Genomic DNA, 71824 nt, shown 5'->3' with positions numbered 1-71824 from the left:
CCAACATATTAATAAGTATGATTTTTGGTGAATGCACTCATAAACATGTAATGTTTGTTCAGTTGTTGACTGTGTGGTGTTTTATTTTTAACTTTGTGATTTTCTTAAATGATTCTTAGATTTATTATGTAAAAACATAAAATATGAACTGACTTGTTGCTAAAATGTGCTGCACAAATAAACTTGATTGATTGAAATATGAAATAGGGATTATTAGTTCAGTGGGGATGAATACAGTCAATTCAATTCACTCTTTTCTCTGCCTGCTAAAACTCTCATGGACTGATGTTACAATACAGACAGATATCATTCACTCTCCTTTCATTTTCCGAGTTATTGTAAATTGAAAACTATCTTGTTGACGATTCAACATTAAAGATTATGACTTTAAGAGCATTCCATTTCCTCCTTCTGCTCCTCAAATCAAGGACTAACATTCCTCTTCCTTCTTCCTGCTTCCAAACACATGAAGCTGGGTGGAGCCAATATCTGCTGAATGTGGAAGCTGATTGGCTGCTGCCACTCTACACTGACAGGTGAGTCATAGATCAGAGCTCTAACTGGTTTCTGTGTTCAGGAAGTGAAACTCACACAGTCACTGTGACTGAGAGCAGAAATGGAGCAGAATCAGCTGGACAGTGAAACTTTCTCCTGTTCCATCTGTCTGGATCTACTGAAGGATCCGGTGACTACTTCCTGTGGACACAGCTACTGTATGAAGTGTATTAAAGCCCAGTGGGATGAAGAGGATAAGAAGGGAATCCACAGCTGCCCTCAGTGCAGGGAGACATTCACACCGAGGCCTGTGCTAAAGAAGAACACCATGCTAGCAGCTTTAGTGGAGCAGATGAAGAAGACTGGACTCCAAGCTGCTGCTGCTGACCACTGCTATGCTGGACCTGAAGATGTGGCCTGTGATTTCTGCACTGGAAGAAAACTGAAAGCCATCAAGTCCTGTTTAGTCTGTCTGGCCTCTTACTGTGAGAAACACCTTCAGTCTCATTATGATTCAGCTACATTTAAGAAACACAAGCTGGTGGAGCCGAACAAGAACCTCCAGGAGAACATGTGCTCTAAGCATGATGAGGTGATGAAGATGTTCTGCCGCACTGATCAGAGGTGTGTCTGTCTCATCTGCTTAATGGAGGAACATAAAGATCATGACACAGTCACAGCTGCAACAGAAAGAACTGAGAGGCAGAGAGAGCTGGAGGAGAGACGAGGAAACATCCAGCAGAGAATCCAGGACAGAGAGGAAGATGTGAAGCTGCTTCAACAGGAGGTGGAGGCCATCAATCACTCTGCTGATAAAACAGTGGAGGACAGTGAGAAGATCTTCACCCAGCTGATCCGTCTCCTCCAGAAAAGAAGCTCTGAGGTGAAGCAGCAGATCAGATCCCAGCAGGAAACTCAAGTGAGTCGAGTCAAAGATGTTCAGGAGAAGCTGGAGCAGGAGATCACTGAGCTGAAGAGGAAAGACGCTGAGCTGGAGCAGCTCTCACACACACAGGATCACAACCAGTTTCTCCTCAAATACCCCTCACTGCCAGAACTCAGTGAGTCGACACACTCATCCAGCATCAACATCCGTCCTCTGAGACACTTTGAGGACGTGACAGCAGCTGTGTCAGAGCTCAGAGACAAACTACAAGACGTCCTGAGAGACAAATGGACAAACATCCCACTGATGGTCACTAAGGTGGATGTTCTACTGTCAGGACCAGAACCAAAGAGCAGACCTGGGTTCTTAAAGTATTCCTGTCAAATCACACTGGATCCAAATACAGCAAACACAAGGCTGGGACTATCAGAGGAGAACAGGAAGGTGACAAGGATGAATAAATATCAGTCTTATTCTAGTCAACCAGACAGATTCACTGGTTGGCCTCAGGTTCTGAGTAGAAAGAATCTGACTGGACGATGTTACTGGGAGGTGGAGTGGAGCGGGAAACGGGTTCATATATCAGTTACATACAAGAATATCATCAGAGCAGGAGGTGGGACTGAATGTGGATTAGGATTTAATGACAAATCTTGGGCTTTAGTGTGTCTACAAAACAGTTTTAGTTTTCTTCACAACTACATCTGGACCTCCATCTCAGGTCCAGTTTCCTCCAGAGTAGGAGTTTTCCTGGATCACACAGCAGGTCTTCTGTCCTTCTACAGAGTCTCTGAAACCATGACTCTCCTCCACAGAGTCCAGACCACATTCACTCAGCCACTGCTGGTTGGAGTTTGGGTTGGTAACCCCGGTGCATCTGCAGAGTTTTGTAAAATAAAATAAATTTCCTCTTTTCTCTCTAATTGTTGATCAGGTTCTTGGTTCTGATGTCTCTGTTCTGCTGTTCTGTTCTTCTTGATTTTTCTATTGTAAATGTAGTTCTCTGTGTTCCTGGAGCCATGAAGGAAATCACTGCTGATGTTTTTATTTTTATATGATAGAAAAATATTTCTCCACATGAAAATCGAAAATTCTCTGGGCTTTAATATGTTAGCTTTAATATTTGTATTAATATATTTTCATGGTCTAGTTCTTTCATGTTGGTTTAGTTTAAATCAGTTATTAAAGTGAACTGAACTTGTTTCTGTTTTTCTTTCTTTTGATCCAAAGAAGAAACTAAAACTTTGAACTGATGCTGTTTTCTTCTCAATTCTTCAGATTTAGATCAGAATAAATGTTTGATGTTTTGACTCTTTATATTCATTCAATAAAACATCTTGATTACTGAGAAATGTGGAAAGATTTATGATTTTTGTCATATAAATTTCAGAAACATTCCCTTCAGAGTCTCATGTGACGTTTGGTTTCACTCTAATTCCAGCAACGCAGCACAGAGATTACTGAGAGAATCATTTATTACAGGAACCAATAGGTTAACCTATCAATACAAACATTCAATCAATCAGTGACTTTATCCACAGATAATTTGGCTCTTGATTTTCGTTCTAATTTAGTTTTTTATTTCCTAAAATAACGTTAAAATTCAGTCTAAACATTTGATCTCTGTGCAGTTTAAGGATTTTATCAAAGCTCTCATATGGAATCTACTGAAGGATCCTGTGAAAAGTTCCTGTGGACACAGCTACTGTATGAAGTGTATTAAAAACCAGTGGGATGAAGAAAACCGTATCCTACGTCTAATAGTCATTCACATTAAATTCCAATCCAATATATTTATGTTTGTGACAGTAATGTGACAATCCAGAACGCTGCTGCTGGATTTCTGACTAAAACCAGAAAGATAGAGAACATGACCCCACTGGCTTCCTGTAGCTCAGAGAATAGACTATTAAATACTGTTAGTTTATAAATCATTTAACCAAAATATATTAAAGATCTGCAGTTGCCATAGCAACCTTCCAGACCTCTCCAGTCTTCTGGTTCTGTCTCCTGCATCCACAGAACCAGAACCAAAGATGGAGAAGCAGCATTCAGCTTCTATGCTTCACAAATCTGGAACAAACTTCCAGAAAACAAATCAGCTGAAACACTGAGTTATTTTAAGTCTAAAATAAGACCCACCTGGTTACATAATAAATGAAACATTGACTAACATATTAATATGTATGATTTTGGTGATGGCCTTATCAAAATGTAACATTTGTTCAATTGTTGACTGTGTGGTGTTTTCTTTATAACTTTGTGATTTTCTGTTTTTATCATGTAAAGCATCTTGGACCGACTTGTTGCTGAAATGTGCTGCACAAATAAACTTGATTGATTTATTAAAATATGGAAGTTGTAAGTTCAGTGGCTATGAATACTCTTGACTATTTTATCCAAACAGAATTAAACAAAAACTTGTCATATGGAGGCCCTGACATGTTCATTGATAGAAATGTGCTTCTGAGAGATGAACTAAGAATGTTGAGAGAGAGAAACTGGATTTAGCAAATAATCCATGATGGTTTATTGTTTGTATAAATTTGAAAAATGTTTTGCAAATGTTAAAAAATTTGAGAATGGAATCAAATCGATTGAGAAAAATTGCAATAATAAACAGTTGATTCGGCTCACTCTGCTAACTGCCTGGTTGAAACTCCCACAGACTGCAGCTTTAACAGACAAACATCCCTCAATCTCTACTTTTGTTTACTGAGGCTGTTTGTCACATCACTGCAGAGACACACAGGGTGTGGACATTCCTGTAGAGATTAGAATAGATTTTAGAGACCTGAGTTTCGGTGACTTAGTTACGTTGAAATGAAAACTATTTTGTTGATGTTTCAACATTAAATTTTATCACTATATATTTATCACCTCTTCCTCCTCCTCCTCCAAACAAAACCTGATATTCCTCCTTCTTCTTCCTGTTTCCAAACACATGAAGCTGGGTGGAGCCAACATCTACTGAATGAGGAAGCTGATTGGCTGCTGCCTCTCTACACTGACAGGTGAGTCATAGATCAGAGCTCTAACTGGTTTCTGTGTTCAGGAAGTGAAACTCACACAGTCACTGTGACTGAGAGCAGAAATGGAGCAGAATCAGCTGGACAGTGAAACTTTCTCCTGTTCCATCTGTCTGGATCTACTGAAGGATCCGGTGACTACTTCCTGTGGACACAGCTACTGTATGAAGTGTATTAAAGCCCAGTGGGATGTAGAGGATAAGAAGGGAATCCACAGCTGCCCTCAGTGCAGGGAGACATTCACACCGAGACCTGTGCTAAGGAAGAACACCATGCTAGCAGCTTTAGTGGAGCAGATGAAGAAGAATGGAATCCAAGCTACTGCTGCTGCTGCTGACCACTGCTATGCTGGACCTGAAGATGTGGCCTGTGATTTCTGCACTGGAAGAAAACTGAAAGCCATCAAGTCCTGTTTAGTCTGTCTGGCCTCTTACTGTGAGAAACACCTTCAGTCTCATTATGATTCAGCTACATTTAAGAAACACAAGCTGGTGGAGCCGAACAAGAACCTCCAGGAGAACATGTGCTCTAAGCATGATGAGGTGATGAAGATGTTCTGCCGCACTGATCAGAAGTGCGTCTGTCTCATCTGTTTAGAGGTGGAACATAAAGGTCATGACACAGTCACAGCTGCAACAGAAAGAACTGAGAGGCAGAGAGAGCTGGAGGAGAGACGAGGAAACATCCAGCAGAGAATCCAGGACAGAGAGGAAGATGTGAAGCTGCTTCAACAGGAGGTGGAGGCCATCAATCACTCTGCTGATAAAACAGTGGAGGACAGTGAGAAGATCTTCACCCAGCTGATCCGTCTCCTCCAGAAAAGAAGCTCTGAGGTGAAGCAGCAGATCAGATCCCAGCAGGAAACTCAAGTGAGTCGAGTCAAAGATGTTCAGGAGAAGCTGGAGCAGGAGATCACTGAGCTGAAGAGGAAAGACGCTGAGCTGGAGCAGCTCTCACACACACAGGATCACAACCAGTTTCTCCTCAAATACCCCTCACTGCCAGAACTCAGTGAGTCGACACACTCATCCAGCATCAACATCCGTCCTCTGAGACACTTTGAGGACGTGACAGCAGCTGTGTCAGAGCTCAGAGACAAACTGCAGGACATCCTGAGAGACAAATGGACAAACATCTCACTGATGGTCACTGAGGTGGATGTTCTACTGTCAGGACCAGAACCAAAGAGCAGAGCTGGGTTCTTAAAGTATTCATGTCAAATCACACTGGATCCAAATACAGTGAATGGAAGGCTGGGACTATCAGAGGGGAACAGGAAGGTGACATGGATGAATCAACCTCAGTCTTATTCTAGACATCCAGACAGATTCACTAATTGGCCTCAGGTTCTGACCAGAGAGAGTCTGACTGGACGATGTTACTGGGAGATGCAGTGGAGCGGGACACAAGTTCATATATCAGTTACATACAAGAATATCAGCAGAGCAGGAGGTGGGCATGAATGTAGATTAGGATATAATGACAAATCTTGGGCTTTAGTGTGTCTACAAAACAGTTTTAGTTTTCATCACAACATCTGGACCTCCATCTCAGGTCCAGGTTCCTCCAGAGTAGGAGTTTTCCTGGATCACACAGCAGGTCTTCTGTCCTTCTACAGAGTCTCTGAAACCATGACTCTCCTCCACAGAGTCCAGACCACATTCACTCAGCCACTGCTGGTTGGAGTTTCAGTTGGTATTGGAACCTCTGCAGAGTTTTGTAAACTAAAATAAATTTTCTCAATTTTTCTCTGGTTGTTGATCAGGTTCTTGGTTCTGATGTCTCTGTTCTGCTGTTCTGTTCTTCTTCATATTTCTATTGTAAATGTAGTTCTCTGTGTTCCTAGAGCCATGAAGGAAATCACTGCTGATGTTTTTATTTTTATTACAGAAAAATACTTCTCCACATTGGCCAACATATTAATATGTATGATTTTGGTGATGGCCTTATCAAAATGTAACATTTGTTCAATTGTTGACTGTGTGGTGTTTTCTTTATAACTTTGTGATTTTCTGTTTTTATCATGTAAAGCATCTTGGACCGACTTGTTGCTGAAATGTGCTGCACAAATAAACTTGATTGATTTATTAAAATATGGAAGTTGTAAGTTCAGTGGCTATGAATACTCTTGACTATTTTATCCAAACAGAATTAAACAAAAACTTGTCATATGGAGGCCCTGACATGTTCATTGATAGAAATGTGCTTCTGAGAGATGAACTAAGAATGTTGAGAGAGAGAAACTGGATTTAGCAAATAATCCATGATGGTTTATTGTTCATATAAATTTAAAAAATGTTTTGCAAATGTTAAGAAATTTGAGACTGGAATCAAATCGACTGAGAAAAATTGCAATAATAAACAGTTGATTCGGCTCACTCTGCTAACTGCCTGGTTGAAACTCCCACAGACTGCAGCTTTAACAGACAAACATCCCTCAATCTCTACTTTTGTTTACAGAGGCTGTTTGTCACATCACTGCAGAGACACACAGGGTGTGGACATTCCTGTAGAGATTAGAATAGATTTTAGAGACCTGGATTTCAGTGACTCAGTGAGTTTGAAATGAAAACTATTTTGTTGATGTTCCAACATTAAATTTGATCACTGTAAGAGCCTTCCTCTTCCTCCTCCTCCTGGAATCAAAGCCTGATATTCCTCCTTCTTCTTTCTGCTTACAAACACATGAAGCTGGGTGGAGCCAACATCTGCTGAAGGTGGAAGCTGATTGGCTGCTGCCACTCTACACTGACAGGTGAGTCATAGATCAGAGCTCTAACTGGTTTCTGTGTTCAGGAAGTGAAACTCACACAGTCACTGTGACTGAGAGCAGAAATGGAGCAGAATCAGCTGGACAGTGAAACTTTCTCCTGTTCCATCTGTCTGGATCTACTGAAGGATCCGGTGACTACTTCCTGTGGACACAGTTACTGTATGAAGTGTATTAAAGCCCAGTGGGATGAAGAAGATAAGAAGGGAATCCACAGCTGCCCTCAGTGCAGGGAGACATTCACACCGAGGCCTGTGCTAAAGAAGAACACCATGCTAGCAGCTTTAGTGGAGCAGATGAAGAAGACTGGACTCCAAGCTGCTGCTGCTGACCACTGCTATGCTGGACCTGAAGATGTGGCCTGTGATTTCTGCACTGGAAGAAAACTGAAAGCCATCAAGTCCTGTCTGTTCTGTCTGGTTTCCTACTGTAAGAATCACCTCCAACCTCATCTTGATGTCCCTGCAATGAAGAAACACAAGCTGGTGGAGCTGAACAAGAACCTCCAGGAGAACATGTGCTCTAAGCATGATGAGGTGATGAAGATGTTCTGCCGCACTGATCGGAAGTGCATTTGTCTCATCTGTTTAGAGGAGGAACATAAAGGTCATGACACAGTCACAGCTGCAACAGAAAGAACTGAGAGGCAGAGAGAGCTGGAGGAGAGACGAGGAAACATCCAGCAGAGAATCCAGGACAGAGAGGAAGATGTGAAGCTGCTTCAACAGGAGGTGGAGGCCATCAATCACTCTGCTGATAAAACAGTGGAGGACAGTGAGAAGATCTTCACCCAGCTGATCCGTCTCCTCCAGAAAAGAAGCTCTGAGGTGAAGCAGCAGATCAGATCCCAGCAGGAAACTCAAGTGAGTCGAGCCAAAGATGTTCAGGAGAAGCTGGAGCAGGAGATCACTGAGCTGAAGAGGAAAGACGCTGAGCTGGAGCAGCTCTCACACACACAGGATCACAACCAGTTTCTCCTCAAATACCCCTCACTGCCAGAACTCAGTGAGTCGACACACTCATCCAGCATCAACATCCGTCCTCTGAGACACTTTGAGGACGTGACAGCAGCTGTGTCAGAGCTCAGAGACAAACTACAAGACGTCCTGAGAGACAAATGGACAAACATCTCACTGATGGTCACTGAGGTGGATGTTCTACTGTCAGGACCAGAACCAAAGAGCAGACCTGGGTTCTTAAAGTATTCATGTCAAATCACACTGGATCCAAATACAGCAAACACATTACTGAGAATATCAGAGGAGAACAGGAAGGTGACAAGGATGAATAAATATCAGTCTTATTCTAGTCAACCAGACAGATTCACTGGTTGGCCTCAGGTTCTGACCAGAGAGAATCTGACTGGACGATGTTACTGGGAGGTGGAGTGGAGCGGGTTATTAGTTCATATATCAGTTACATACAAGAATATCAGCAGAGCCGGAGGTGGGTATGAATGTGGATTCGGATATAATGACAAATCTTGGGCTTTAGTGTGTCTACAAAACAGTTTTAATTTTGGTCACAACAACATCTGGACCTCCATCTCAGGTCCAGGTTCCTCCAGAGTAGGAGTTTTCCTGGATCACACAGCAGGTCTTCTGTCCTTCTACAGAGTCTCTGAAACCATGACTCTCCTCCACAGAGTCCAGACCACATTCACTCAGCCACTGCTGGCTGGAGTTTATGTCGATAACACTGGAGCCTCTGCAGAGTTTTGTAAACTAAAATAGATTTAATCTTTTCTCTCTAATCTATCCGCCAAATTCTTATATTTTTTTTGTGTTGTATTTATATTTACTTATATTCTTATATTCTATATTCTTATTCCTTGTGTCTTGCATAATTTAAGGTGTTTCTTGCATAATTTAAGGTTTTGGTTACTCACATTTGGTGTGTACCTTAGTATTTAATTTGTATTTTGTATTCTCTTGCACTTTTGCTTACTGTGTGTTATCTTTGTTTTTTGCCTGGGAGCTGCTGGTAACTTCAATTTCCTGAGGGAGTCTTCCCAAGGGATCAATAAAGTACAAGTCTAAGTCTAAGTCTAAGTTGATCAGGTTCTTGGTTCTGATGTCTCTGTTCTGCTGTTCTGTTCTTCTTGATTTTTCTATTGTAAATGTAGTTCTCTGTGTTCCTGGAGCCATGAAGGAAATCACTGCTGATGTTTTTATCTTTATTTGACAGAAAAATATTTCTCCACATGAAAATCGAAAATTCTCTGGGCTTTAATATTTTATCTTTAATTTTTGTATTAATATATTTTATTAATATATTTTCTGGTAGGTAGAACCAGAACTGTAGCTTCTGGTTCTTTCGTGTAGTTTTTTTTTTCAAATCAGTTATTAAAGTGAACTGAACTTGTTTCTGTTTTTCTTTATTTTGATCCAAAGAAGAAACTTAAACTTTGAACTGATGCTGATTTCTTCTCAATTCTTCAGATTTAGATCAGAATAAATGTTTGATGTTTTGACTCTTTGGATTCATAAAAAAACAGCTTAATTACTGAGAAATGTAGAAAGATTTCTTTCTTGATTTTTACAACAAATTGTTAGTTTTGTCATCTAAATTTCAGAAACATTTCCTTCAGAGTGTCTCATACATCTAAAAATGTATATATAATACTGCAATCAAAATTTTTAGAATTTGTGGAATACTACCTAAATGTTTGTCATGGTAGGAGAGAGATACCGTTTTGACTGGGCTAATATTTTGAAAGGTTCACAGTTTTTTTTTTTTTTACTACAATGTACCTCTATATTCATTAGATTAATGAAGATATTAATTATCAAGAAAGTGCAAAAATAACGTCACCCTGGTTGTTTGCTTGTTTTTCTTGAAGAACTCTAAATATAACTTCAATTATTCCCTCCTCCTTCAACCCTAAAACAAGACAGATATGAAACTCACCAGAGAACGTTTGATATTTTGAGGAAAATGTTCTCACACATAACTCTGTACGTCTTTAAAACAGCAGGATATGTACCTTTTCTCTTTTCAACCAAACTTTTGTCTTACTGATTTAAACCTCACACCAATAACTCAGAGGACATGCTGTTGTGTAGAAAATATGACAACATTGTAATCCTTTCAGAAAGCATGGCATGCATTTTGTGTTCTCGTTAGGCCTGTCGCGATAAACGATAAATCAATTAATCGTACGATAAATTAAAACTATCGACGTCATTTCAATTATCGGCTTTATCGTTTCTTCCAGCCTTTTTCTCTTTCAGTTGATGACACTGAATGAAAAAAAGGCTCAACTCCGCTGCTCTCCACTGACCCTCCCTTCCTCATTTACTTAGAGTAAAGCCCAGTTCACACTACACTATCTTAGAGCTGTCGGCCGATTGTCGGCCCATTTTCAAAACCTGACAGGCCACACATTAGTCCACAGAAATCCTAGGTATAACAGTTTGATCGGGTTCGTTCCTGCCGTGTGGTGTCCAACAATGGGCACAAAATAATGGCTACAAGTCCAATGAACTAATTTTAAAACCAGGCATTAATCAATGCTTTACTGCAATCTACCTGCAAAGCATGTGGCTAGTGTCAGCGTTAAGTCCTGACCGAATGAAAATCATTATAACCTATTTACGTCATGTTAACAAAGAACAGCTGAAAAGTTACCGGGTTTATCAACTGCGGTAGCAATTTCGCTCCAACTTCTCCTCTTGTCATTTCTATATTCTTTGCACGTTAAATAAACATTAATGTTGTTTCCACATATCATCTCCAATGTCCGCTGGACTTCTGGTTGCGTTGTGTCAGCTGTTTGGGATTCCCCGACGTAATTTCCCCTCAGAAAGCGCGGAGGAGAATCCGCGCTTTCTGATTGGCTACCTGTCACATTCAACAGGCTGCGTTAAAGCGCCCAGTCAGGAAAACCCCTGATTTAGATGGAGCGGCAACGAAGATCTACCGTAACACACCACACAATCTTAGAAAGACCAACGTGCTAAGATTGTTGTAAGGGGAAAAATAGGAGCAAAAAATCGTGTAGTGTGAATTATTGCATCAGGTAGTCGATGTGCCCATCTTCTCTATTTAAATCTAATTATTACTGAAGGGCAACATAATATACAGACTTTGTAATCTGCACTCTTTTGGTTGAATGCAGTATTTATTTCCACTTTGGCTTTATGGTGTTTAGTTTTTTTTTCCAAGTGAGTTTTTTGTTAATGGAGACTGAGAATCCATTTTATTTTTGTTTTTGGTTGTTTTGTTTATTTTGTTTATCAGGTCCAGTGTTAAATATTCTTTTAAAAATAAAGTGTATTTATCTTTGGCAGGAAATCGCATGCATTATTACATCATTTTCATTAAATCAGTGTAAAAAGGTCTTCAAACAATATTATCGTTTATCGCAATAATTTTTGAGACAATTAATCGTTGAGCAAAATTTGCTATCATGACAGGCCTAGTTCTCGTTCTTTAGTCGTCCTTTTTCTGCTACATGGTAATCATTCGCTTGACACAATGTATCTTCTAAACCTGCTGTAAAGCTTAAGTCTATATAAGGATAGTTCTGTATGAATGTGGGATGTGAAACATTTCTATTTGTTTCAGTGTAAAAACCACTGAGTCTAGACTCTAGATTCTAGATTCTAGGCAGATATTAGTTTGTGTCAAACTTGAAGAAATGTAACTCAGTTTTGCTGGCCTGCATTAATTGGCTGCTGGTGTTCTGGGTTGGTCCGCCCCCCGTATGAACTGATGTTGTAATGAAACCCATCTAGGCATAAATTACAGTTTGGACTTAGCACAAATTTATTTTCTTCTGCTTTTCAGACCCTTTCCTCCAAAGCTCAGATTTGCTAAACACACAGGATCTGTGTTTAGATGCTCTGACCCCATTGGTTGAGCCGCGCACAGAAAGTTTGGATCGGCTTTAGAAGGCAGCTGTAGGTCAAAGCTGTTATCGGTCTGCAGACTCTGGTGATGCTCTCTTCTGACTCGTTTCATTTAGCCAATCGCAGCTGAAGCTAAGTCCTTATTAGCCTCTTTCATTAAGTGCTAATTACACTTTGACAGCAGCCAGCTGTTTGCATCCTGCGCCTCCTGTCAGCTTAGTATGGATCCACGTGTATGAGTGTGTTTAGAAACGATGCCGTTTGTCTCTGGAGGGTGACCATAACATGCCATAACATTGATGGAAACGTGCTGTTGGTTTCCAGTTTACGCTCGTCTCCCCGTCGCTCTGTTGGAGTGTGTGTGGGGGTGTGTCTGGGGGTGTGTGTGCATGTGTTTTTGTTTCCCCAAACATTTTGAGTCAGTCTGGAGAGTGAGACTCAGAGGATAACTCACTTTCTCCTCTTGGTTACGGCATTTTGTGTTTGTACGTGCGAGCCTCAGATCGTACACCTGACCTCTGACCCCGTCCACCATCTGTTTCCTTCACAGCACAAACATCAACCTTCTTCCTGCTTTGTTAATTTAAAAAAAAAAAATCTAACAAAATAACGTCAGCGGTCAACAGGAAGGTTGGATGGTGTGAGAGTGTTTGCTGGTAGTGACTGGCCAGTCAGATTCTATCTAAGCTAATCTACACAGAGAAACTTAGGAGTAACATTAACAGGTCGACTGAAGGAATAATTCATCAGACGGAGGAGAAGAAACGTTTGATGGTGAATATATTAATCATGTGCCTCACAAATCTGGTCTTCATGGAAGAATCGGTCTGGGACAAACAACGAAACGATCTGCAAAATGCATGAATGCAAACTTCAAAATGCACAAAAACAAATGCAACAGAAAAACACAGCAAACAACAACAACAACAAAAAAAACTCCAAACATAGAAGAAAAAAAAAATGTTGTGCCCGCAGGAAATAGAAACTCACTGCAAACTCGATCCACAAAGCAGAACTGCTCCAGGCCACTAGGGGGAGTCAAACACCAAATCATATGGGAGCAGCAGACCCTCAGTAATGACGGGATGTCACGATTTTAATGTCCAGATGAAAGTTGGAGAAAGAAAGAAACCGCATGTCTTTTGCGATAATATGGAACAGAACCATATTTACATAGGTAAAGTCACACACTCCAGACTCCCTCTAGTGGCCTGGAGGACTCCTGTTTTGTGGAGCCAGTTTGAATTATTTCATGCCAGCTGTTCCTGCTATTTACAGCTTTTTTCCCTTTTGTTTCTAATTCCTGGGAACATTTTTTATTGTTTACAGCGTTTTTCTGTTGCATTTTTTTGTGTTTTGGAGTTTGCATCATTCATGACTTCTTCAGTGTTTCTACTTGTCAATATCTGGTTTTATCTACATCATTGCAGCTATGGCTGCATGTTTATAGGGGCTCTCCTGCTGGAAAGTGAATCTCAAGTCTTTGTCATCTTTAACAGGTTTCCTTCCAGAACTTCTATGTATTTTCAAGGACACTTGGAAAAAAAAAGAAAAAGAAAAAGGGTTGATATTTTTCATCACTCATCTCAGAAAGTGAAAATCACTCCTTCCACATGCGGTAAAATATTTCAAGTCTTTATGTTATGATCTTGGTTTACAGATAAACACCCAAAATGTAGTGGAAATATAGAAAACTGTGGAAAAAGTTGTAGAATATTTGTAGAAAATTGAGTGAAAAGAAAAAGTGTGGTGGGAATAGTGCTGCTCCAGCAACCAGGAGAAATGTAACCTTAAGAGGATCATCAAGGAAAATCCATTCAAGAAGTTAGTGAAGCTTAACTTCCAAAAGGTATGAATACTTTTATCATTTTGGTAATTTAGCACTCAAGACTTTTTGTCTGATTTTAGAACATCTCACTCGTCTCCTTTCAGCATCTAAAACCATGAAGGTGAGCAGGACTCCTTGGCTGTCAGGAGTCGATTAATGAAATGAGGGCCAAAAGAAGTTCAAAGTCAAACAGGAAAAAAAAAAAAAGAAAAAGCTGACACTCTGAGGAATACGTTTCCTCCTCCATAACTTTCTGTCTGAAAGTCAAAGTGTCTGCGAAGAAGGAAAGTTAATTCCATCATAAATCTGAGGTATGACGCTTAAAACTTCTGGACGTGTCGTACTGTGGTGTGCGGTCGGATCATTAGTCCAGATGAGGAGCCTCAGGTGTTGACGGAGCCTCCTGTTGGCTCCTAAAGGGACCGTCCGACTGGAAACTGGACAGGAGACAAGGGGACAGAGTCGACAGACAGACCTGAGACACGTGGCTGCCCTGCGCTCTGTGTTACATAAATCCATAATTCTTTTATGGGCTCCAACAGGACGGAGATCTAAATCTGGGTTAACAAGCACAGCTCACCGCTAAGAGCCCCGGGCAGCAGGAAAAGATGAAAAAAAGTCCTCTGTCGGAAATTTATTTCCTTTAAATCATCTGAGGCCCCGAGTGTTTGAAGTGGCTGTTGTAGACTTTGGACAAAAAGTGTTGAGCTTAGAGGGGTTTTTTTTCAGCTCAGAGACGGAACATATCTGAGGCTGAGAGCAAATAGTAATCCACACGGAAATAGAAACTCGGAACAAAAAAAAAACGGGGGATGCGCCGCGTTATGGGGCAGCTTGGTTTGCTGCCTCATTGTTCGTTGGTGTCATTACATGTAGAGAGGAAGAGGAGGAGGAAGAGCAGGAGTGGTGCTGGGCGGGCTCGTTGCCAGCGGTAAAAAAAAAAAAAACTGGGCTGAGGCTCAACTGTGCCACTTTGTACCGAAGCCTGTGTTGAATGAACGCCGTTATCATAAACAAAACATTATGGCTGAGTGTCTACAGATGGTTAAGAGCATTAGGGAGATACCTGCCAAAGGACGAGTTTCACCCCCCCTCCTGATTCAGCTGTTAGAATTCAGCAGAGGAACCTGTGGCATATGGCCCGGCAAATATTGATGGATATTTTAATTACCCTCTGCATAATCTAATGATGAATGACAAACATTAGAGTTTCACCTTTACCGCAGCACAGCTTTACAGGCCCAGGCCTCCACAATCACCTTCTAATGACAACTTATTTTATTACAGTCAAAGGTGCGACGACTCTGTCCGACTTTCATGTCATGTTTTTGAACATGACATATAAAGTAAAGTTAGAGAAAAGTAAATAAAGCAATTTTTGGGTTATTTAGCCTGTCCTGTGAAAAACTGGGGGTTCATATTTTCCATCATGTTAGTCATTAATTTAGAAATGTCACAGTTCAGACTTAATATTCAAATAGTTAGCAAATTATATATTTAGCTTTTAGTTTTTAGCTAAATATTTAGCAAGCTAACTAGCTAAATGCTTAGCTAGTTAGCACTTAGTTGTGTTTAGTTAGCTAACCATTTAGCTAATGTAACACTTACTAAGTGATTACAGTAACTAGAACACACAATAAGACCGGTGCTGGTTCTGCTACAGGAGCAGTGAAATGTGTTGGTGTATAAATTTAAACTGCCGGATTATTATTTGTTGAAAAGAAAAGAAACAACAATATTACAAACAGTTGACATACATTTAACACAAAATTCAATCCAAAATAGTTTCCCTGTTTCTTTCAGAATATTTGATTTAATCCCTGTTTTGAAATTTAAACCTAATGTTAAGTATTGTAGGATACTATTTATTTAACTTAGGTTATATTTCTACTTAAGCTCAAGTCAATACTGTTAATCTATTTTGATTTACAGTTTTTTTTATCTTTTAAATCTATTTTAGTTACTTAGTATTTTCTCAAAAGGTTACGTTTTTAACCATTTATTGTTTCTATTTTAAACCCAACAGAAATGTCCACATTTTATACACTGCAACAATGAATACTGGATGTGGTATGAGGGAAAAAAACTACTAAATAGAACAGAAAAACAATTCAGCTAAAGACTGAATAACATGTGCTTCAATTTAACATCTTTTCTCTGTGATGATCCTGAAGGGATAATCCCGTTTCTCTGAATCCACTGCTAGTTCAGCAGCAAGCATGGAGGGGTCATACCAGCTTGGATGACTCACAACGTCCAGCAGAGGGCGTAGCTCCTGCTGGAGGGCAGTCAAAGGAATCCTGGGTTACGGCTGCCATCTTGTTTCTCACTCACGGAATCCAACTCAGCAGTCGACTCAGAATTTCCCGGTCCAATATTCCAGCAGAACCTTAAAGACCAGGTGTAATAACCAACAAAGCATAACAAAAATTTGTTCAGCTTTGTTTCGTACTTAATAAAGTAATATAATTGCCAATTTGGCGGCAGAACGTTTTGAACATGCTTCCTCTCAGTTCATTGGTTACGTCCACAGTTTTTAACACAGAACAGCATAAATGTGCTACTTTAGCTTTCCATTTCAATTAAATAAAATATCTTACATATAACATTCTTCACAGGAAGTAAAATACACTTTTTAACTCACCAAATCCAGTTCTACTGTCCGGAACGCAGTCAAGTTGCAAAAAATGAAAAACAACTCCTCCATAAACTTTTAGACAGACAGGTAGACTTTTTGATAGTCAATTTCTCTTATTTTTCCTCTCTTTCACAGTACAACTCAGTTTCTTTTTCCTTTTCTTCTGCTTCTAGCGCCAGAGAACATAACAACCTGGTTGGCTGGAGCTAGTCACACAGCAATGTGACCCTTCAGAATAAGAGATTTTACTCACACTTCACCATTTTAATTGCTGGCAAAAAATATAACAATATAACATTCCTAATGTTTATAATTATTTTGTATTTTTAACTATTTTAAGACCTATTTATTCTCATTTATTTTCTTATGTATTGCCTATTTATCCATTTTATAGCTATTTCATGAAAAGGCTAATATTTAGTGAAGGCTATGTTAACCAGGGTTACACCAAACTAGCTCAATGGTTAGCTAGTTTCCAAACACTTAGCTAAAAACGTCAGATTGTTACTGTATAGTCACAAGCTCATTGTACAAGGCTGTAGTTTGTACATTGATGTGTGGAGCTGGTGAGGTTCACTTCAGATTACTGTTGCATCAGGTGCTTCTAACAACTCATGTTTGGTTGGTTTTCAGTCCACTGCTTCCCTAGTTTTAGGGTTTGTGAAACTTTTGCACAGTGTACAAGTTGTCTTAGGTCGTATTTCTTTAATGAGCCTTTGACTATTTAAATATATATATAATGTATATTCATACATGAAAGCAGTTAAGTGGATGAATGTAGACTTATTTCTTACATTGACTTTGTATAGTGTGTGTCTGACAGTTTCTACTTTGTTTCTCCTGTGTACTATAAAGAGATCGTATGCATAAAAAGAAAAGCTTGTTGGAGGTCAGCAAAGAGACTGAGCTTAGAGTCAAACACACAAACATGTTTATCTACCTTTACAAGGACTTTGCATTGAGTTGAGTTCATTTCTACAGGCTAACCGTGACCCTAACCAGAAAACTAACCATTGCCAGGACATACCTAACATTAAATCTGACGTAAAAATGACACTTCTCATGGAAACCAGGGTTTGGGCCCCAAAACATGGTATGTATTAAGAAAATTATTTTTACAGTGCAACAAATACAAGACCACACACAGACCTGGCAGAGTGTACAAAACGTATCGTGTGCTTCCCACTTTTGCTAAATACTTCAGATTGTTCCGAAGAGATTGGAGGAGGTGGTGGGTGGATTCACGCCTTGTTGCCACATCAGTCTCCTCCAGCGGGCCAGTCGAGTTCAGAGGAGGCATGTGAAACAGAACAATTAAGACTTCTGCATCCAGCAACTTCTATATGCATGGAGTGAGCAGGGCAGGTGTTTGGAAAACTAACAATGCAGCTTTGAGCTGACATGTTTGGTTGAGGCACAACTTCTTCCTCCTCTAGGTGGACAGGCCGGGTGTGTATATTGTTCTTCTATGATTGCATGAAATTCCCCTGTAATTGTGCTTGGTCTTCCAGATGGGCCAGGGGCCGATGCTGAGAACATCTGAGAGCATTCAGTGCAAACTGTTGGAGAGCAGCCTGGAAACCTGGGCAGGGAAGTCTGAGGGCTTGGAGAGCAGATTGGAGTTTTCACCTGTGAGTTCATGTAGGTATCGGAGCGTTTCACTGAATCCATGCAGCTCACGTCCCGAGAAATAAACGTCAACCACCAGCAGTAATGCACACGCATTTTAACCCGCAGCATGTTTCCATATTCCAGGCTCTGGGAACCTGCATGTGGCTTGGATCCGCCTTCGCAGCGTGGCAGTGGTCTGGAATGCTGCGACTGAAGCAACCTGGGGGGTTACTCACTTCCAGGTTTGGTTGACCACTTGGTGGCGCTGCTTGCCAGCCTTTAAAATAAAAGTCTGACAGTCTGTAACAAAGGTGCTAATAACTGGGTGAAATCAGACCCTACCTCTGGGAGTTACACCTACTTCCTTTTTAGTGGCGAAGGTTTGACGAGAGGACGATGACACAAAACAAACAACTTCCTGTTAGGTTCCGATAATCGTATAGGGGTTAAATTAAGCTTTGAAAATTAAAAAAAAATTGGCTTAGATAATTAATATTTCAGTTTAGGTACATCTAACAAGGCTCTTGACATAATTTTCACACCAGACGCTGGACTCTTCACACCGGTCTCATTTAACAGATTTTCTTCCAGGATTATCCTGTATTTAGTTCCATCCATCTTCCCATCAACTCTGACCCAAATCCAAGGCCATGTTGAAGAAACATCTCCATAACATGATACAGCCACCACCATGTTTTACCTTAGGGACGATATGCCTAAGGCAGTGGTCTCACACTCCAGTCCTCAACAGCTGGTGTCCAGCAACGTAGATGTCCGTTTCAGCACACCTGACTCCAATATTAGCTCAGAGCTCTGTAGAGCTTTACTGCATGCTGGTGAGGGAGCTTCACCATTTCTTTAGAACAAGCAGTGTTGTATAGTAACAAAGTAAAAATACTTCACTACTTTACTTAAGTATATTTTGGAGTACTTCATACTTTCCTCGAGTATGAAAATTTTTGATGACTTTCACTTTTACTTCACTATATTTCCGAACTTAATTGCGTACTTTTACTCCGATACATTTTCAATGTGTGGTTTAGTTACTCGTTACAAAAAAGCGAGAGAGAGAAACGAAGTGTTTTGATCCCACCTACTGATTGACTGCAACAAAGTCCGTAGCCTGCTTGCCTGGGCTTGTTCATCACCACCAATAGGATACACCTGTTTCGCTTCTCCCATTAAACACAAAGCAAGTCTCGCAATCAGCAGCAGCCACATGGAGGAGGAGACGGAGACCACAACGACTGCAACTACGTCGGACACGGCTCCAGGGGAACCACCAGCTGGTGATGAGAGCCCATGGCCTTATTTAAACACAATATACTCTTTCATGGGTGTTAAAGATTCGTCGTACCGCATGCAGTTTATGTTATTCCTGCCCGAAGATGTGGAAATTCTATCTTACAAAAACTCCCCGTCCAACTTGAAGAAACACATCGAGGTAACGTCTTATGAAATGGTTATAATCCTCCTGTTTCAGTAACTATAGCTTGGTCACTAGGCACTATTGTGAAATCTTGAGCATAACGTTACCCGTATAAATGAACTTTGTTTGGCATTGTTTCAGTTCCACACGTGGTGTATTTAGCTGAGGCCTAATGTTGACTGTAGCAGGCTACCTAGACTCCTCTGTTCAAGGGGGGACAGAAGCCATAGCGATAGCAATTTAGACTAAATTTAACGAATATAGGAAAGGCATGCAAGTTCAAAACCACAAACCATTAACATGTGCTACTCTTTAAAACTGGAACAATTTATTAGCAGGTTTAATTTTGCCTGCACTTGGTTGGGTACATTATTTTAAGTGTATTTGACAAGTTTACCAAAATATAAAAAATGTCATTCAAACTGCATTTGCTTTGTTTTACTTTTTACTTGTACTTTTCATTACATTACTTGAGTACATCCATTTTTACAGTACTTTCCATACTTAAGTACAAGAAGTTTCAGATACTTTAAGACTTTAACTCAAGTAACATTTCAGTCAGTGACTTGGACTTTTACCAAAGTCGTATTTTGGAGAGGTACTTATACTTTTACTTGACTCTGAGATTTCAGTACTTTATACAACACTTTATATGAGAACAAGGCACATATCTAAAAGTTGCAGGACTCTGGCCCTTCAAGAACGTCCACTGCTTTACAGTGACGTACAGCTTTGGTTATCTACCAAACCATCTCCTTCCAGATGCTTGGAGTGTCCTCTGTATGAATTGTCATAGACTGCAAATGAGAGTCTTAGGCCCCAAATGCAATTGTTTTCATCTCGCTCCTGTTCCATGAAGACCAGATTAGTGTGAAGTACACAATTGATTCTCCCACTTGAGTTGTGGATTATTGCAGTTCCTAAAGTTGCCACAGACCTTTCGGCTTCCTAATCATTCAGCTAAATCCTTTCGTATTCTTTCAAACATAGTGGCCTTTGTGAGGGGAGTAGCAGTCCTCAGAGGAGCTTACTATTGAAAGTGAATTACCCAAGTAAGCTGGTGTAGTTATAATCATAGCCACAAGGAGGAGACAAAGGCCCAGCAGTCCTCGTCAGGCGTCAGCTGGCTCTGCATGAGCAGCCATCTCCATGTTTCTGCTTTGTGCTGCTCACTGTGAGAGGGCTGTGTGCAGTCAGAGGCACCGGAAACAGACCAACTACCAAGTATTGGCAACTCAGATTTGATATCGCTGTGATAAAGTGAAACAATCTACAGCTGGTTTAAAATTAGCTAGAGGAGGGGAAGACTGAGCCTGTAGAACCCAGACCCTGAGGAAACCATTGCTGGACTTTGCAAGATGAGCAACATGACTTCTTACTTCAAGTTTTGAAAGATTGTTTCAATATTAATTCCACCGACTTGAAAGTTGTAGGCTGTTTATCAACCAGATTTGATTTACCAAATTTAAATCTGGCATCTTAAACTGATTCTGGACAGAATCAAAGGATGGAAGGAGATTTTGACACCTAAATTGAGGGTAAAATTCTAATCATCCATTCCAGTTTTGAGTTTTCTTGAATCATAGCAACAATTGTGGGGCCACAGTTGTCTTTAAAAACATTGTTTTATAAGACAACTGTCACATCAGATATCTTCCCCATAACTGAGAACATTATTTTCCTCTATTAAACACTCCATCCTTTTTTTAAATTATTTTTTAGCATTCACTATAAGCATCATGTTACAGAATGGCATTACCGTTTTATTCAGTTTGTCTATGTTAACATCTGTCCATATCAAATAACCCTAAATCAGTTGAATTCAACTAAATCAGACCAGAATTTTCTGAAAGACAAAATTTGGAGAATTATCCATATGAAAAACAGAAACATACTCAAAAACTGTAATAAATCTATGAGTTTGTGGCTCATAGACAAATAATTAAAAAGTGTAATCGAACCCAAACGGGAAAAAGTTTTGGCCACAACACCACCTAACAGGGTGGAAGTACTTTATACTTAAGAAACACAGACTGCATTGATATCAAACTTCATCTCTTTATTTCTCTATTGGTTGGTTCTCATCACAAACAATGTTGAAAATCCAGAACAGGATGTGTATAAACTGTACATGGAGCAAGGCACTGTCCACTGAAGTCACAGTCAGGCTGCCGTCTGGAACCAAAGTTCTTGTCCTCCGGGATAAAAATGCTCCATTCAAAGCCGATTCGTCGGGTTAGTAGAAGGTGACCTTAACTTACACACATATGACACAAAGATTTGCAGCAATAATGTACATTTTATTTTTTATTTTGATAGCTAATGTTTATTTTTTTTTTATAATTCCTCTGTGGTTTTAATATAAATATATATATATGTATATATATATATTTGTAATGCACAAACATCCATATCTAGCAGAGTCTGAAGTGGAATGTGTCCAACAGGCTGACAGACCTGCCTCCACTCCAACAGATGGCTGTAAGGCTGCCAGTGGAAGGACCCAGGCTGCTTTCCATATGCTACATATGTACAGTCATTAACAGTGTCATTATAAAGGAGCACTATTAACACAGAGATCCCAGCACCCCGCGCCGCTCCGCTCCCTCAGCACAGCCACCGGGGCGCAGAGAGGATGGAGATCAGCGGCGTGAGAGGCTGACGTGCCTCTCCTCCGCATCGCCGCGGTTACGCTTCGGCTCGGGAGGAGCTGCTCCCGAGCGTCTGCTGCGTGAGCGTAGAAACCACGTTGAAAAAATAAACTAAAATAAAAAGAAGGCTGAACGTCACCCATCAGAAGAGTCCTTTGGATTTCTTCAGGTTGACCTGCTTCCACCCGGGCAGAGCGCCGTACTCCTCCCTGCTCATGTCCAGGGCTCTCTGGGGGAGAGACACCGGCAGTCAGGCACAACTCACAGGCCGAGTCCACAAACTCATGCATCTGTGGCTTCAAACTCAAACGTCCCTTTTTATTGTCCGGTAAATTTTTAAAAAAAGATCAAATGGCTCCAAGATTCAGTCCAAATGCTGGTGAGCTGCATGCAAATGAAACGCGCTGTTAGAGATGTTAAGAAGTAGAGTGGAAACAGGAGAACCTAAGATAATTTATATATATATATATATATATATATATATATATATATATATATATATGTTTTAAAGTTATATTTTATTGATTTACTTATTTATTCTTTGGTCTGTTTAATCTTGTTGGTTTTTTTCCTCCCTCTTTCCCACTTTTACCCAAAATATTGCTGACACTAAACTAGTCAAAATAATAAATATTAGAAAAAATAATAATAAATAAATAAAAAATTCATTAATTTAACATAAAAAAAAATTAAACGATCCTGACCACATATGTTAAACAATCCCATGTCTGTTGCGACACTACTTGGTGATGTTCTGTATTTTGTCTTTGTCCTAAATAGATCCATTTTAATGCTCATGTTTTAAACTTATTTTTTATTGTTCATTATCGTCTCTAATTAGTTATTTGTAATTTTGTAGCTCAATGTCTGTTATAGTCTGTAATGTTTGTTCTGTATTCACTCACTGATGATTTAATAATAAAAAAACAACAACCACCAAACGAGATGTTAGGAAGTAGAAATGCTAACAATATGGAGCCAGTCTGTTTTCCCATGCTAACACCAGTTGGATGGACTCACCTTCCCATGAGCCCCTGCACCCTGGAGAAGTGGAATGAGTGAAATAGATGAGCTCAAAGAGGAACAAGATGGACAGTTTCATTTATCTCCAGAAATCACTGAAAGACTTTTTTTTTTTATAACAGAATAAATTCATCTACAATGGTTCAGGAAAGGAATAGAACTGAAACGACTCATCAAATGAATCACAATTAATTTGATGAATTAATTGAAATAATTAACTAATTTAGTAATCGATTAATTATTAACCAGAGTGTGCAGACTCGAAAAATTCCAAATTGCTTAAAGAACAACGTATAAAAGAGTATAACTGTCTGTTTGGAAGAAGAAAATGGAAGCAGGAAAGGTTGGAATGAGGACGTGAATAAAGCTGAAGGTGTTTTCAGTTCAGAATTATTTGACATTTGTCCGTCACATAAAACCTAATTAAAACACTCAAGTTGTTCTCGTAATGAGAGATAATCTAAAAAAGTTTAATCTGTTCCTGGAAGTCTGTAATTTTGTTTGATGACTAGAAATGTTGCAATAAGCAATAAATCAATTAATCGAATGATCAATTAACATGAGTGAAATCATTTCTATTTCCATAAGTTAGCATTTTTCTCTTTTCTCTCTTTCTACCAAAAACTGGATGATAAAAGTCTTCAGCCTGGTGATTTGGTCTCAACTAGACTCTTTTTAAGGACGATTATGTTTGTAGAGATTTCATAATTCATTTCACTTGCCGTTTCTGTTTTATTTATTTTGGATATTTAAATTGTCTTCCAGGTCCAGAATGAATATTCACTAGAACTTAAAGTTTATTCATCTTTAAGAATGAGATCTTCCATTATTAACCCATTACCGTTACATTACTTGAAAATAGTCTCAAAACAACAATATTATTGTTCATCACAATAACTTCTGGGACAATTTATCATCCAGTAAAATTTGCTATTGTGACAGACCGAGTGACGACTTTGTTATTTACAGTATGAAGTCAAATGTTTCAGTCTGGTGCCTAAAACCTGTCAGTCTTCAGTTTCACCAACCCTTCTGTTGGTTTTGAAGACATTAAAGATGAGTCAGGCTTCACGTCTCACATCTGACAAACAAAACGATTTGGGGGCAGAATTCCGGTTCTCACCTCAAAGTCTTCGTCAGTCAGGTAGACTTCCAGGTGCAGCGGGTCGACGCCGTCGGGCAGCGGCCGGGCCAGGACCTCAGCCAGCGGGTAGGTGGTCTTACACAGGCGGGCCAACACGTCTTCCACCAGGATGATCTGGTTACACACCTCGGCCTCCTGAGGACAGGAGACACGCGGATCAGGAACAGGTGAAGCATGTCGCTGTGGAGGCCGTGGAGAAGCGTCCCACCCTCTCTGTGATCTCGGACACGTCCTCCCGGTGCTCCCAGCAGGGGAACATGTTGGTGAAGGTGAGCGGCTCCAGACCGGCGTAGATCAGGTAGCCTTTTGGAGGCTTCTTCTCGTTCTTCCCTGGGGAAACAAAGGCCGTCTGTTTCAGAACGCTTCCTCACACTGGCTGTGCTTCCATTGGCCAGAAAATTGTGCAAAATGAAATTACAAAGATAAATTTGCTTAACGGAAACCGTGCAATTTCGGAAAAAAAAAAACTCGTTTAAGAAAACGTTTTTTGCGCTCGGATGAAGTGATTTTTCAGCTGCACTGAAATGCGATCCAATAACGGGGTGATACTACTGGCGGAAAAGAAGAAGAAGTCGACAGGAAGTGGTAGGAGGACGGCATTTCAATGACTTATTGTGTAAAACTTATTCACCTGTGACATTAATCGCGTTTCTTATGCAACGGAAACACCGCAACTGCAAAATTGTGTTTTTACAACATTAGTGGAATATTAAAGTTTTGTGCACATGTGGAATGCAAACGCAGCTTCCTATCAATACCTCTGCAGTACTGCAGCACCGTCTCCATGGCGCTCTTTCTGTCAGAGTCCCAGCGGATTCGGGCCGAGCCGGTGCTTTCGCTGTCCTGAGGCCACCAGCCCTGCCACAGGTACACCTCGTGGTGGTTGTCCACCAGGAACAGGGCTGAACGAGAGATGCATTTAGGATCAGATGAGTCAGGATTGTTGGAGAGCTTTACTTTGAAAAGTTAGCTACTAGCTAGCAGTCAGACGTAGACACAAATCCTCGCCACAGAAGCTGAGTGAGGATCTTTGAGCAGCCAGAGCTCCAGGCTGCGTTTACCTGGCTGTGAGGCTCCGTAGAGATCCTCCTGAAGGAACGGCATGGAGTTGACCTGCTCCGGGTCTCTGGCTGGGTACAGAAACTCCACGACTGCAAATTCTCCAGAGCTGCTGCTCAGCTGGTACAGACCAGGCGTGAAGTTAAACTTGCCGAGATCTGAGCAGCAAAGGTTCCTATTAAAAGGGGCAGTTTTCTGTGTTTCCACATAACATCTTTTCGCAGCACAATCAAGTAACTGTTACCTTCAGTGGTTACAAAAATGGCATATATATCAAGTATGACTTAAAAAAATTGGACTTTGTAATAACACCTTGAAATTGGGCCTCTGTCTCTTTAAGAAACTCCTGCTGTTTCTGAAACTCCGCCTTCAGGAAGTCATCACAATATGGCTCCTCTATTAACTTCCACTATTAGGTTCCCACAACAGAATGAAACGAAAAGCACCAGTAGAGCAATCTTTCAAGTCATCAAGTTGGAAACTCTGTGATTTGTGTTTTTCTTTATTTTCCATGTACATCAACACAAAAGAAAACATACTGTACATATCCTCTTTTGGCAAATGATGGTTGTTTTTCTTTTGATGGTTTCATACAGCTATTCAACCAGAGAGCACGTTATCACTTTATGTCTAATAAACAAAAACTAAATTGAAATTGTCTCATTGTGTGACACATGCAGGATCCCCCAACTTCTTCAATGTTTCTAGTTTTTTTTCTGTCCTAAATTTCATTCAAGGTGACATTAAAAAGGTATTAAAAGTTTGACTTGTGAAGTGTTGATGCTGCCACCATGTCGCTGCTTCAGGTTGTAGATTTCAGCAAAAAAAAAAAATGTCTGTCCTCCTTTGGCACACGATTAATGATTTTCTTTGTTTTTCCTTGTTGTAGAGACTAAAAATACATAGAAAAGTGATGGCTCTTTCAAAATGACAACTTTACTATAGTAGATTAGAAATTGTTCTTTTTCCAAACGTTATGTAACATTTGTGGAATTAATGGAGCCTTATTTAGCTGGAATGAGGGCCAAAATGGCTCTTTGGGTTGTAAAGTTTGCAGACTTGATCCTCATGAATACAGAGACTTTTTACAATAGAACCAGGCTGAGAGCTGACTGACTAATAGTTTAATTTATAGGTTCTTTCTTTGTAACCAGAGCAGCAAAGAGGACCTAAACAGCTCAATAGCTCCACCTGCTGACCAAGAATGGAGACAGTGTAACTCCATGAGATGCTGCAGCTGGATTCAGGTCAGCCTTTGGTTGTTGGCTTCACTGTTGGTATGTAAATCATGTAAATGTGAAGAACCTTACACTGATACAAATGTTAAGAAGTTAAGTTCTTCAGTGTTCCTGGATTATGCCATAATTGTGCAGCCGCTTTGGCTGATGAAACTAAGTATGAACTTGTGGTTATAAGCAGTAAACTGATCAGCTAAAGAACCACACACACGGTGACGTAGGGTTTTGGCAGCATCATGATCTGGGATTACTTTTCTTCAGATGAAACTTAATGTTTGAGAAAATTGGATGAAATCACCAACAATTCCAAACAGTTACATCTGCCCCAAAACCTTCAGGTGTCTGTCTTGTTTTTGAAGACTTCCATCTTTCGCTTCCTAGCAAAGGAAAACAAAGGTATATTTTTGGAAGGATTTAGTCTTGACCTAATGCTAATCGGATAAAACACTCAGGGCCTCCTAAATAGGGCTGTGGACGAGACAGTCTCACAGTCAGAGATGTGGAGAAGTTTTGCCAGGGAGAGAGGAAATATTAAGCAAAGATGTGAATGACTTCTACCGAGGAAGATTAAATGCAGAAACTGACTGAAAATGTGTTAAAGTTGGTTTGGTCGTAGTTTGAAAAAGATAAAATCTGCAACAAAACTCTAGGTAAAAAGCACATTATTAGGTGTATTCAACTTTAATAGCCTTTCATGATCATATTTCAAATGCAGTGCCATTATGTGATTCTTTTTACCAGTTAGACCTGCTGACTCACCATGAAGCATGCAGTCGTAGGCCTTCCTGTCCCTCCTGCCCAGGGCTTCCCAGAACCCCGCCGGCTCTGCTTCTTCGTCACATTCCCATATCGTCACTCCGCTGCTGCTGTGCAGCCCCGTCTCCAGAGGACAACTGCACAAAAAAAGCAAACAAACAAAAAAAGCAGGCTACACTACCAGACCTGTTCATATTTCAACAACAACTTCTCGGGAAAAATGTCCTCAGGAAAGCAGAATTTCCACTCACTGTTCTTTGAGTCTGTTGGCGGCGACGCGTGCCACCTTCCGAGTGTGTGTCTGGGATTTGCAGCCGTGCCACAAGTAAATGAGGGCCTGGCTGACACCCAGCAGAACCATGGAGACTCTGGAACGCAGACTGCTGCAGTGGCAAGCCACCTCCAGCAGGTGGCCCTCCACCTCCACCTCACCCCGTACGCAGTAAAGACGCCAGTCATCTGCCAGGAGACAATCACTGCTGTGAGACCAAATGGGTTAAATATTGACTACATGATTGAATATAAAAGGAAAAATAGAGCTTTTAATACTAGAAAAATGAAAATGTCTGATATCATTAAACAAGCCTAACTTTGTGAACTTTCCTCCTCCTCTTCTCTTTTCCCTGAGTGGACAATCATTCCCCCTTTGAAACACTGAAGGAAACATGGCGGCTCCTTCCCCTGGAGGACCTGAACCTGGAGGAAAGTCAAGGCGAACATTAGTGTGAAGCTAAAATGAGCATGTTCACACGGAGTTTCACTGTGAACACAGAGGTTAAACCAGAAAACACACTGACCTGCGCTCCCCGCTCCTCGTCCAGCTCCACCGTCATCAGCGCCGACGTTCCCTTCTCGTTGACGGTGGAGTTGCGGCCCTGCCAGAAGAAGTAGCAGCACTTCTCCTTCCCAGCTCCAGCGGTCTTCTGCTGCTCTGGATTCTGTCTCTTCCCAACTGATGAGAAAGTGTAGGAACCACTCTAATCTGAGATCTTTTATTTAGAGCACGAGTTCAGATGTAAAGAGGCAGTGTTATGTGTTCTGTAAGGCAGAAGCTTGGAAACTGCAGCTCAGAGGAGGAGCTTTGTCCTCAAAGCTGGGTTTAGGTTCGAGTAAACAAGTTGCACAGGTGAATGGTTGCTATGGGAGATTGGAGGATTTTTGAAACATGAATGAAAGAACCCAGGCAGCACTCCAGGTATTTTTAATGAGGGGAAAAACATCATAACATAATGTAAATCTCAAAAAAAGCTAATTTTACATAACACTGCCCCTTTAAATCGTTTCCAATCCATGACGGCAGCACTGACCGGCAGCGCTGACCATGTATTTCCACTTGACCACGTAGGTGTCGCCATCGTGGAACTGGCCGATGCTCTGGCGGGGCAAACGGCTGTAGTCAAACTCCAGGATGTGCCACACCTCCACTGCCAGAGTGCTGATCTCGTAGCTCCGCCACTCCTCGGCCTCCACCAGGCCGTAGCCCCGCCCCACATTGAACCCGTCTAAAATGGTGCAGACCGCCTCTTGATGGAGGGAAAGCATCAAGGAGGCGTTGAATGCACGAGGGTGATCTGAAGTAGGCTGTTCCTGGGAAAGATGCAGGAAAAGGTGAGAAGACAGAGTTCATATGCAGACTTGCTGATGCTGAACAGGAGAACATCAAATGCTCTGAACATGACACCTTGTGGTCCGCGATGTCATCGTTTGTTGTGCTGGGACTGGGCGTCTTCCTGGAATCACTCCAGTCCTGAAACTTCTCCTTGAACAGGGTGGTCTCATTGTGTTGAGTCAGGCGGCCAAACACTGCCCAGTCGGGCCGGCCCTGGCCTTTTCTACACACACAGATAATGACAAGGCCCAGATTTTTGTCATTAATATTAAGCTTTTTAAAACTTCTTAGACTTTTTTTTTTTACGTTACATCCAGAAACTTTAATGCGTCTTATTGGAAATTTGGATCCAAAAACAAGAAGTGCAGCACATTTGTAAAGCATAAGAAGGAAAATTATATATAGTTCACAATATTTTAACAATAAAAATCTAATAAATGTGGCATCCATTTGTATTCTGTCCCTAAGAGGCAATACTTCAGCCAGCATCTGTGCGTCGTTACATCCGTCCATCCAATTACAGAATCAAATCTTTTGGTGTATGTTTTCACCCTCTTTGGACATCTAGAGTCACTTTTGCCCAGTCTTCTCAAATTAGCTTCAGCTCATTCATCTGATACTCAGTTGGATTTAGTTTGACCTACCCTCATCTAAAACATTCTACTTCCTGCTCTGTAGGTGGGAGCTCGGCTGGGCTCCCCAAATGGTTGCCGTAGGATACCATAGGATAGCCAAGGATCCGTCAAACATGCATTAATGGATCAAAGCAATGGGATCATGTATGTGTTTAACCATGGAATCACATTATATCATGAAAGAAAGCTCTTAAAAGTCAATTTTGCATAACACCTTGAAACAGTGAATGGTGTATAGGTTTGAAAATGTTAAAGTGTGTTTCCCTACTTTGGAATGAGTGGGTTACACTCTCCTGGGTCCAGTGGGTTGATGTCACAGTTTGTGTAGTCGAAGGTGCCGTTCCAGAGATGCTTGGCCAGCTGGAAAGCAACCTTCCTCTGCGTCAGAGTCACTTCCTTCCCATGCCAGATATACATCTCACTGCCAAAGTCAAACACCAAAACCTGCACAATAATCCGTAGAACAGACAGGATGAGGTCTGCATCGTGATCCTAAAACTGTAGGACCTCACTTGAGACCCTGTCTGAATTAATCCTATATTTGTTCTGATTCTAATGGTAATCTAACCTCTTTGGGGTTGAGGAGTGTACAGCGGGGCATTCTGGCCCAGAAGTCGTCGTCTGGGACCAGCTTGTCACCCATCAGGCGGTAGATGCAGTTTGTCTCCACGATGGCGGCTTCATACAGCTCGTCTTCGTCTGGAGTTCCTGCTGCTACAAGAACAAACAGAGGGATTCAGCTGGCATTCCATCACTGAGCGTTCTTCTAGACAAACTTATGCTATGTTTGGTTAATGATTGACACGTGTACATTCCACACAGAAAAACAGTCGTGGAATCAGGCGTGTCCACGCTGTAGTCCATGTTCTCTGAACTCTAGGGCCAATAAACTGCATGCAACAGAGTTTCCACAGGAAAATGTGCCAAGGCCTGCTGGTAGGGGTGCTAGAACAGTCATGCAGCAGCCAACTGCAGTTTTGAGTTAAAAAATGTTTAAAGTTGACAGAAAATTTGCAAATATCACTATGTGTTCTTGGAAGACATGATTTACAATCCCAAAACACCAACTACAAAGTCTTAAAAAGGGGCAAACATAAAAGAAATACAATTAAAATAATTTTTTGCATTTGGTTGTTTTATCCAAATTAAAGTGTCCAGAACTTTATGATCTTTAATCCATGAGTTGTCACTTAATTTGTTGCAGTTGCTTGTAGAGAGGTAAAGACAGGCAGTGATTACAGAGTTGACCTCAGTGCCTCTCTCTATATATATATAGTGATCATATTGTGTTGTCTTTGTGCTTCCAGTCATTTCACCAAAGAGTTCTCTTTAGCTCGTCTTTGCTATCACTGCAAGAACACCTATAATAAATAAACATACAATCCTCAGACTGGTAGGGACGCAAATAAAGCCTGGTGGTCCACCAGGTTTATAATTCAGTTGTTTTGCTTGTCCGCCATGTTCCTCTGCCCAGAACTGTGCGGAAAGTTTAATAGACACCGACAGAGTGGAGAACCGTGGCTTTGAACTGGAATTTGACAGTTTAATCCAAAGCTCACACTGATAACTCGACTGTCCTCCGAGACACTTCCAGAACTCCTGGACTGCATGGCTGTGTGCGCCGGCGCCTTCGTCTATCATCTGGACGTAGTCTGCTCGGCAGCCCAGGTCTCTCTTAGTCTGGATGAAGTTGGCCAATTCTGACGCCTTTCAGGAAAAACAAAATGCAAAGATGATTGATATTGCCTAAAGGGAGAAAAAAAACAGCAAGCGAAGCTCAACAGACTGATCTCCACGTTCCGGTTCCGTACTTTGCTTTTCTCGATGACATTGGCGAACTCTCCGATCCAGACGAAGCAGTGGTGCGGGGTGACGAGCAAGAAGCAGTCTCCGCTGTTCAGAGAGGAAGCTCTGGGCTCCACCAGGCGGACCTGGACATGCCGTCGGCCTGGTTTCACACAAACACACACACACCCAGACAGGTGGATTATCAGTGGCTACTCTGCTCATTGCCGCCTGGATTATCACACAAGAGCCATCAGACCTAAATTGTGCCCGCCGCGATGAAGTTGACACGGTAAATATGTCTAATGATCATCTAGCGCTAAAACTTTGGGAACTTCCAACTAATGGAAGTCAGCACAGGCTGTGGTCTAAATTTGAGCCTGTGAATCCTACCGCTGTTTGGCTGGGACAGATAACCTAACAAAGCCCCTGCTGCTTTGGATTTGCTTTGGATTATGGGCAGTGGGGGTTCGGAGGAGCAGATCAGCCCAGGATGGCGTGAGGTGACCTGGGGAGAATGATTTACAGCCACAGCTGTTGCCAACATACGTGTGAGGGAGATAAAAGAGAGACGCCAAAATAGAGCGAGTCCCGTCTCTCCTTTTAGATGTCATCAGCAGAGGATGCCCAGGAAGCAGCATCCTTCAGGCTTCGACTGAATCAGAGGGCATTTATTTTTCTGTCCTCTTACACAAATAAATTTAACTGCTGCTGTTGAGTTCAAATCAATAAGCCTTAATAAGCCTTCAAAGTTTTCAATGTGACTAACTTGTGCAATGATATCCAAAAATGATGTTAGCGGTTAGGTTTCAGATGTATTCTTAAAGCTTCTATAAAAAATATGTTTCCATATTTATTAAAACTGTCACTGTTGTGACAGTATAAAAGACCAAGCTAATCCACCTCCTCCCTGTGCTGTTAATGCCTTCTGAAGAGATGCACTGCTCCCAAGGACTAACAACCAGAGTGCTATCAATCCTCCTCATGAACGCGCTGCTAAATATGCTCCTAGCTGTAGCTGAGAAACAACTCAGCTACAGGAAAATGTCATCTGATGTCATCGGTGGCTATGCTAGCTAGCCTTAGTATCTATAACAGGCTGCTGTCGGAAAGGAGCTGCATCGCGGAGGAGGAGGGGTGAGTGGCACACAAATGGCCATGATGGGCAGCGCTAAGACCCTCCTCCTGGACCTGATTGGTTGTTTCTAGGTAGATGGATGTTGACCAATGAGATGAACAAATGAAAGGATGGATTTCTAGGTAGGGATACAACTGTTACAGTTGGATAAGAAATACAATCCTAAAATGTTTTTATCTTGTTATCCACTTGTTTTATTCTCTGTGCTTTTCCAGACTTGCTGAGATCAAATGCCTTGTTTTCACTTCTTCATACTATTATAAACTTGAGAATTACATCAAGCAGATGTCGTCAGCGCAGGTTTGTTTGTAAATTCAGAGCTGACTGACCTTTGACCTGAAGCAGCATGAGCTTCTTGTACGGCATGGCGCTGTTGTTGGACGTCTGCTCGGAGGCGCCGACACTGCGCAGGTTGACGCTGCTGAAGTTCTCCTTGCTCGCCAAACCGGCCAGAGCCACTTCAGAAAAGCCAGAGTTCTTGTTCACTACAGAGAGCACAACGAGTAAAGATGAGTACAGAACTAATGCCGATTACAAACTATTCCTGAGTCACTTTTTTGCTTTATAAGAAAAATGTCTCATAATGAAATTATGAGACATTTTTGTTCGAGCTGCGTCTTTAAAATTATGTTCAAAATAGCAGGCCAATTCCTGTTTGCCAAACAGGAATTGGCAGGCCAACTAGGTGAATGCTAGTTTTTACTAATACACTACAGGAAAATAAACCAAACATACACACTAGATGTTTTTTCTTTCAAATAAAAGAGCTTCAGTTAAAGAAAAAATAGATGCGCAATCCCTCCTTACTCACTCTTCTCCACCTTCATCCTTTTGCTCTCCAGCAGGCCGATGTTGAGTCTCTGCTCTGTGTACTCGTGTCTGATGTCCTCTCTGGCTGCCAGCTTCTTCAGCGGGTTCCTCGACGACTGAACGTTGCGGTTCGGCCGCATCGCCCTCTTGTGCTGCACCATCGCCGAAGTCAATCTGGAAAGACCGAGATGAAAGGTCAAAGTAAGGTCAAAGCATTTCTTTTTTTCTTTTTTTTTGGAAGCTCGGTCTCCTGACAGTTGAAGCTTACTTTGGCACCTCGGGGTCAAAAATGGCATCGAAGTCGTCGTCTATCTCCACCCTGTTGGTGCTGCCAGGATGTTCGTCCATGTGGCGGTAGAACTTGGAAAAAGCTTCGTCTTCCAGGGTCATCACTTCCTTCACTTTCTTCTCAGTCACAGAGACGGTCGCCTCTGGCAGGCCAGGCACTGAGGAGAGACATCACACCCGTACGTTTTCACTTGGGTTGCTCTAAATATCCCCAGAGATCCACCGATCAGAGATCAATATCTGTATTGGTCCCGATATCAAAAATTCTAGATCTGGTATCTGTGACAATGTCCATAAGAGCGAATCTGTTCAGTCTAATCCTATGCTTTGTGTTTACATTATATTTTAGAATTCCTAATTGTACTTTCTGAAGCATTTGAAAGAAGGTTTATTGCTATTTTTTACATATTTGACCAAAATAGTCACCATATTGTTTTTGTCAGTTTCAGTTTCTTCATTATTTACTTTAAATTGGCGGTTCTACTCTTAAATGATCAAATTAAAGTTGTTTTTATATGTTTGACCAAGCTTGTGAAGCTTTTGGTATATTTAAATGTGATGTGCAGAGTTATCAAATAAATGTGTAATTCAGAACATTTATGCCTGTGTTTCCAAAAGAAATGTTTTCAGTCAATTCAGCTTTATGTCCCTGGATTGGAATCGGCTGATACTAAATGTCAGATATCGGTATCGGAAGTGAAAAAAAAAAAGGATCAGTGCTTCCTTAAATATCACATCAACAAAATTTTTATTTTTATTTTAAAAAACTGCACAATTACTACCCATCAACACTTTTGACAAGTGTCATTTTTTTTCTCCATGCTTCTTACTAGCAGTCTGTTAACCTGAGTTTAGAATAGGACGTACCTTTACTGTTGATCTTTCCAAGGAACGACTCGAGCTTCTCTAGCTTTACGTCCGATTCCAGGTTCAGATCTGGAACAGCCTTAATCGCTGCTCAGACACACACAAACACACGTTACACATTTCTTGTTAAATGCAGCAGTCTGTACATGTAGACCTCAGACAATCACCAAGCACGATGGACAGTACGTTGATCCGAGTGTTTGAAATGTTTCCTGCAGGTGAATATGAGCCGTTCTGTACTTTAGGGTCATGCACATTCATTGAGGTGAAAACCATCCAACAGGCTGGTTTCTATTGGGCTTCCAGAGCCAATAGAAACCTCATGGATGTGTTGGTGACATTTCTATTTTGAATAATGATGGAAAATAGAAAAAAGGGGAATAAACCTGGGAATTCCTCCATGTCTTTTGAAAAAGAACAAAACAATCAATTAACATCGGCATAAAAACCTATTTCAATCAGACATGCACCAAGAAACTGGATGGAAATCTGATGTTATTCCAGGAAGTAAAAGGCTCCATACTAAACACTAGCTGAGGTGAAAGTCATGTTGTTACTGTTATTTATCTCCATTTATTTAATGAAGAATTAACAGAAACACTGCAATTGCAAAATTGTGTTTTTTCAACATTACTGGAATGTAGACCAAGTTTTTTGCTCATTTGTAATGGAAACACATCTAGTGTTACATAACAGGTAATCAGAGGCTTGAGGTGAAGAGCAAAAACTGCAATAAGTGTTTGTTATAATAAAAGTCAGACTGACCTTCCTGCGGTTTGGAGACAGCCAGACTGTTCTTTGATTTGGAGTGGAGGGGAGAGTGGAGAGCAGAGGGAGAGGCCAGCCCTACAGGAACACACAAGATCAAACCTGGAATCAGATGCTTCCATCTTCTGCATTGTTGAATATGTATTTGACAAACTGTAAAAAAAAAAAAAGATCCATAGAGATGTTTAGCTTGCCCTCTGACCTTTCTTCACCATCCGTGCAGCCACAGTGAACTGGGTGGAGTCATTGGCAGCTCCGTGACCTTTGGTCTTCCAGGCCTCCTCCCGCGCCTCAATCAGCTGCTTCCTCTCCTGGATGGACATGTGAGCCTCCAGGCTCTGGCTCTCCATCTCAGCTTCCGCTGTTCTCTGAGGAAAACACAGGAGAATCGGATGAACTCGGCAAAACCGATACATGAAGGTAAAACTAAGGAACCAATACCGGCTGCATGCAGCAAACTGTAAATAACTCCATTAGTGCACCAAATTTAACCCAATAAACAGGAACCAAAGCTGCGTCTTATAGAGAAGATCATTGTTTCCAACAAAGTCAATGGGACTCGAACTGGAATTTGCCATATTTAACTGATTAGGTGAAATTAAATACATGCATGAAACAATGTTCACAATCACCTCCAACAGTGTTAAACCCTCTCTCACTGTACTTGTTCTCAGAGGAACCAAATACACATTTATTAGCACTCCTGGCAAAGATGAGTAGAAAAAAAATATTTTATTGCAGTAGAATAATCTCACCTTGATTTGGAAAGAACAATTCATGGGAAAATTATAAGGGTGGTCAATCTTTTTTAAATACCTCAAAAACAATAGTCCAATTTTTTCTCTTTTTTCTTCTCTCTCTCTTTTTAAATTCGATTTATTCAAATATGTGACTTTAGAAAGGATTTTTTTTAACTTTCCTTCAAAGTCACCAGAATAGAAAACATAGTCATATATATAATCTCATTCAAAAATCGCACAATGCATTTAGTGAATCAAAGGAGATATAAAATAGATAAATAAATGCAAACCAATTTTGGTTTAAAAAATTCTCTGAAATCAGCTGCCAAGTGTAAATAAAATTATTGAATACACACCAAACTGCTGTGTCTCAACAGAATATCAGTTTTACAAGATGTTGAACACCTGGCGATGAATCTGGTCACTAACAAGTTTTAAGTAATAAAAGCAGCAAAACAGCATCACAGAACCTCTCCCATTGGTCAACTAATGGGCATATTTTATGTTTGCATAATTTTATTGTAAAGTGAGAAAACTCAACAGTTGCACAGACTCTACATCTTTATTTCTGACAGGATCACCTTCCTTCTCCATGGGTGTCTGTCATCCACCTGCAAGGGTCTGGGTGATCTGGTGGCCTTCAATCACATGGATGGAGGGACGGATGGATGAATGGATGGATGGGAGAGGACGAAATTAACACATGAGGATGGAAATATGGGAAATACCTAAGAGCTGCATATGAAGCGCAAGCTGCAGGGGCTGTGATGCTGAATTCACAATGATGAGCAGTGGAGTCACCAATAGATGGGATAAAACGGCAGCAGGACCATATGACCATTATGTGCTTTAGCAAAACACTGCAAACACTAAATCTTATCAGGTCATTTTTACTGCAGATATCTTAAGACACTTGAAATAAGACAAAACTAACTTACAAGTAGTTTTTCAGTAAGATGTGAGTGTAGCTTAAGTCAATAATTCCTTAATACTGATGAAAATATTCTAAATTATTATATTAGAGGTTATTTTCCCCATGTTACAAATGAGATAATCTGCCAATGAAACAAGTATTTTTTTAATCAATGTTAAGGAATTATTTACTTAAAACAAGCTTCTGTATGATGCCGAAAAATTACTTGTAATTAGTTTTGTCTTATTTTAAGTGCACCAAAAATATTTGCATTAAAATACTTGGTAAGATTTTGTGCTTTTGCTGTGAAAATAGCTTTTTGTCTATGACAGCAGTTGGCATGACAGAGCAGAACCAGATAATCAGTGGGAATCCGATTATTTTCTCTCTCTGTAAGCTGTTCATGAATTGGTACAGGCATGTGTGTACGGCTTACACTGGTTTGATCAGGTATGTGGGCAGCAGGCAGGAAAACAAGCAAGCAAGGCTAAAAAAAAACCTGCTGGGATTTCCTACCTGGCTGGCCGTGTCGTCAAGGGAAGTATGGAAAGGAGGATCAGGAGGAGGAGAGGAAGCAGCAGGATGGACAGGCTCCTGCAGCAGGCGCAAAAAGAGGAAATACATGCTATAGCAGGAAAACACAGCTGATACGTGCAGCTCTGTATCCTGATTGGGGTCATGTTAGCCAGGAAATCAAGTCTGATAAAGGCCACTAGCAAGAAATTGTTTTTAAAAGTAGCTTTCCTTATTTCTAGAGTTTGACATTTACATAGATATATACTTCCATCTGGAATAAAACAGATACTAATATGAATTAAAGAGGCTTTTTAAAAATGATTGGGATCGGAGCTCCGACTAAAACAACTTAAAGCAGCTCGGTGCCCATTGTCGGACCACTGCTGGATTTTGCCAGCATCACCCTCAGCTAGAAGTGCTGAAGCTGATTTGTGGAGCCACTTTAAATGAGAGCAGCTGAAGGAATGGCTGTTAAATTTTATAATGCTCAAAGCAAAGTGTAGAGTTAATGAAGCAGGAAAACGGCCTTTGCTATAACTTCCATCTGATAAACCGAATTGAAATACGTTACAAGACAATTTACAGTCCTATGAAAACAGCAAGTAAAACATGCTAACATTAGCCTAGCACTTCAGCAAACAGCTGAGTGTGAAAACATCAATGGAAGCAGACAGACTAGGTTTTTGTGTCAATTCATATTTCCATTACAAAAACAAAGCTATGATGGTTTTAGACAATGCAACGCTAGGCTAACCTAGCTAACACCATGATGGAGCATAAAGATAGGAAGGAGTGCAGCGTGTCGAATGTTGAGTAAATAAAGTAGCACCCACTTAAACATATACAATGTTTTATACTTCAAGTTACTTTGCTATTATTTTCTGTTATTTTAAATATATTCCATTTTAATGAAATAGACGAGGAATTAGTAATGGTCAAATCATAAATTACATCATTACTGGCGACAAAAAAAAAAAGAAATCCCATCATTCATATTGATATAAATCACATTTTTAAAGTCGTATGAGACATGTCCCAGTTTTCCCAACAATTTTTGATATAAAAACATTTTTATCTTCACATATGTCATATTTTTATTAACTGACCAAAAATTAAGAAAGTCAGTTTAAGTGCCTTTTTATTAATTCATTTCTCAAGTGGGGCTAATTCAAGCTACGTAGCTCAAAATTATTGATAAAATGATTAAAAACATTGTTTATGTTCTTGATTTGTGACCCCCTGCAATCAGGGGTATTTTATCAATACCCTCTGATTTTATCCATGCACTTGAAAATTAATTACGAATGCATAAATGGATAAATAGATGTCAGATCAAAATGTTAACCATTAAAGTCAGTGATAGGACTGACTATCACTGACTTTGGCGTTTGTGTGTGACAAACGCCAAACTCACCAGACAGTGCAATGATGAACACAAAGTGAGAAAATTGTCAACACTAATAAAAGGAACCAACCCAGAACCAAACGGTACCACCACCAGATAACACACTCTGCAGGCTGGATTTCTGTTACACCAGGGTGATTTTTTTATCAACAGGACAAAAAAAAAGAATTTTGTAAATTTTAGACACTCTTCTGATCAGAACAGGGTTGATGAATCTCACCGCAGAGTGCTTTGGCCACAAAGTTCTTACACACTGGCCCTTACCAGAAACGGATTGGATACAGAAACATCCTCAGTCATCATCAGAGAATCATCGTCCTGCAGACAGGCAGCCGAAGAAAAGGGACATTTTCTGAAAGCTCTCATGCCGTGACATGCACCTCATAGGTAGATCAAAATCCTTAAATTATTTTAAGTCTTGCTCGACTGCGTATTTTCTGTCAATCTCATCTCTACTTTTGTTTTTTTGTTCTAACACAGGAAACATGAAGGACATCCACTGGTCTGGATAAATAGGAGGATAGAAAACAAGACCGACTGTACTTCCTGTTAGCCTTTATTTAACCTCTGTGTATTCACTCATCTGTCCCTAATTTAAAAATTAGGCCGTTTGTTAAATTTGAGAAATGTTTTCCCTGGAGTGTCTGACATCACACACACACAGGAATCAAAACTTAACCTTAAATCAGCTAAAAAATAATAATAAAAAACCTTCAGTCAGTCAGTTCGGGTGGAGCTGGCTAAGCTCTGATAAGCAGCTGGAAACAACAGCAGTTGCTCCAAAGAAGCCACAGAGAATATGTCTAAACAGAGAGGTACATGTGCTGCGCCTGTCCTAAAACCTCCCTTCAAAAACACACCAGTGGTGGAGAAACAGAAAAACAGGAAGCATGCAGGGACAGAAATCTCCTTTTATTTTATTTTTAAAAGGTGAAAGACATGCAGGCCGGAGCGAGACATTGACAGATTACGGGCAACGTGCAGCTCAGAGGGCAGAGGAGAGAAAGTTAGGCAAGAGAGAATACAAAGGCTACATTTATCAGCACAGTTGGACATTAGCATCACACAACAGGTAGTCCAAGAGTTTTCACAGTTATGTTTGAGGCTCAAAGCATACTTTTTACTGGTAAGTTTACACGTTTACTATGCTGGTCTCAATCCTAGGAAGAGGATATTATTTTCCCTTCACAATTTGGCCCCAAGTTTTTAGGTCACTTGGCAGTTCTGGGCTGAGAATTACACATAAATAATACTTTACATTTGCCTAATTTCTTATTTTAAAAAGTTCAAGTATTTCAGCATGTGCTGTTAGAAAGTTTAAGGAATTGTTCATGCTCAAATGAGAACTTCATATTCAATTTATTTTCATTTCAGTTTAGACACCAATAGGGTTCCATACTTATCGAATGACAACCTGTCATAAAATCCTCTGGATATTAAATCATTTCTTCTCATGAATGGAAATCAGTGATTAGATTTCGATACAAGAACAACAAAACATCTACCAGCTGTATAAGACAGAGAAGAGGAAAGACAGACATGGACAATACACAACCTCTCTGCTTAGAGATATTCAAACTATTACCACATGACATTGCCAGTTTAATTTCCATAACCCTTTATTTAATTGCCAGTGATATTTCATTGATTCTAAAGTTCTCAACATGTCGGCAACATATGCTCAAGAATCTCTTTAAATCCTTGTTAATGACCAGTTGATACAGGCGGATGAATTAAGAGTTGGTGTGGCGTACACCAACTCCAAATGTCACTGCTGCAACAACGGCGCATCAACAGAACACAGTTTCTCCAGCATTAAACCAGATGACCCATATGATGTCTCAGTGTGGCCCTCTGAAGCGCTAGCTCAGCAGTGAGGCGGTTACCTTCTTCCCGAAGCTCTGCTCCGCCTCCCAGAGCTGAGCTTGCTGCTCGCCCTCGGCAACCGTCGCCACATCCTGCTTCTTATTGATCCTGTTCCTCCAGTCTTTCTCACCGCTCTTCTTTAACAAGGCGACTCTGAGGGGGTAGAGGAACACAGTATGGAGGAGCAAGAGGCACTGTTAATATGAATTAACACCCCACACACACCATGTTCTGCACTATGCTAGTTGGGTTCAAAAGATCCACTTTTATTTAAAATCTGCCACTTTAGCTCACTGCAGCCTGGTAAGCTTTGAAAACAGCTTCGCAGCACAGCTCTTAGCTCACTTTTAAACTGATTATTTGGAAACAAATACAGTTTCTGCTCATTTTAATCAGTTAAATTTAGTACATTTAGGATCATTATATTAATTATGTTTACAATTTCAAAACATAACCTACTAATCCAAAACGTTTGATTCAACTTTAACATTGGAAACGGTTAAGCATTACGACTCCTGTATTATTACTAGTTGTGTAATTTGGTGAACATTTTTAGTAAAGTTAATTGCACTATCTGCAATTAAATTGACACTTTAATTGCACAAAAGGACAATATGGTGGCCAATGCCTAGCACGTCACAAACAAACCTAAATATCTGCACCAGGAGGACACGGCATGATTAATTTGTGTGTAAAAAAAAAAAAGTGAATGACAGAAGTTGTATTATTATGGACTTAATTGAAATAGGAGGAGTTTTAACTTGGAGCACAGAGAAGGCAGCATGCCCCTCACAACAAGCACTCTGTTCCAGACACAGAGGACAACATCCTGTTCTGTCCCCAGACGTCCAAATCAATGCCAACAACAGGAAGTGAGTAGGCCTGACTCTGTCATCACTGACTGACTGTTTTGGAAGTGGGGCTGAGCCAAGCAGGTCCTGAAGTGGTCAGAGTGGGTGAAATGTGTAAGAACGGGCAGACACCACACAGATGTTAACATGTTATGTCACCAATCAATTTAGAGCTTGACTGTTTATCTTTGCCCATCCTCTAACCAGCAGGCTGAGCCTCAATGTGACATAACTAGAATTACATAAACATGTGACACTCCTGTGTTTAAGATAATAATTCCATGGAAAGCAAAAAAATATATTCTTAATATGAGAAACTAACAAAAAGTAAAATGTTTATCCACAACAATTGTGAGAGTAAAAGGGGTTTCTCCACTCTGACCTCCGTGCTGCTCTTACCTCTCTCTAATGGACATGTGTCGGCCAATCGTCACGTCGGTCATCTCTTCCTCTGGATCAAGCTGGACCGGGCCGACCGACTGGTCCCCTGCTGGGGGCTGAGGCTCGGCTATGGCCGATCCGAATGCATCTCTGGATGTTACTGCGGTGGAGTCTGGGAGCTCTGTGACAGCGGACGCACAAGGACACACACACACACACACACACACACAAAGAGGAAACAGGATCAATAAATTGAAAGCACAGCAATGTTAAAAATCACACCATGAAAATGGGCATAAAAAAAGCAGCATTTGAAGAAGCAGAGACACCGCTCACTGGATTTCATGTCTCTGCCACAACTGTAATCAAACGTCCCACATTGTACAAACCCTGAGATTTTCCCCTCTAAGTACAACCTGAGCAACTCCAAGACAGGCTGCTTAACTAACTTCTGTTTTTGGAACCTGACATTCTGCATCAAGACCCTGAAGTGTTTGACTGAACGTGACAGCTGCTTTGACGTGAAGGAAGCCTGGAAACCACAGTCTGAATGTAAAGTTTTTCTTTCCCCCAAATACACACTGGAAGTGTGACTGGGAAAACACATGGCTGACTGCTGAGTGAAACGTAAACCAGTGCTTGAATGGGCTACAGCTACACTATTCTAGATATTGTTTAGTTTAGTTTTTTTTATATATAAATCTGGGAATCCATGCTCTAAGATTCAGGTCAATAATGCTGTAGTACCTTACTTACTTATACTTATCTAGCAACCCTGAATAGGAGTATCTAGTTTATTTACTTTGGATCAACATTATTAGCTTTTTCTTCTTTTGGTTTGTTATCTTGCTTGTAGTCCCTTTTAATTCCTGTAAAGCACTTTGTATTGCCTTGTTGCTTACAATGTGCTATATAAATAAAATTATCTTTACTCCACCTTAAGGTTTCCTTCCAGGCAAGACTTGCACACCACAAACGTTCAAAAATCTCCATTTTGTTTTGTGGAGTAACAAACATCCACATGGTGTTTAAATGTGACCTGGAGGTGAAACTGCAGAAAGTCTCCAATTAGGAAAACTTCCATGTTTATGTAAATGGTACCTTAAAAATAACTGCACAAAGAAAGCTACATCAGAATGATGAATTTCGTCGTATATAGAGCTGGATATGAACTATTTAAACATGTCATTTCAATTACAATAGAAAGAACTATGTTGAATACAGGCATTTTCTGTAGCTGTTGAAAAAATTCTCAAACTACATTTTGAGGCCTCTGAACTTACATAAATAAAAACTGAACAAGTAGGATGCTTACTTCACACATTAAAAAAAGCTACAAAACCAATTTTGGTGATTTTTAATTTTTTTTTAAAAGTTTGATAGTTTTATGTTGCGTCTTTTTGTGTAAATGAAGTTAAATTCTTGTTAAAATTTGATTGTCTCTCAGCCCTCAAGTCAGACACACAGCAATGGTCTTATGTCCACTTAAATGTAAGTTTCATGAACTGTTTCAAATCAGTATATTCCAAGGCTGATTCTTAGCAAAACCTGTGTTTGATCTCTGTAAAAAGTAACAAGTTTATAACATTTCTCACAAAATGTAATTGTTCAGGTAGGTGATCCATTATATAGTTTTCCTAGTGTAACTTTTTTTTTTTTAAACTTTATTTTTGATCAGATTTTTATACATGGCAAAATACAGCCACAACACAAAAAAGGAGAGGAAATAATAGTAATAACAAAATAAAATAAAAAAAAATCACAACAAGTACAATGAACTGCATACAGAACTGAAAGGTCACCAAGGGAGGGGGACAGCAATACTACACACACAAAATAAAATTAAATTACAGACAGAATTCAGGTGAACAGGTTACAATGTATGAAGAGATCCATGAAGAGTCAAACAGGAGAGAGTTTCTTTGCATAGTTACCAAGTCCTGCAAAACTTTACAGCACCAAACCTCAATTACCACCCCGAATAATTAATTAATGATACTCAACTTGCTTTAGCATTCCTATAAGTTAACCATTTCGACCAATATTTTTGAATTTTGTTTTCCTGGAGTCTTATGGAGAAGGTAAGCATTTCCATTTCACGTATTTCTTCTACAGTGGCTGACCAGTCACACAATGTCGGTGGGCTTCCACTAAGCCACTTTCTTGTTATTGCTTTCTTTCCTGCTATCAGTAGTATTTTCAGAAGGTACTTATCTTGAGTGTTGAGTTCAGTTGGTAAATAACTTAAGTATATAATTTTAAAATTGTGCTCTATTTCAAAACCAAGAATTACTTTTATCTCTTTGGCTACCTTTAGCCAATAGGGATAAATCAATGGGCAGTCCCAGAAAATATGAAAGTTGTCAGCCATCATATTGTTACATCGTCTCCAACAATGCCCAGATTCAGCTCTTCCGGTCTGAGAAAATGTTCTTTTGGGGGTTATAAAAAACCTAACAATATTCTTCCATGAAAATTCCCTCCAGTGTCCTGAGCTGGTGGTGGTGGAGTTTGGCAAATGTTGAGCCACTCGTCCTCCGTCAGCGTTATTTTAGCCTCCTTTTCCCATGTATTTTTAATATATCATGTAGATGTTTTTTTATTATTTTCTAAGCACACATATAGTCTGGACAGCCTCTTCTTAAAAGATTTACCTTTATAAGCATCAATAAAAATATTAATGAGGTCCTGATCATTTTTTTCCAATATTTTAATGTTTTTATTAAAGTGGTGCCTGAGCTGCAGGTATCTGAAAAAGTCTTGTTTATCAAGGTCAAATTTTTCCTGCAGTTGTTGGAAACTTTCCAGATCAGTTCCAGAAGAAATCACGCAGTATGATGTCATGCCTTTTCTGGTTAGTTGATTGAATTTTGAGTCAAGTTGTGCTCGTACAAAATCCCTATCATGTTCAATCCATCTTAATAACCTAGTTTTCCTCTCTAAAAGTGGGTTTCGGAATTCTCTAAACCAGATGCTGAGAGGGACTTTTGTGGAAACACTCAACTCATCTGCATATATAGTCTTGAGGTGTTTATCCCCCAGCAGAGCTTGCAGGGGGATGTCAATTTGACTTAATTCTAGTTCTTTCCATTTTGCTTCATAACCCTCTTCACACCAGTAAACCGCGAATTGCAGTTGTGCTGCTCTGTAATAATTTTCCAGACATAGGAGTGACATTCCTCCTTTATCTCTTGGTAATTGTAACGTTTTATAGCGTACCCTTGGTTTCTTATTCTGCCATATAAACCTGGAGATGATCCGATTCCACTCGTTAAATTGCTTGATAGGAATTTCTATTGATAAAGATTGAAAAAGGAACAACAGCTGAGTCAAAATGATCATTTTTATGATTTCTATTCGGTTGTACAAATCGAGCGTCAGGGGAGCCCATTTGTTCAGGTTATTTTTAACTTTATTAGTTATAGTACCATAATTTGCCTTGTATACTTTGATTAAATTTTTAGTAATATTAATACCTAAATATTTCATGGTTTTTGTTTTCCAATTAAATTTAAACCGATTACTTATATCTTCTCTGGGTGAGTAGTTAAAGCACAGGGTCTGAGTTTTTCCACTAGTGTAACTTTTAAAAAGTCAGAGGGTGTGTCACAGTAAGCCTGAGGAGAAACCAAAGTCTGAGTTGTTCTTACCTCCACTGATGGCTCTGATCCTGTGGCTGTCTGCATGTCGTCCTTCCTCTCTTGGATGCCGCCTCTGCTCTTCTCTCTCCTGGAACGTGTGGCTCTCTGAGCTGTCCCTGCCTCTGGGACGCCAGCACTGCTCCTCCTCCTCCTCTTGTTCTTCTTCCTCCCACCATCTCTCCCTCCCAGTGTGCGGCTGGGGCAGAGCCACCTGCCTGACCGCCGTCTCGGGAGAGGGCAGCCTCCTCTTCCCCACCTTCAGGTCCATCGCGTCGTTCCCCCGGTCAGAGAGTCGCTCCGTGTCCATGCGGAGGTCCGAGGCGTCTGGGTTGGGCTCGGCACGGACGGCGGCGCTCGCTATGTGGATGTCTCCGGCGTGGTCCGAGGAGACGGTGGCTCCGAGTCTGGGAGCAGAGGAGGCCGAAGTGGCTCCGTACAGAGCTCCTGCACCGTTCTGAAGCTGTCAAAGCAGGTGGAGTGGAAAGAGATGAAAGAAAGCTCACCAAGATGTGGGTCAGTTTTGCTAAAGTAGCTGAAAAGAGAGCTTAAACAAAGTGCACACTCAGGCAGCTGAGGAGAATCACGCTGACTAATCACAGCCGGACTGACTCACTGCACTTCCTGAGCATCAAAGGGCAGCCCGTCCTGCACATCACAAGTCATCTCCCTCCACACAATGCATTTGGCTTCACTAATGCATTCAAAAATCATACCACAAACCCAACAGCCAATAAGAGGCAACAGCAAACATTCGTAGAGACCAAAAGAAATCTGTTTTTCTCCTTTTCTGCAGGGTTAGAGGCAGAAAACTTGTTTTCTCTCCTCTGTTCCCATTTTCTTTAAACATTTTTCCCATCTTTCTCCCTTTTTCATCTCTGCCCATTACATTAGAAATCCATTGGACATTTCCAATGTCCATTAGATTATATATACAACTGAAACCAGATATTTACATACACTGAAAAAATAAACTTTTTTCTCACCGACGTTAAATTAGACCAAACTGTCATTTTATTCAACTTCGCTAGAATTACCATAATTATTTCCATTTTGGAGAGGACATTTTTTAGAATTTTTTTTTCCAACTTTCCTTGAATTCAAAAGTTAAAATAAATTTGGTCGGTATTAAACTATCACTGGGGTCAAATCTTTCAGGTGTCCTTACAAAAAGTTCTGATAGATTAACTATCACTATCACATAAAACAACACTTTGTTGTTTAACAACGTTTCTGGCATTTAGCAAATAGAAATAATTTTGATAATTCTGATTAAGCTAAAGCAAGAAAACTTTGGTCTGATTTAACTTCAGACAGTGAGAACATTTTTGAATATTTGTGACTCGCTGTATGTAAATACTTAGTTTCAACTGTGTATATAAATCTTTATTAGAAATGTCTTTGGCTTTATTTCAAATATAACAGACAGACAAAAAATAGAGAAGAAAAGGTGGGGAAAATATTTAAAACAAAAGAAGATGGGAGTAGAGGAGAAAACACAAATTAAAACTGTGGAAGTCTGCCTCTAAACCTGCAGAAAGAGAAAAAACAGAACCAAGAAACCATATCTGTGAGAAATCTGTTTTTCTTTTTTTTTTTTAATTCATTTCCTTTTTCTCCCTGAAGTTACTTCCAGATAAACTTTTCTCACTCCTCCCTCCACCACAAAGGTCCCTTTTAACTCCCTTCCTGGTGATGCACTACATTTGGCAGAAACATCCATGCAGGTACCAGCAATGCTTTTCCATATTACAGGCAATGATCAGCGCCGAGTGGGCACTTCATCAGAAGCAAGGCCATGCGGCGCACATTCCTGATGCAATCACAGCAACGAGGACGGACGAAACGGTGCAACGCGCGGCCATTTCTGACTAGAGAACGTGTCGTCCTCTGATGCAAACGCACCGACTGTTCAGAGGAATCTTACTTGGAGTTGTTCAACTGGGCTGTCACACAGATCCTGTTCATCGTCTATGTTGTCTGAATCTGAGAGCTCCTATAGCACAAACAGCCACAAAGTTTACAAAGTTTACCGCTTTGTAAACTCAATATTGATCAAAAGTAGTGCACAAAGAGGGGTTTTTTTATCTTTTTGCCATCTCTTCTCATTGTACAAGACTTGACAAACCTGTAATCTACTTCTTTAGGGACAAATCTGTGTCTTACTCCACATTTATTATTTATTTGACCTCTGTTTATGCAGGTTGTCCCACCGAGATCAAACTTCAAAGATCTCATTTACAAGAGAACTGTTAAGATAAAACAAGAAAACAATAAGGAAAACATAATTGTCTCAATCCTAGTAGGTAAATTGAACAATGAAACATTGCATAAGAAAAAGAGGAAGATTTGCCTAAGATTTGTCTTACAGGAAATTTGGCCAAAGTGACCAAAGTACCTTTTATTATTTTTCCAGAAAGTAGGTGAAAAAGTATTCTGAATGTTATTAATACAGATTTGACTCTGCTCAAATGTGTATTGGCATTGCCAGAGCTAAAAGTTGACTGTTTTTTTTAACGGTATGTAGAGGCAATTCTGATTTGGGCTGCAAGAAAGTGAAACTTTAAGCAGGTGAAGGGAAGATTGAATAGAGTCTAACAAAGTTGTTTTATTTTCATGAGCTTTCCACCTCTGCCACAGAGCACACTGGATTTGAAAAGGTTGGAAAGCTTCATGGACATCTTAGCATTAATTCAGGGATCCATAGTCTCCAAGGAATACACCAAGATTAAGCAGTTTTACAATGCTAACCATACTAAGTGCCAACAGGTTTAAAATGTCAATTCATTGTCTTGAAATAGTAAAACCCTGTTTTGCAGCAACTGCTCTCACACACTCAGAGCAACACGTTGTCCAAAATTAAAACCTCCAAGGCTGCTCTCGCACCTCATAAAACTTTGGTTCAGTTAGCAGCTGCACATCAGAGTGGCCTGCAGCCCTACACTCTTTCATATGTAATGCAATTTCAAAATCTTCAGTAAATCCTAAAGTGGTTAGAAATCTTCACCTTTGAAGGTACTTTGAAAAATCTCACCCAAAGTCTAAAGAGCAGACAAAGCAAAAGAAATATCTGAAACCTACATCCTTTCTATGATTGCACAAATTAATGTTAAAAGTAATTAGCACTTGACTTACGGGTGAGTAGGATTTTCCCCAGTATATTGCAAGCCTGGCAGGCTACCAGGCTTTATTTGTCCCACCAGACTAAGCACTGTTTGTTTATTATAAGTTTTTTTTATACACCAGTAACAGTGATAGTAAAAATGAACTTCAACAATTAGAAGCAAAATAGCAACATAGTATGGTCAGTATGTGAACAGAGAGAGACTGAGGTCAGATGACTTTTTATTTAATTCACTGGGACTCTGTAACCACTGCCTGGTTTTTACCAGTCTACATGCTAAAACACTTCAGCGAATAAAGTGACAAGTCATGGATAAAGGATAAAAATAATTTACACTTTAATTAGGATGAAACAATCAAAGTACAAAATTTATTTTAATTGATTTTTTGTTTTCTTAGGTTTGCCTCTTTTAACAGCTTTTGGCAATTGTAAATAATGTCTTCAATCAACACATAACTTCATATTTAATAATTTGTCAACTTTTTAACCTACCACCTACATTTTGGTGTATCATCAAGTCAAATGGAGTGACTAGAGAGACCTCCCCCACCTGTTCCATATCTCCCACGGTGATGGGCTGCGTCTGGTAGCGAGCGTTGGCTCGGCGCTGGCGGCTGTCTCCTCGGGTTCGGGTGACTCTGCTCGCCGGCTGAGCGAGTCGGTTGAACAGCGCCATCTTCTCCGCCAGGCTGAGGGTGCAGACGTCCGGCTCCTCGGGGTGTTGACCCGCCGTCTCGACTCTTCCTTCCATCACAGACGCCTGCTTTGAGCCTCGGGCCTCCTGAGAAGCCGGCGCTCGGTGCCGGGCTGCGGAGCTCTGCTGGAGGGACGCCTGCAGGCTGAGGGGAGGATAATGTGAAGATGAGCTCATGCAGGTAAGCAGCATGCTGCATTATATTACAGGTCTGTTCAAACACAAACCAAGTTTACATGTTTGTTGCACAAGCACAGTGAGTTATATAAGCCAGACAAAGTATAATATATAAAGTAATCATGCAATTTCCCCTCATAACACAGGAGGGCATCAAAGCTTAAATAACAGAGAGCATCCTGCATGGAGCCATCCAGATGTGAGAAGGGTGTTATGATGTAGTGAGCCAGTCACAATCAGCAGAGACATTTAAGGATGACTCAGTCTCTCATGCTCGTGCACACACACACACACACACATACACACGCATTTGTGTACCTGTGAGAGGGGAGGGTATTGCTGCAAACTAGGGTGTAGCTATCAGCACACACTAGAGATGTCGGGTCAGTCTGAGAGGGGGCACTAGGTCAGGGGCAACACAAACACACGCACACACCCACAGGTGGTAGAGAAAATACAAAGATGACGCATATATTATTTAAATATGATAGAACTACAGTGACTTCTAAGCGTAAAAAATTGAAAATTCAACATTTTCTCACATTATGAACACAAATTTTAATATATTGCTTTGGAATTTCATGGGAAAGCCAACATATTAGAACATGTGTTTTAAGAGAGTGATGCATGGTATCACATTTTTAAAAAAACAACAACAAAACAATAAGTCTAAAATTGTTCCATGTATTTGTGTTCACCCTCTTCACTTTCATTTGTGGTCCGTGACCAAACATCATACTAACCCTTCACCCTGAACAAACCCCACAGCATGATGGGAGCATCATGCTGTGGGGACGATTGAATCGCAAATTAGATGAACAGAGCTGAAAAAAGGATCATGTGCAACAGGACAAAAACCCTTAAAGTACAACACAAGACACCATGGAACCTTTTAGATCAGGGTGTCCAAAGTCTGGTTCATGGAATCATTTGTGTACCATAATTGCAGTCTACATGTGGTAGATGCAGACATTTGTTTATATGATTGAAACCTTTCCTATGAAAATATCTAAATAAAGAAAAAGTGATTTAAGATCATTTGTAATTCCTGAGAAAAGATAAAGTTCTAGTTCTACATTTTTTCACACTACTCTCTTGCTGGGAAGTATTTCTGCTTTTTTAATTAAAAACAAAAAAGTGTCCAATCAGTATTTTCAGCTATAATTTGGACACGACTGATAAAGATTAAAACATAATCATGTGCTGCAATGGTCTAGTCAAAGTCCAGATCCAAATTGTTCAGAGAATCTGGGAAGAACACAGAATTAATTTTCATAGATCATGCGTTTCAAATCTGACTGAACTTTGAATATTTTGCAGATATTTTAGTGTCTAGATGTGGAAAGCTTGTAGAGACGTAACCAAAAAGATGAACACTGAGGTATTTTCCTTTCACTTCACGTTGAGAAACGACTTTGTGTTGGCCTGTCACATAAAATGCCAGTAAAACATAATAGTTTGTGCTTATAAAGGGAAAAAGGTTCAATAGGGTGTGAATACTAAAAAATGTCATCTGAAAATAATGAAAGTCAAAGAAAAATGAAATCTTGAACATGGATGTTAATCAGCTTGGATGACAAACTCTTACATTAAGTTGGTTTTAGTTGAACTCAAACATGATCTATTAATGGCACACAGCCAACCGTCTGAGAGCCTGGCTGTTAGTCCTCAGACTGATGTTGATGGACTCATGTTGTTCCAGCTTTTGATCGGCTGGATTTCGCTCAACAGGATTCTGTGTGAGGCGTTTCAGCATCAGAACTCACGTAGCTGCTATGACTACTTCCTCTGTGGTGACCGGCTGAGTCCTGGATCGGTCCTGTGTCCGCCTCAGTCTTCTGTCCACTGCTGCATTCCTGGAGCGCGGTTTGGGAATTCCTCCATCAATGTTCTTTTCCAGTTCCTGGAAAAGAAAAAAAAAAAAAACACAGGAGATTATCATAAATAAATACAGTAAGCCGTGTAGGATCATCTCAAATGGGAAGACAATGTTAAGGGAAGAAATCAATTTGATTATATCAGCAAGATCAGAAATCAGAGTAAGAACTTATTATTTAATTAGCTAGCACATTGACCCATAACAACCACCAACTTATTGTGTTTTATTTGGATTTTATGAAACAGATCAACACAAAGTAGAGCCTATAATGTGAAGTGGCAGAAAACTCACAGTTCTCACTTATCTCACTTAAACATATAACTAACACGGGGCCCAAATTAGTCATATCAGGCTAGAGACGCACTGTTCTAATATTTGTTTCAGTCCCAATATTGAAAAAAATTTCTAGATCAGGTATTGGTGACAATGTGCCCGATCCATAAAAGTGGATCTATTCAGTCTCATTCTAAGCTCTGTGCTATGAGCAACATTATGCTTCATTATTTATCTTATATTATGTTTAGAATTTTCTGTATCAGACTGTTATCGATCAATACCAAAACTCGTATCTGCATCGGAAGTAAAAAAAGTAGATTGGTGCATCTGTAGTTTAAACAAAGGTTAGGTTCTAAAATAATGTTTAAAACTTTGGACATGTGACAGAGAACTGGTTAATCCATCAAAACTGGAAAGAGTATGCAAACCAACCAAACCGTAATTTAAAAAATAAAATAAAATGCATACTTGTTTTTCCACTTATTTATGCACTACTGTGTCTCAGTCTGTGCCGTACATGGAAACAGTCAAGACACAACATCAGATAGAGCTGATATTTGTGTCTTTTATTAATAGCACATGTCTGCGAGTTCTGCATTTGAAACCAGGATGTAATTTAAAGTAACCAGAAGGCCAAAGGGCACTAAGGAAGGAGCTGCAACTCACCCTGAAAAGAGAGCGCTTCGCTGCCACGCTCAGTTTGGCTCGATCGTCCAGCTTTTCATCATCAGCTACACGAAACAGTGAAGCACAAAGAATAAAGGTTGGAAAATCTGTCTTTACTGGATAGAAAAAATAAAAACAAATAATTTGGTTCAGCAAAACTACTGTAGATTTGTTGCCTCTAAAATATTTACTGATATCCCTCTTCAGTGAGGAACTATAAAAATGTTAATTGGTCACACTAATGTTCTGAGCAGATTCATTCAGGCATGTTAATAAAGTAATGAGAACGCTATGGTGCATGTGGTGTTTGGCCTTTGTATATGAGAGCACTGTAAATCAACATCAATATAAGTAGTAGGTGTTAAAAACATGTTGGTGGTGCATGGAAGCAGGTGGAAAATATCACTCCCTTAAGCCACCTACAGCATATTGAACAGTGGGGTTGAATTTGCTGTTGCACTTCATTTGAGATCCGAGTTACCGTTTTCAAATCACAGACATGTTTTCTTTAAAAATCGTAAAGTTCTCATTGTTTTAGTTTCACAAAAACAACTGTTGATGAAAGCAGCATAAAATCAGATGCCTGAGCTGCAGTTCAGACACTTTCAGGACACTTACTTTCATGTTTGTTCAGCCCAGATGCTGAAGAAAAAAAACCCCAACTCTGTGCTGGGATCAATTATCCAGGGTTAAAATCATGGGACAGGAAAAGTTTGTTTATTAATTCCATGAGTTGGATAAAGTCTAGCAGATGTCAGCTTTAACTATTTCTCTCGTGTGTATGTCGATTTATGAAGCTCCTAAAGTTCAGACCTGAACTTGTTAGATGGAATGTGCAAAATATAATCAAACTAGTGTTACTACAGGATAATCTTTACATTTATTCCAAGTATACGTCTCCATGAAAAGATGTCATTTTATAGCTGGCAGCAAAGATAAACCATTAAACATTAAGACTTGAGATCTGCAGGTGTGTGTGTCATTACTGCGTACACACACACACCCGTTGTGCAAGACACATGACATCACCAAACAACTATTTCCTTTGATTGACTCAGCTGCACATAAATCTTGTCAGTACAAAAGTGTCCTGGCTGAAAAGTGTGTTTATGAGAACCAGATGAGTTGCTTTTGCCCTGAGAGTAGCTGCTGTGTTATGCTACTGTGAGCACCGTTAATGACTCTGAAACTCGACTCTAAAGTGTTTCCCTTCATTTTATGAAATAAAAATCTCTGTGCAAACTAAAATAGTCCTACTGCCTTAAAATATGTGAAATAATAGCAGAAAAGATGACACTCAACAACCGATTTATAGAAGATATGCAGTGTCTTGCTGGAAACACTGAAGGACCTCAACTCCAGTCTGCTCCGTCCCTTTTGTCACTCGCTGCATTTCCATTACAAATATGCGCAAAACTTTGTCAATGTTAGGTGAATGATGAAACTCACAACTGTCTTCATCTTTTATGCTAGTAGTAACTTTCTGTTGTCTACCACATGACTTGTATGATGCGAAAAAGCAGTTTTGCAAAATTTTGATGCAGCCGAAAAAAAAAACCCCACCTCATCCAAGCAAAAAATTTATTAATTAATGGAGACCGTAGTAGCTGGTGAGATGCAAATCGATGATTCTGTTGTCAATCCTTGAGACGCAAACCTTTTTGCTACAACCATAGATGCATTGACCAGCTACATAGAGTCTTGATAAAGGGGTATGGGCTCCAGAAGAGCACTAAATCTGGAACTTTGCCTTTTGATAAAGCTCCAAGTTCACAGATTGAAACAGGACCTGTGTAATGGAAAACGAGACCCAAAGCCATCTATCCATCTCCAATCCAATCCTACAGTCAAACAAACACCAAGAGTCTAACTCCTATGCTTGAGAGAAAGACTAAGCCCAACTCTAACATAGACAATGCAAGACACTTGACCACAGCTTTAGAGAAACCAATTCATCTTATTCAGTTGCTTAAATTTACACCATTTGATTATTTAATGTTAATCAGAACATGTCCTGTTGTCAGAAGACATTACACATGGGAAGATTGTTGGTGGCGTTCCACCTTTTCCATTTCATCCATCAACCATCGGTTGTTGTGTGAACTACAGTCAAATGAAAACTTTTCATGAGAGAAAGATCACTCATAAATACACCAAGTCCTTGGAAAGCACATACTTGAAAACAGTGAAAATCTATCAACTTAGCTTGTTCTGATATTTAAGATCTACTCAGAAATCTCTCTTGAATCAAACAGAAACATGACTTACCTTCTGTGGAGGCAAAGTCTGAGCTCACACAGGACCTTCAAAAGTGTAAAGAAAAAAAGAGAAAATCAGTAAAAGCTACTTTTCAAGTTGCAACAAAATAAGAGTAGAGACTGATTGTGAAAGAAGAGGCAAAGAAAGTTAGTTGCTTCTGGTTTGCAGGAAAGAAATGAATGGAACAAGGCAACAGCAAAGCAGACTGAGTAGGAGCATTAAACGGCCTTAAGGAAGTCCGTGCTTTTGTGTGATCTTTGGCTCTTATTTCTCACAATGGTCAATTCATGCTTCTGAGCTGTGGTCACACGTCAAGATCGCTGCCAAAATCCAATTAGAGGAACGTTTGGTCGTTAAGCTTCCTTGTTTCCTAATGTTGTTAGAGTGAGGGGCAAAATTAAAGAGTGTGTTCATGGTCGTTTATCAAGTTACTCCTATTGGTCAGATGGAAACCCAAACAAACATAAGATTCTCATTATGGATTCAAACATTAAATAGTTGACAATACAGTGCAAATGAGAAAATCAGAACTACTCACCAGAACAGGATTAAAAATAACATATCTGATTATCTTAATTTGATTAACATGCGGTCATGAACATTTATTTAGCATCCTCTCTCCGAGTCATGCATTCTCGAGTGTAAAGAAATACCTATGAGTTTCCTGCCGTTCAGCAGAAGTGACAGGCTGAGTCCTAAACCTTTCTGAGGTCTTTCGACTCTCCCCGGGACAGATATAGAGCAGAGGCTGGTGCCCCCTTTCCCTAGCACCTCTCCAGGGTGCCTGGTAGACTCCATGTTCACTCGGATTCTTAAGATCACTGGAGGGAGTGCAAAGGGAGAGGGGTCACCAGATAAAGAGCCCAATGGAGAACAAAGCGATATGGTGGCACAAATGTGTCTTTTTAGACACACCTTTATTTCAAGTCCAGCACAGAAGCAATGCCATGCATGAAAGTTAGCAGTGAAAGCTGGGCTGATGTAGAACCAGGCACAGTTGGGATTAAGGACGTAATCGTTCCACACGAAGCCTAGTGTTAGCTTAGTTAGTTGATTAGCGTACGGTTTTAAGAGTTTAGTAACTGCAAGCTCTAAATATGCTTTCATGTCAACTTCACACACATAATTTAGTAGCTTGTTAGTGTTAGTGGCCAGCTGATGTTAGTTAGGAAGCTTCCGTAGCAGCCAGGCGGTAAGCAGCGGTGATGTAACATTCAGCTTTTCCACCTACAGGTCGTTCCTGCGCCTGCTTGGAGGCGTGGTGGTGCTCTCCATGTACGAGTTCCTGAGCTTGGCCACAGACACCCGATGGTCCTGTTGACTCTCTCTGGTCCCAACACCATCACATTCTTGGACTTCTCTGAAGTCTTGCAGCTGAGTGCTCCTTTGACTTGAACTAACATCTGACACCAAGTGGTTGACAGCAGTCCTGGAGGTGGGGATGCTTTGGATTACATGGGGATGGATGTGGGTTGCCGTCGGTACTTTGTGAACATAAATGACAGTTTCTTGCCCTCGAGGTCTCCACTCTGTTGGGTGCAGAGAGGCGCTGTGCTCAGATTTCTCTGTTCTGGCTCTGCCCGTTAGTCCAGATCTTGGGTGCTCCTCTAGAGCAGCATCCCGAGCCTGGCTGAGGCTGTACATTCCCATTTCCTCCTCACTTCTTCCTCTCTGTGGGTCCTCCATACTTCTCTCCCTACGACGGATCTCTGAAGGCAAGACAGCTTTCCTGCTCCTCAGGAGACCCTCCGTTTTCACCCCTTCCGTTTCCTCAGTCTCATCAGGAACGGTCCACTTTTCTTGGTCCTGCTCGGCTCTGATCGTTGGACCAGAGGTCATAGACAGGTAACTTGGGTAACCACCAATATCCTCTCCTCCTTTGTGACTAGATCTGCTGAAATGACCTTGAGGATCGTGATAGGAGTGGAAGTAGGTCTGCTGGGGGCCTGCTGGCTCTCCGTGGTAGCGGCTTGGAGCAGAAGTCTGGGGTCGGTGCTGAAGCTGTCTGTGGTATCCAGAGATGTCTGTGAACTTTTCCGGCTCTGGATTTCTCTGGTGCCCATCCTCTCTGGCAAGCCTCTCCCTAACTTTTATTCTTCAGGGAAACAAAGAGCTAGTTACCATTTGGGAAATGTTGGTGGAAAAACAGCAGATACAAACTCATAATGGGAAAAACATTGTTAAGTCAGCCTGGCTGAAAATCCAAAACCTGCATTGCCAAGTCAGGCTCATCAATACATATATTGTTATTCCCATTCCATTATTGTGCATCTTTTACAAAGAAAGTAACCAACAAACTACAACATCATCATTAATAAGTACTTTGTTTCATCCTATATTGAGCATAACCAGAGTGGGTAAATGGCTTGAAAATAGGGGCACACCAAGAAATCAGCACAGATTTTCTTAATTTTGGGAGATTGGCTCTTGGCAGATTTCCGCATCAGTCACTGTCCACTTTTGCTCTGCTGTGAGAGAGGACTGACTGACAGACCCACAAACGAGGTGGTCAGTTGAGTTGATTGTCACCCCACTGCTGCCAGCTTGTGGGTTAACTTTGCTGCTATTTTTAGTGACTTCTCAGACAAAAAAATTACCGTAAGTGAAATCTGTGTTGGCCAATATTAGAATTGGCAAGTCTAAAGATCTGTGATTGGTCAGGAAACTGCAATCGGTGCACCCCTACTTAAAAACAATGTTGAGGCTCATCAAGGTGGACGATACAGAATCCACTGCAGTCAGAAAATGCTAACAATGGATGTAAATCATGATTTTTAATACATGAATGAGAAAGTATCTTGCAAAACGTATTGACCCCTTGTCCTTTTCAATTTTTTTCACAGTACAAACAACTGGAGAGTTTTACTGGAATTCTACATTAATTCCTTTCCATTTCTATTGTAGAAGTAGAAATAGAAAGTACATTTGTACGCTTGTACGTTTAGTGCTTTACTGTAGGAAGGTGAACTAATGGTCAATTCTCCAGTAATTTAAAGTATCCAAGAGGTTTCTTCCCATTCCTCACCACATGATGCTGCCACCACCATTTAAAAGCTTTCATTGTGTTAAACTTTGCCAACTTTATTCCCAACATGTCTCATCTACAAATTAAGTGACTTTTGAAAACAAGATTTTTATTTTTTAAGAAGGTGGGGAAATCATGCAGACATTTCCTCCTACTTCCTAATTACTGCTATGCATTTCTTTGTGTTGATCTTTCACAATAAAATGCAGTAAATCTTGAGCTTATAAAGTGATTAGAATGTAAAGAGCAAATGGATATAAATACTTTTGCAAGGCACTGTATACAGTAGGATGCACACAAACTGCACAATCAACACATATAAGAGCAGAGGGTAAGTAACAATAGAAATCTTTCAGTCAGTTATATTTTGTATAAATATTAACCAGATACCAGGCAAATGAAGCGTGAAGAAGATGGAGTTATGGTCCGATGGGCTTATGAAAGTGATGATGATGATGTCAGGTGACCCAATTTCTCTTCTATTTAGGGAACTAAATGGAGCCCAAACTGAGTAAATGGTATGACAGTCCTGAGTCCCTGACAGGTTCAGAAAAGCTGCTCATGAAGCCTGGTGAGTTTGGGTTTTAGTCCGGCTCAATGAGGGGAGGGGGACACGCAACCAGCCTTTGTGTGTGTACCTTGAAGGCCAGTTGATGAGGGTGTGGGTGTCACCCTCAGCATCAGTCTGGAGGAACCAATCAGCGCTAAAGGCCACTCCCGAACTGCTCCATAAAAAAATCCAGTGGGAAACACGAGTGAGTGACCAGGTATGTGGGGAAAGGTTTGCAGCGGTCTACACACCACCACATTACACACACATTGAGTTTGACCACAGTAGGAATGAACCTGGTCACCAGAATTAAAAAAAAGAAAAAACAACTTCTGCCTGGTTACAGAGTTCACCATTTCTGTGGTTTTAGAACATACCTTAGCTACAATGGAACCCCCCAATCTCTTATGTAAGGAGCTGTGGTCTTCATGTTCACAATCTTTTCATGTAAAATATAATTTTCTACACACAGAAAGATCATTTTCCTTCTCATGATTAAACAAAGTCACGAACAATAACGTCACACACAGCTGAAGATAAATGGACTTCAGTTGGAGGAACTTAGGACTTAAGACCAAAAAGACTAATTCAGATCAGATGAATATCCGATCCCGTTTAGAATAAATAGCAGGTGGGGAATTATTGCATAGTCACATATTTAGGTCTGTGTATAACCCGAGCTTCCACTATACATATCTTAGTCAAGCCAGGAGAGAAATTGCTTGCCAAAGGAAAAAGAGAAATCCTACAACCACTTATATCTGACACCACTCCGTTTTTGTTTATAATTTGTGAAGAAGGAACTTGTGCCAAAAGTCTTTTTTTTTTTTAGAGGGGTCTGTGTTTCCTTCAGTGGATTTTGCTCTGGAGATCCCACATTCAAGGGGGTGAACAGGTTACTCAAAGAGGTTGGTTGGTTGGACACAGCGCAGTGTGAAAGAGAACCACAGCAACTGGAATTGTAGCAAATGTTGCCAGACTAACGGGTGGGAAAACCCCCTTAATTATGTGTTTTACAGTCACATGGCATCGTTTGATAAAATAGTCAAGTAACTGTTACCTTGATCTGTAATTAAAAAAAATGCTACATACTGTATATCAAATGAAATTTGACTTTATAATTTAACGCCTTAAAATCGGGCCTCTGTCGTTTTGAGAAACTCCTGCTCTTTCTGAAACGCCGCCTTCAGGAAGTCATCACAACATCGCTCCTCTGTTAACCTTTTAATGTTTTTTTTAACCAGCATTTCACTGAGAAGTACAGTAGTATTTTACATAATGCTGCCTCTTTAATATACTTCTGTCCAAACGGAAAAGCTACTTTGAGAAGGTCAAAATGGACTTTTGAGGTTCAGGTTCAAATCAAACATATCCTTAACTGTTTCTCCCCACATTAGCCCCACGGATCCCGGGAGAAGAGGTTTTCTTCGTTTCTGTATCTTTATGCTGGGCTGGTTTTGATCAAACCCAGCTGTGGGTCAGAGGTGTGACCGTGGAGTCGCGCTGAGGCAGCCTGTAACAAACATCCACCCCTGCACCATAGGAAGTTGCTTCCCAGCCAAGTTTTGAAATCTGAGAGGGACACTGAGGACAGATTGAGAGGGTGAAGCGGACATGAGCGCAGATGGATGAGCACCGACAATCTGGTCGTGTGAAGAACAGAGCAATGCATCTTCATAGGTTTGTTCTGTAGCTGCACATAGCAGGGTTATGGGCTGGTCAATGTTTGGGTTGGGTCAGGGAGCTCTTACAACACATCAGGAACATTTAGAGGTGCTCACAAATTCCTTCAACACTTACGTCTGCACGTAAATCCAAACTGGCTGAATTCTAAGATTTTTGTGGAAGCAGAACAATCATCTCTGAGTGCTAAGGAGATATTCCCTGGTTGAAATGAAAACTTTGAGCATGCGAGTCAGTTCTAAACAAAAACAGAATTCAAAGCAAAAGTTCATTCTGGTCCCTCGAGCACCTCAGATCATTTGGCTGACACTGTAAAAATGACCTTGCCCCAACTCACTTACTATGCTATGAAATAATTAAACCCAACTTAAGAATTTATGCCAGTAAAGTTGACATTTGTGCTGTTCCAAAAGCAGAGATTCACTTTCAGAGCAACAGATGAATGCAAAACCAGAGGCTGGCATCATCCCAACAGCCAATGAAATCGCTCTTATGAAACAACTTAGCCAGGAGCGGCTCATTTGGGAACTTAAAGAACAAAACATGTTGTTTCCTAAGTGAAATAAAACCGTAACATGCAAATATATTGCATACAGTATGTAGATATAGGTAGAGTATAGATAGAGTTGGCATGACAAACACATTTAAAAAAGTTGGCTCATGTAATCACAGCAAGTAAAACTATTTAAGAATGCTACAAGGGTGCTCTCCTTCAACCCCGTATAGTTGGGGATGAAGGAGAAGAAATTCCTTACTGTTATCTACTAAAGAAGCCTATCCTACTGAAACATGCAAGGAGTTTCCCGGAGGATATCAAGAGTACTCACCCCTGCCTGCTGAGGATGCTGTGTGCCTGCTGCTCGATGAACATATCCCCAGGAAATGCGGCATGTTTGGGTGAGGAAAGTGAGGAATGCCTGCTCATCTTTGGTGAGCTGGGTGGCAGCGATGCCACAGGGTCTTTAGCAGGCATCCTGGCAGAGAACGATGACGTTACATCCATGTACGAAGTGGTGGACTCGGGCGGAACGGCTCGGCGTTGGTTCTCCAGATTCATCAGCCGCTCCCGCTCGGAGAACGAGTCCACCCTGGTGTGAGCCACGTCGTAGACCGGGTCGGGGTGTCTCTGGGGTGTCGCATAGCTGCCTGGCTTCGGGCTACCGACCACAGCACCACTGTAGACGCTCAGGTTGGCATCCCTGCCTTCATCCCTTAAAGGTTCTCCTCTTTTGCGGCTCTCTGAGCCATCGGATTCTTTCCGTATGCGGGTGTAGCGTGACGCATAATCCGGGTCAAGGTCCTGATCCAAGGAGATGCCGTAGCGTTCGGCCAGTTGCCTGCGGCGCTCTGCCTTGTAGCGGGCAATGCGTGCAGCTTTAGACTCCTGCTCTGGGGCAGCAGTGGTAGGTAGTGAACTGTGAACTGGCTCGGTGTGCATGGAGGACTGAGTGTCGGGTCTGAACTGACCTCTGGACTCTCGATCGGGAAACTTCACAGGCTGGTCTGGGTTCTCAAAGCGTTCCATGCCGTACCGCTGAACTGTTACTTCACAGAGAACAGCACATAATGTTCTCTGTAGTTAGTAATTCATCTGTATAATAATTCATCTTAATACTCACCAGCATGAGACTCGCAGAGGTCGGACGCCCTGGTGTAACGTGGCATGTCTTCTTCCAGAAGCCGATTGGCCACCAAGTTGGGCAGCAGGGACTGATGAACTTCCCCGTCAATGCCCTCCAGTCTTCGAGCGATGCGTTCCTTTCTTCATAGTAATGGAAAGAACCGTCAACATCCAGACATGTTATCACTCAGCTCTGAGTACATACTGTTTTTAAAGATTCTTGCAGCATGGAGGGAGTGGGTTTATGATCTTACCTGTTCATTTCCCAGTCACTTGTACTTGTGGTAATGCCTTCAAAACGTTTCCTTAACTCAGACACTTAAAAGAAGAGAGCATTCATTTTAGGAAATGAGAATCTTAAATGAAGTTGCTTTTGAATACTGAAACATTTACAGTGCTATGAATTTTTTTTTTTTTTTTTTGCTTTGTTGTCAGAATTATGTTTCAAAAGATCAAAGATAACCTGAGTAAATACAAAAAGAATTTTCAAATCCCAACTATTTGGAGACAAAAAAAAAAGCTATAAGCAACCCAATCTGACCCCATTTGAAAATGTAATTGCCCCCCTGACCTAATAATAATATGACATTTTGTTTTCAAAGCTAAAATACAAGACATGCTCCTTTAATAGTTGGATAAAACAAAATCTCGTAACATGAGATCGTGATGTCTACATGTTTCAGATATTATTACTTGACTTAGATATAAAGGGTTGAGATCTTGTATTATTGTTTAAGACTCTTATTTTAACTTAACAAAGGCTCTTAAGTGGCTGTGTTGTTGACAAGTTGATGAAAAGATTATCAGCCGAGACGACAACACTTGCACAAACGAATAAAAAATAGCCTCCACTTTGAAAGTGAATGGCATCTTTTTCAGGTACTTAGGCAAAACCCAATTTCATGTGTGGCTACAGCCCTACCCTCCTCCAATGAAGACGCATAGGATCAAATAACCCAATGTTATTTACCTTTGGGGAGACTAACATCTATATCCTTGGTGCTTTTGGCCGGATCGTCTTTTTCCTCGTAGGAAAATTCCTTCGGGAAGCTGAGGAACAAAATGATCAACTCTTACTGAAATAGGAGTGAGACATTTTTTTTTTACACCCTTTCGGTGGTGCTGTGAAGATCAGGAAGAGTCAGTCAACTTTTAGTTGTACACCCTGATCATTAAACCTTCAACCTCGCACTGACACAAGGAATCATTTTTGTCACAACACAAAAAAGTCATTTAATAATATTAGACAAAAGCACAAAATTGCAGCAGAGTTATAGCAGGCTTGGCAGGACGTGTCCAATAACAGGATTAGGAAGAAAAAAAAGAAAACAAGATCTTGTGATTTTATCTATTATACCAAGAATGGTTGTGAACAGATACATATAATAGGTACTTTTATATTTAGCCAGTATTTGTTTTCATATTGAAATATTTCAACATACGATTCTGAAATGCTGCCTATATCTATACTATGGTTTGCAAAGTTCAGGATTGGGTTGGTGTCTCCAAAGAGGCTCCATACAGCTCCAGAAGGAACTCCAGAAAGCCTGGCTGCATGAATTAACATCACACTGTGTTATGGTAAATTAAATCCCACAGCAACCAGGAGGCATTTCCTTAAACTAGTCCTTAAACTCAGATCAAAGTCTAGGATTCAACAATAGCTGCATTCCCATTGACCATAAAACTGTTCATAATGGAATTACAAAAATAAATTTGCTTAATGGAAACATGGACATTTTGAAAGAAACTCTTTTTTTATATAAGTTTTGCTGCTAGGTTGAGGTGGTCTTTCAGCTTAGGTTAAACATTAAAAATTACATAGCTTTATGTTATTAAAGCTAAAGTTTAATCAGTAATACTTTTATAACAAATTTATGTCAGTTCATGATTTCTTGGTTAATGTCAAGTTGTCATAACAAAGACATTTTGAATAATGTCAACTTTGTATTAAAAGTGTCATGATTTACCAAATGACACTTTATGACAACAGTCATAAATATTCATGAAGACTTACTCACGTTCATGACAGGTGTTATGTCATGTTATGACTGTGTAATGACAGTCTTATTCACAACCCGTCAAATAAAATGTTACCTACTTTTTTTAATGACTTCACATGTGAACAAACTTATGCATGTGTGATTTTAACTGTGTTTTTTTTATTTGATGGAAATGCTGCGATTGCAAAATTGCGATTTTTTTTTTCTACATCAGCGGATCATCAACTAAGTTTTACAACCAGTGGTAATAGAAACACAGTTAATGATGGCCCTCTAACCCGGCACTGAAGAATCATTTGGAACCACTGAGCAAACACGAGAACATTTCTGTAACTTAATGTTTTGAAGATATTTACAACCTTTCATCTAAAAAAGCTCATGCACAGCTGGCTGCTAGCAAAACTACAATTTACCAAAGCAACTGTTTAAGTTTAGGAGAATATTGCAACACTCAAGTAAATAAGTCCAGAGATCTGTCGGCATGTCTGTTTAGCTTTCTATTGGTTTACACAGCAAAAAAAGAAGAAGAAAAAGAAAATTGAACATAAACTTCTATAAAACTTGTTGCCTCTCTTCTTACCTCAGCGCTCTCTTCTGTAGAAGCCTGGGATTGCTGGCTTTAACGGGGGTCTCACTCCCGAGTTCTGTGGGCAGACGAAATGATTAGGCATGACTCCGTTTTCATTCATTAGTTCCAGTCTGAATAGCAGAACCTTTCAGCCGAAGGTCTTCATGGGCTGAAACAAGCCGACTGGAAAGCTTAACCTGAACCAAGGAGTCAGTGTGTTGCTTCTTGGCAAACAAGCCTCATTAATTAACGAAAAAGTTGTCCCGTTAGTTTTTCGCCATGCACGTGCACACAAATCATTGAAGCATGTACACCCCACACTGACACTGCAACTACAAACTCTAATGCATTTTATTGGAATTTTACATTGCAGGATTTGATTTAAAAATGATCCCAAAGTGGATTATTAAATTACGCAACATTTGAGAGGGAAATGACTCATGATTTTCATCGTCTCCCCATCCCCCAAATGCTCTCCTCTGTCAACACCTGAGTGTAATTACATCTACAGGTTTCTTGGCGTACGCCTCTTACCAGTTGTGCACTGAAATGTTTGCTGAACAGCTTAATCATATTGGATGGAGAGTGTTTGATTAATTTAAGTTTATAACTGAATTCATTTTTGCCACTCTTCTATTGCAAACCTTTCAATGAGCGCCCAATCAGCATCCTGTCAACCGATTCTTCCATCCGCGTCTTAGATATTTGAAGTTCCGTCAGAGATGCCATGAACCTTATCTGATCAATGGCTCATCACTTCAGGTGGTTGGCCATGTCATAGGTTTTAAAGTTGGAAAATGAAAATAAAAACCTCCTTCTTCCCACTTTGATTATGATATGTGTTGGACCATCATAAGAGTTCCCAAAAAATATTTGTGGGTGGAAAAGTTTAAGAATTTTGAATATTATTTAAGGGCTTTAGATGGACTGTCTCCATCTGATCAATCCTAGGTGGCCCGTAAGACCGTTTCCCTGACTAAAGTGACTCATAAAGTTGTAAGCAGTGGCTATAAAGGTTATAAAGTTGCTCAACCCCAAAACATCTTTTCTCCAGTGGTACTGCCTTTGCCCTCTTTTCCAGATGAGGTTACTGCTTTAAACCCAGCAAAGCAAAACAATATTTGGGGAAAAATAAGGAGAGTAATTTAGAGAGGGTCTTGTGTCGGGATGTATTAGGGTGTAGCCGAGTATTGTTTCAGCTGGGAGGAATACTGGTTAGGAAAACAAAACTTGCTCCCTGTGGATCCTGACTGATAATCCTGGTTATCTGAGCAGGCTTTTTTTTTGTTTGCTTGTTTTGGTTTCTTTGTTGACAAGATTAGGTTGAGAAAATTCCAATGGATGGTTCAAATACTTTGGTAAGTCATAGACAGTCAGTTTCTTCATTAAGTGTAGTCACTAAAATGTCTGTGTTGCATGGTGAATGTTAAAGTCAAAGTATGCAACAGGGGTATCGCACATGCAATTGTAGCAAGCAGCTAATTCATAAATGCTAGCTTTCAATATTAATTTAGTTTTTAGTTTTATTTAAACGTCATTTAATCAGGTGAGTTCTCAAGAACAAATTCTTAATTACAATAAAAACCTGCCAGGGAGGGAAGGTATGTACACAGGCAGGTGTAATTAAAGTATGTTTTAAAGTCCTAAAAAAGATCCAAAATTGAAAAAAAAAAAAAAAAGCCAGACAAAAACTGAATATAACAGTCAGTGTAGATCTACATACGACATCAGGTGAATCAGGATGTAGGTCATTTATGGACCCCTGGTGTAGAGTCAGAGAAGAGGTTCTCTGGTTTATAGCAGCTTCTCTGCTGCATGGTCTGACTTTGGGATGAATTTGTAGGGACATAAACACCTTTAAAGATCAGCAGCCATCAGGTTTCACAAGTCTCTGTGACTTTCAGCTTTTTTTTATGCCTCACAATGAACTCAAACATCCCAGAGGAAGTTGACTCACCAATACTACACCGTCATAAAGGTAGTAACATTCCCATAACGGCTATGAACTGTAAGATGAACTAAGGAACTGCGGAACCAGTGATTAAGGTTACATTCACACATAAGGTTTTGCTGTTTATTTTGTTTTTTTGCTGAATCTTTTGTTTAGTTTCATGCTTTATTAGCAATTCATGCTAATAAATTGTCAGTGCAATCAGACTCCTTTGTGAACAGTTTACAACCTGAAGTATCTAAATTTCACAGGGCAGCGAGAGAGAGAGTTGGATACAACAACACGATCAGACTGCAGGTGCTTTTAAAACCATCTGATTTAGCACCACATATGGAAAAGGTACAGATCTGAGTTTTTTTGAGGGGGGTGAAAAGATTGAAGTAGGGGGTTCAGACTGGAGGATGGAATCAAAATTTTAGTTGCATTTCAACCACTGAATGCAGCTAAAGGAGAACCTCAAACACTTGCAGTATCTTATTTATATTGATTAATTAAATGTCATGAGTTTAAAGCCACACCCTCTTAATTCTACAATCCCACGAAAGCTCATATGAACTCAAGTGATCTCAACTTGTATGATGGAAAAGGACGAAGTTAACTGATGTGTAAGCAATAAGTTACAGAATCTGTTGTGGAACTATGGGCTGAACTAAACAGCCCATAGTTGACTAAAGAATCTCTAATTGTTGAAGAATTGTTTCAGTCCAGGCTGGATCAGAACCACTTGATAAAGTAGACTTCACTAACAAATACCACAAAGAAGTTGCACCACAAGATTTTACTGCACCAATAATTTAAAATACGAGATGTCAACACATGCTTCCGCCACGGTTAAAAGTTAACGAGTGTTGTAACAGCAGAACCACCAGGTTCTGAGCAAGAGTCCAAGTTCACAGGATTACATTTTATTCAAAGAATTACAGTGAGCCGAACCGGAAACATGCCGCTAAGTCAACTGGCGTTCATGCCAAAGTGCAAAGCCTCGTCCTAAAAACAGCCACAAACTTTACAGTTGCTCACCTACTCTAACGGTCCGGAAAGTTCTGAATAAACCATCCACACACAGTATGAAAGCTTTCATGGAGGCAAAAAAATAAAAATAAAAAAATCTAAAATTGGATACAGTGACATCAAATGTTAGCTTTAACAAAGATATGAACAAGCCAACTGTGTCCATGTGTAAAATTAGCTTGGCCACGTGGCTCACTCTTGATGGAAAACAGAGGACTACTTTGACATGATTCTACCTCAAAGCCTTAAAACAAGCCTGAGGACACCCCCCATGTCCCCCCCGCCAGCCTCAGTGCTCACACTAAAGCTTCTAACTGTGGACCGCCTGCTGTGGATTCCCCTCCAGATAAGCACAGAACAGGCAGAACAACACTCAGCTCCCACTCAGAAAATATTACAGAGAATGGGGGGAATGAGAGGCATTCAAATACTGGAACAGAGCAGTGTTTGGTCAGATGTCTAACATAACCAAACACACACCAGAAGTGGCAGCAGACAGAATCTATTATTCCACAGATTTGACAAGTGATGAACTAGACAACATTGTTCATTCGCATTGGTTTGAGCCTTAATGTAGAAGGTAGCGGGTCATCTAAGGGAAATAGGGCTAAGCCTCGCCTGCTACTCAGAGACTCCCAAGTCAATATAACCCCAGATTATTCCTCAATACTAAAATCCTTAAAAGCTGTTGTTGATCAGTTCAATGAATAACACTGCAGTAAAAGTTAGGGCCAAGGGACTGACAGAGGAAATACTTCTCAAAGAAGGTTTTCAACCGTTTCTGGCTAGAGGAGCAGCTCTGTTCAGGTAGATAAACAGAGTGAGATGCATCGACAGCAGGAGAGCTACCAAACATGTTTCAGCAATCTGGATCTACTTTAACAATATCTTGTCATTCTCATTAGTCTACAGTGCCATGCTTTGAGAAAAAAAGTGTGTATATATGTACACAGCCAGTCCAAGATTTTACAAAAAAAGAACCTTCCAAATGACAAGCAGCACTGGAGGAACATTAGATTTTAGTAACAGCTGAAAAATCTCACTCTACATCACATCAAATATACTATTATGCATCTATTATGTGATATTTTGTCAAATTTGTAACATTTGACCCAAACATTAACTAGCTAAACTCCTGTTTGTCTATAGCAATGTTTCCATCCAAATGTCATGGGAATTATGAGCGAACCTTTAAGATTTTGCAGAAAAAACAACGCAAATTAGACATGCTTCCATCATCCACTGGTTTGAAGCGAATCAACAAGGCTACATAAAAGAAAGGTAGCAAACTAGCATGGACCACACATCTTTGAAAAACGGAGAGAGTTCTAACCTCCCAGATGGAGGTTTGGAATTAGACATTTTTAGCCTGCTTCTGGTAAGGCACAGGGCCAAGCCCTGTTTTCTACGTTGGAACTTATTCAGCAAATATGTTTCAGTCTTTCCTTCAGTGCATCAGCTCTTTCCAAAAAAAAGCCAACAACCACCTAAAGTGAGTGTACTTTTTTTTTTTTTTGCAAAACTTAAAGTAATTTTGATTTTTTTTGTAGATGTTAAAAAAAAAACATTGATGGAAGCACATTTTATGACTGCTGGGATGTGGAAAATGCTGACAGAGAAATCCACTGTAATTCCTCAAATATCCTAGAATTTTTTTAATATGTGGATATTAACTAATGAATATGATATTTATTCCTTCTCAAAATAAGTTTTCCCAACTTTTATAACGATGCTTACAATAAAAGAACACTGATGAAAAGATACTAATGGAGAAGAAGGCCTCTGACCAGAGATAGCTATATGGTGGAAAGCATAAGTAAAACCTTACAATCAATAAGAGTAACCATCATCAACTGCAAAACTCAAGAAAATATGTTAGAATTAACAAGTCATATCAAAATAGGAATGAGAGGAGTTAGCATTAGCCTCAGACTTTAGCAAACACTCCCCTATGCAAAGATCTTCAGAAGATATTTGAGAGTTTATGGAATATTTGCTTTTATACATTTTGAATCAGATATTCCTATATGAATAAACCACAAAGGTGTGTTTCCTAGGTGATGTTGGCACATTATAGCAGTGTTTATAAAAGCATTTTGGAGCAAAAACTCTTGAAGGGACAAAATATGTCATTCATAAGTCAGTGATGAAGACTCATTGGTGACTCAGAAGAGTATACAATCACTGATGGAAACCACATTTAGCTACTTTATTTTACAAAAAAATGTTTTCATGGCTTACATATACACTGTCAGGCATAACTTTACAAATCCTTTGAAGTTTCTGTTGTACTGAAACATACCGATGTACCTTCGATGACGTTTATTAATATTAACAGAATATTTGATATTCTAATCTGCCATTGAATTTTTAGATCACGATTCATCTGTATACCAATAATCACATTGCTTGGACCAAAAGAGACTGACAAACACAAAGTGTTAGAAATGCAAGAAAGCTGTTCTGTGCATCAGAATTCAGGTCTGCAGTTAGTTGCTTTTTCTGAAACCTATAATTAAGATGAAAGCATCATCTTTCTAATATCTAATAGAGATTTCTTTTGGCATGAATGGATTCCCTAGGTAAACTCCGCCAACAGCTTTTAAAGTGAAGCTCTTCATTAGAAAATGTGAACTTGCTGCTGCCAATGAATGCAGCAGTTGGGATGGATTAGTAAGTTGTTTAAAAGCTGCTGTGATGAGTTATCTTGTTACTGAAAGAGTTTATTAACAGGAAAACAATGAGACATTTAAAATAAGGCACATAGAATATTGATAAGAGTCAATATGTGGTCCATTCCAATACAAGTGGACAATGAGTAAATGCTTAACGATGGTCCTAAACTTTTTTGGTCTAGTTTTCCCCCCCTCCACTGAGTAAAAACAGAGACCCCTGCAGTACTCTGAGTGTCTTTGCATTGCTGCGTAGTGTCCTTGGAAGCTGCAGCTGCAGTGCGAGGCCGGCTGACTGGACAGAGGGAGAGAAGAGAGTCTGCAGTTTGTCGCCTGCCAACTTCCACAAGCTCAGATTCCCAGCCCACAACCAGAGTAACCTGTCCCCATGCTCCCAGTCGGTGCTCTAAATCTAAGCTCCGAGTCACTGCTCTTACCTTGGCTGCAAAACTTCACATGAGTCAGGTAATTTGAGATCCAGGGATTCCGGTACATTTTCGCAACAAAAGTCCAGGGACACAAAGAAGTGAAAGAGAAGGAACAGAAGAGAAAGGAGAGGAGCAGAGAGGTGATGCAGCTACAAAAGTACTTTGTCAGTGTTCAGGACAGGCGGTGAGGGAGAAGGAGGGTGGAAGTCAGGTAGTGAGAGAGGAAGAGAGAAGAGAGAAAGAGGGACAGAGGGGGGAGATTACGTCCAAGCCGCAGTCCTGGCTCAGGCAGAGGTGGTCCTGGTAGACAAACAGAGGGGCTCTGCCTCTTCTCAGACCCGCTCCCCTGTTTTCCTGATTCCCCTCCCACCGAGCAGCACCCTCTACGACAACGAGCTGCAGCGCAGAAAGCTGCTCAGCAAAGGGTAAGCTCATTAGGCAGGGCAAGAAAATTAGAATCTCTCGCTTCTACTAAAAGTGGGAAGCGTCTTCATGCACGCTTAAGAGCGAGCCTCACAGGGACAGACGGGAGAGAGAAAAAAAAAGAAAACTGTGAAAGAGACAGTTTAGAGCGTCTCTTGGGAGAGCTGCCTTCCCTTGGCTCGCACATGCAAGCAGGATGCCAAAGAAACCGGTGCAGAGCGTCGGTAAAGGGAGGGAAAAGACTAGTCTCTGCGGGACGAGAGTGGGAACGGAGCGATCCGAGAGGAGAAGGCTAAAATGACCCTCTCAGGCAAATGAGACATTCCAGTCGTCTCTCAGCAGGGACCGAATGAAAGGAGCAGCATGCAGATGGGAGGAGATGGTGGGAAGGGCAAAGGGTAGGTAAGCAAGGAACAGCAAAACAAAGTCGGGGAGAGAACGCCGTGATGAGAGTAGCAGAACACTAGCTCCACTGGGTCCTCAGAGTAATGATGTCGTCACGCAAACTGTTGTTGAAGACATTGTAGAAGAATAAAATGTGATGACTATGAAGCAACAGGCAAGTTTTAGCCAAAAAATGTATATTTGCTGGTATTTATGTTTGGCCCTCTTCACCCCATTCTTGGAGAAATAACGAAAAATCCTCAGGTTGCCTTTACATCTACACAAGAGTGACATATTGATTCCTGTTTCTTAGTCACTGTGGGGAACCTGACAGTCTCTGGCAAAACCAATGCAAAGTGCATTCACCAACACACATTAGGCGACATGGAGTGACTTTTATCACAATATTTTTTCCAGTACTATTCTGATGACGATAAGGGAGACCTCTGACTGGCTGATAGATGAGCGCTAGCTCCATGACTGAATTATGAACATATTCCATTTAACTGTTTACATTTGTTGCTGCCATGAATTTAATGACTTATTGTGTGAATCTAGTGGATTAACTGAAACTTGTCCACCAATGAAAGCCAAAGATGGCAGAAAGACCAACATGAAAAGAGTCTGCTCCTTGTTTGTGATTACATGCACAGAAGTCCTTGGTTGTAAATGTGAGTCATGGTCTTGCGTTGCCTCAAAAGCACGGACACACATCAGGCTCATCACATTGTTAAATTGTTCAATTTTTAGAGTCACGTAAATTAGTGTAGCCAGGTGTGTGGAGATGGAGTACAGCTCAGACTGACTGAA

At 40.4% G+C, this 71824-nt stretch overlaps 3 protein-coding genes across 16 annotated transcripts in view; 2 read left to right on the top strand and 1 right to left on the bottom strand.

The window, feature by feature from the left end:
- LOC111606267 (tripartite motif-containing protein 16-like) overlaps positions 1-9487 on the top strand; it is a 10982-nt gene extending 1495 nt beyond the window's left edge. Inside the window, exons 2-5 of one of the 5 annotated variants that reach the window (XM_023326690.1) lie at positions 473-536; positions 4332-4395; positions 7102-7127; positions 7207-9014. In XM_023326690.1, the coding sequence (XP_023182458.1) occupies positions 7246-8913 (1668 nt within the window). In that variant the 5' untranslated portion in view covers positions 473-536; positions 4332-4395; positions 7102-7127; positions 7207-7245 and the 3' untranslated portion in view covers positions 8914-9014. Of the gene's footprint in view, positions 1-472; positions 537-577; positions 2583-4331; positions 4396-7101; positions 9015-9240 lie in introns of those variants that run through there. The other 4 variants (XM_023326689.1, XM_023326688.1, XM_023326692.1 and 1 more) reach the window with 4 other exon arrangements.
- Positions 4427-6430, top strand: LOC111606268 (tripartite motif-containing protein 16-like). The gene has a single exon (XM_023326693.1). It carries the CDS (start codon positions 4476-4478, stop codon positions 6141-6143), a length of 1668 nt encoding a protein of 555 aa, XP_023182461.1. The 5' UTR covers positions 4427-4475; the 3' UTR covers positions 6144-6430.
- Positions 9488-21577: 12090 nt separating the features above from the next.
- Positions 21578-70857, bottom strand: svil (supervillin). Of its 10 annotated transcripts, none has more exons than XM_023326029.1 (43): positions 70217-70857; positions 64158-64221; positions 62545-62624; positions 61829-61892; positions 61573-61715; positions 60781-61492; positions 58359-58442; positions 55927-56790; positions 55349-55516; positions 54705-54739; positions 52437-52501; positions 51382-51518; positions 49934-50017; positions 49295-49583; positions 47548-47616; positions 45633-46083; positions 42001-42163; positions 40771-40903; positions 39149-39202; positions 37480-37557; positions 36632-36688; positions 35513-35678; positions 35308-35388; positions 34543-34629; positions 33656-33833; positions 33389-33561; positions 32907-33062; positions 31466-31602; positions 31214-31361; positions 30223-30368; positions 29923-30098; positions 29092-29242; positions 28718-28997; positions 28208-28362; positions 28001-28106; positions 27662-27869; positions 27414-27547; positions 25419-25574; positions 25116-25259; positions 24566-24687; positions 24337-24492; positions 23211-23231; positions 21578-22419 (listed from the first exon to the last, which is right to left on the bottom strand). In XM_023326029.1, the coding sequence occupies exons 1-43, from the start codon at positions 70272-70274 to the stop codon at positions 22333-22335; spliced, it is 7020 nt and encodes a 2339-aa protein (XP_023181797.1). In that variant the 5' UTR covers positions 70275-70857; the 3' UTR covers positions 21578-22332. The 10 variants fall into 10 exon arrangements, with proteins under 10 accessions (XP_023181797.1, XP_023181796.1, XP_023181799.1 ...); XM_023326028.1 differs by having other exon boundaries at positions 60781-61498; positions 70217-70856; XM_023326031.1 differs by lacking the exon at positions 36632-36688 and having other exon boundaries at positions 60781-61498; positions 70217-70855.
- Positions 70858-71824: the final 967 nt, after the last annotated feature.

The sequence above is a fragment of the Xiphophorus maculatus genome, chromosome 21, assembly GCF_002775205.1.
Source record: "Xiphophorus maculatus strain JP 163 A chromosome 21, X_maculatus-5.0-male, whole genome shotgun sequence".
Lineage (NCBI taxonomy): Eukaryota > Metazoa > Chordata > Actinopteri > Cyprinodontiformes > Poeciliidae > Xiphophorus > Xiphophorus maculatus.
The sequence above is the reverse complement of the archived record's forward strand: the minus strand, read 5'-3'. Positions and strand labels throughout refer to the sequence as shown.

Bases quoted from the DNA above. Each gene is read 5' to 3' on its own strand.
- LOC111606268 (XM_023326693.1), top strand. From the start codon at position 4,476: ATGGAGCAGAATCAGCTGGACAGTGAAACTTTCTCCTGTTCCATCTGT.
- svil (XM_023326028.1), bottom strand. From the start codon at position 70,274: ATGTACCGGAATCCCTGGATCTCAAATTACCTGACTCATGTGAAGTTT. The intron at 35,679-36,631 runs GTGATCCTGTCA...TGTTTTCCTCAG, and splicing joins GACACCCATGGAGAAGGAAG to AGAACAGCGGAAGCTGAGAT. The intron at 31,362-31,465 runs GTACGGAACCGG...TTTTCCTGAAAG, and splicing joins ATGTCATCGAGAAAAGCAAA to GCGTCAGAATTGGCCAACTT.